General features: G+C 39.0%; 5 protein-coding genes and 1 pseudogene across 5 annotated transcripts; 3 read left to right on the top strand and 3 right to left on the bottom strand.

Annotated features, from left to right (window-relative positions):
- Positions 1-862: 862 nt before the first annotated feature.
- Positions 863-2,668, top strand: LOC126787466 (magnesium-protoporphyrin IX monomethyl ester [oxidative] cyclase, chloroplastic). Its single transcript, XM_050513349.1, has 4 exons — positions 863-1,428; positions 1,527-1,854; positions 1,991-2,089; positions 2,274-2,668. Exons 1-4 carry the CDS (start codon positions 917-919, stop codon positions 2,535-2,537), a joined length of 1,203 nt encoding a protein of 400 aa, XP_050369306.1. The 5' UTR covers positions 863-916; the 3' UTR covers positions 2,538-2,668.
- Positions 2,669-4,097: 1,429 nt separating this feature from the next.
- Positions 4,098-8,205, bottom strand: LOC126787447 (2-hydroxyacyl-CoA lyase). The gene is made up of 2 exons (XM_050513333.1): positions 6,751-8,205; positions 4,098-4,550 (listed from the first exon to the last, which is right to left on the bottom strand). Exons 1-2 carry the CDS (start codon positions 8,155-8,157, stop codon positions 4,236-4,238), a joined length of 1,722 nt encoding a protein of 573 aa, XP_050369290.1. The 5' UTR covers positions 8,158-8,205; the 3' UTR covers positions 4,098-4,235.
- Positions 8,206-30,600: 22,395 nt separating this feature from the next.
- On the top strand, positions 30,601-34,920 carry LOC126804047 (uncharacterized). The gene is made up of 4 exons (XM_050531808.1): positions 30,601-30,694; positions 30,776-30,907; positions 32,412-34,224; positions 34,308-34,920. Exons 3-4 carry the CDS (start codon positions 32,624-32,626, stop codon positions 34,918-34,920), a joined length of 2,214 nt encoding a protein of 737 aa, XP_050387765.1. The 5' UTR covers positions 30,601-30,694; positions 30,776-30,907; positions 32,412-32,623.
- A 14,572-nt stretch (positions 34,921-49,492) lies between these two features.
- LOC126787524 ((+)-cis,trans-nepetalactol synthase NEPS1-like) lies at positions 49,493-50,326 on the top strand (annotated as a pseudogene).
- A 1,234-nt stretch (positions 50,327-51,560) lies between these two features.
- Positions 51,561-70,093, bottom strand: LOC126787455 (protein PIN-LIKES 2-like). Its single transcript, XM_050513342.1, has 2 exons — positions 70,035-70,093; positions 51,561-53,056 (listed from the first exon to the last, which is right to left on the bottom strand). Exon 2 carries the CDS (start codon positions 53,040-53,042, stop codon positions 51,645-51,647), a length of 1,398 nt encoding a protein of 465 aa, XP_050369299.1. The 5' UTR covers positions 53,043-53,056; positions 70,035-70,093; the 3' UTR covers positions 51,561-51,644.
- On the bottom strand, positions 57,123-58,208 carry LOC126804038 (senescence-associated carboxylesterase 101-like). Its single transcript, XM_050531797.1, is given in 4 exon segments — positions 57,123-57,374; positions 57,376-57,511; positions 57,513-57,784; positions 58,170-58,208. Coding segments are annotated over 4 exon segments (699 nt in total).
- Positions 70,094-72,089: the final 1,996 nt, after the last annotated feature.

Below are 72,089 nucleotides of genomic sequence, written 5' to 3'. Positions count from 1 at the left end.
TTGCTCGATTAGCGTTACAGAGGGAGCGTATGGACAACTGGTTTAGTCATCCTCCTCTCTTTCTCTCTCTCTCCCCCTCGTTCGGAAGCTCGTTCTGCAGTTTAATTTCTGTGTTAGTTAGTTTCTTTCTCCTGTTTGTAGTTCGTTTTAATGAATATTTCTTTTTCAAAAAAGACAAAAAAAAAACATTAGAAAGTACAGTACTCCAGCAAAAAGGCAACGCTGAAATGGGAGACGACCTCAAGGGCTATTGTAGCAGAATATGAATGAAAGAACTAGGCTCATCTTCGAAGGGAATGAGGTCTCCCATTTGTGAAACTCATTACATTACTAGAGTTGTGAAAACAAATCCATCCTCTAATGTTAAGTAATACAACCGACGCACATCGTTAAGAAAGCGAATAAAGGGGACTGTATATTTTATAAAGAATTGTAGATTGATTGGGTTTGATCCCCTTGAAACTCTCACACCGATGGACATGCTAGAAGAACCTACTCGATCTTCCCTTTATAAATGAAAGTTCGGCAAAAATAGACTAGATGATGCAGAGCCACGTAGTTCCATTGATCTTTGTTTCACGTTTAATCTGCTAAATGCGACACCGGCTATATGAAGGCGACAACCTCTCCCCCAAAGCTGGCAACACCTTCTTGTGAAAGGCAGAGAGATAGCGTCCATAAAATGCAGCAAAAATCTGAAGATTTGGAGTCACATGTTGTTTCATTTTACTTTTCGTGGCAGTCCAATTTTTGTACACTCCTCCTAATAGTTGCTGCATGCCACGTGTCAGGCAGGGATTAAAATAGAAAGATTTCATTGGATGAGAATTGTAAAGCCGGGGATATCTTATCCTGCAGCCATGTCCTCTCTAATTTAAGAAGCCGAGGGGTGCTTCGCTCACTCCACTCACTCACGATGGCGCTGGTGAAACCCATCACGAATTTCAGCCATGTTGCATCTTCTCCCAAGTTCGGGAATCCCACCCGGAGCGGCAAGCCGAGCACCACCATCATCAGAATGTCGTCGTCGACGTCCTCCTCCAAGAAAAAGACCAGTACTAAGAAAGCCATCAAGGAGACGCTGTTGGCGCCAAGGTTCTACACCACCGACTTTGACGAGATGGAGACCCTCTTCAACACCGAAATCAACGGCAACCTGAACCAGGTTGAGTTCGAGGCTCTGCTTCAGGAGTTCAAGACCGACTACAACCAGACCCATTTCGTCAGGAACAAGGAGTTCAAGGAGGCTGCTGATGAACTCCAGGGACCTCTCAGGCAGATCTTTGTCGAGTTCCTCGAGAGGTCTTGCACTGCTGAGTTCTCTGGCTTCCTTCTTTACAAAGAACTCGGAAGAAGGCTCAGGAAAACCAATCCAGTAGTCGCTGAGATATTCTCCCTCATGTCCAGAGATGAAGCCAGGCATGCTGGGTATGTATGCACAATTCAATCTCTAATATTCTTCTTCTTCTTCTGTTGAAAGCTAGCAAGATTGTTTTGAATGACCCTTTTGATATATCTGATTGCAGTTTCTTGAACAAAGGCTTATCTGATTTCAATTTGGCACTGGACTTGGGATTTCTGACCAAGGCCAGGAAATACACGTTTTTCAAGCCGAAGTTCATTTTCTACGCTACTTATCTCTCTGAGAAAATCGGATACTGGAGATACATTACCATATACAGGCATCTCAAGGCTAATCCCGAGTACCAGTGCTATCCCATTTTCAAGTATTTTGAGAATTGGTGCCAGGATGAGAACAGACATGGTGACTTCTTTTCTGCACTCATGAAGGCACAACCCCAATTCCTAAATGACTGGAAGGCAAAGTTGTGGTCTCGATTCTTCTGCTTATCGGTATTTCCCTGCTCATTATTTCTTTACTCCTTGAGCATATCTGCATCTTTGGTTGATCATAAATATGAAATTGTAATATGTTGCCAAACAGATATGTCATTTATTTCATTATTCCTCAACATTTCATTGTTTTCAGGTATATGTGACAATGTACCTAAATGATTGCCAACGGACAGCTTTCTACGAAGGCATCGGGCTCAATACAAAAGAATTTGATATGCATGTTATCATTGAGGTGAGCCTGCGATTGCATTCCCTTTCGTTCCTCAGTCATGCATCAGACATTAAGAGAATAGATCGTTGGACTATATACTACATACTACATATGTTATATAAGGATGTTAGGAACTGGTCCTGTTTAGACCAGAAGGCTGCCTTTTATCAAATTGATTAACCAAGTCTTTCGTCTATCTCTTCAGACAAATCGCACAACAGCCAGAATTTTCCCAGCTGTACTTGACGTTGAGAACCCAGAATTCAAAAGAAAACTTGACCGCATGGTGGAAATTAACCAGAAGCTCATTGCTGTTGGGGAGAGCGACGACATTCCCCTGGTGAAAAATCTTAAGAGGATACCAATTGTTGCTGCATTGGCCTCTGAACTTCTGGCTGCATACTTGATGCCACCAATCGAGTCCGGTTCAGTCGATTTTGCAGAGTTTGAACCGCAAGTTGTGTACTAATTTTTCATACTTAAATGTCATCTCGTGTGCCTTGCAAAACCTGATGGAACATTGCTATGATACAATCTGTTGTTTCAGCGCACAGCTTCCTACGTTCAGCTGTATTTGTTAAAATTACAAACTGATTCAGATGTCATTTTGTATTTATTTGAAAGTTCATGTGGGGAAGACCAGAATAGTGCTCGGAATCGGGATGCAGATATTCCTCCCTGGGAGTGTGACGTGAGCACTCCCCATTCTTCCGTGATCGAGATGATGGAGTTGCCAAAGTAAAAACAAATATATAATACTTCTACAGTAGATTGCTTATTAACAATCTGAACAGTAATTGTTTTTGGGAGCTTGTCAAATCTGGGTGCAAGAAAATTGAAACTATAAATTTTCTCATTGGTACGCAAGCAGACGACAAAGAAACAGTCCTCAAGTCATTTGGTTGATAGGAGCACAAAGTGCTACATTTATGATGTTATTTTAGATATGTAATTGCCTTAATGCAAATTTTAACATAAATTTTGCTTTTAAGTACTTCGAGAACTGAAATGGAGAAGATATGCCGAAAATATCCAAAATGTGTGCAAATGAAGGATATGTCGTTTTAGGAGACCTTCCTAACTCAACTTGGGAAACTTTCCTGTTTCTTTTTAGAAACTTTCCTCCATTTTAGGAAATCTTTCATATTTTGTTTTTAGTAATTTTCTTCATTTGAGCAATAACAAGTTCTTTCTTTCCTATCTTCCTATGATCTTAACCTGATACATGCATTAACATAGAATAGAGGGAAATGTTGCATTATTGGGTACTGAATCTGACTGAACTGTACTATAATAAATTTATGTTAATCTAGCTGAAATCTTGGTTGTTGTCGATCTCCTTCATTGTCCAATATTGCTCTCAATACTTCTGCTACATTGTTCTTGACAAAAAGGTATTGCCTGTTTCTGGTATAATTATTCATATACAAGAATACGACAATTGGTTTTTTTTTTATGACAATTTAACCTCATCCTATAACTCTTTCTTCTGCACTTTTTTTTTTGAATATGTTCTTCTGCACCTTAATATTGTAATTTCGGGTTGATACAATTTTAGGTATAAGAAAGATCAAGAGATGAGTTTTTCGTCCAGTTCTTGCTCTTTCCACGGCTTCTCTGTTGAGTCTGTTCATTCTAATCTCATTCTCGGGTTACAATAGAAATATGACAAACATCTTTAAAGAGTACATCCTCAATAATAACAGAAGTACTCCCTAACCACTCACCAGAAATACCTCCCATACTAGCAAGGTGCCCAAGACGAATCGGCAACACCATTTGCTTCCCTGAAAATGTGTCTAACCTGGATAGACTGAAACATCAACATGAATGTCTTGCAGTCCTCCAAAACTAGACCCAAATCAGAAAAATCAACACCCTCACGACTTGTCTTAAATTTTAATTCTGTTGGAAAAATCTTACTTACATAGGCCATTTGTCATATCTGATCTGGAATTTTATATCTAACGACCCACCGTACCAAAAAAGAAAAATGGGTGCCTCTTGTAATTCTTGAAGCACACCTAAGTTGAATTCTTTGTAGCGATAATTTGCAATACCAAATTACATAATTAATTCAAAAGGCACCAAGCTCAAACCAGTTTGTTTTATTGATACAGATCACATACTTTACACGCAGAGATGAGCACAAAAAGATGCAGCTGCATCAGTTTTTGTGTTGAAGTCTCCCACTTTCCGAACCAGCGTAAGGATCAATTATTACATTAACAACAGCTGGTTTTCTTGCTGCAAAGGATTCTGCAAGGGTAGACTTGAGTTCCTCAGGTGTGCTCACGAGATAACCTTTACCTCCAAAAGCTTCAATTAATGTGTGATAAGCGGCATTGGGGACAAAAGAAGTGGGAGCAGGGTCGTCTTTGTAAGGCCCATTGATTTCATCTGGCCTTCTTCGGTCACCACCATATACACCACCATTGTTGAAAACAATAACAACAACAGGCAACTGGTATCGAACCAATGTCTGCAAAGGTCACAAATAGCCACATCCCACATTATTTAATGTCTTTCGGGTAGACAAAAATATCCTAAAAAACTAGGATAACGATGTCAACAAAAATAGACCATCACAATAAAGCTTTGGCGACCTTACAATCTCTACATAGAGTAGAGCCCGATATCAGAATATGAAGGTTTTGTAACCATTTCAAGTTTCTCTTCATTTCATCAACTTGCTAGTACTGTTGCGTGGGAATAGAGCATTTCACTACTCCCTTTCCTTATGTGATTCTAAATAAGATTACCTGATCGTCTTACAAGGATTTTAACCATATACATTGCCTTCAACACTACATACTAGTTATCAATCAATTGATCATGTATAGCAATACCAACATAAACGACTCTTCTACTAACAGCTACTTCTCTTTAGCCAATATAAGAAATTCCTAGTACGATCCTCTTTTTCACTTATTTTTTAGCACCCCATGACTAGAACACTTATGCAAAATATCAGTCAAATCGGAAATCATAAATACATTAAACATTGTGACCATATATATACATGTACACTTTTAGGCTGGACAAATGTGGTTCATTCATTAGTTTTATCTAATTCATGCCTCAATAATTTTCCATTGGGCTAATTGCACAAGTGGTATACTCATGGATACCTGAATGAATGAGAGAGAGAGAGAGACAGGAAAATAGACAACATCGTAACATATCATAGCATTCCACGATATTACTTGTCACACTAGCCTTGAATTTTTTTTACCAGGGACTAGAGCATGTTAATATACAGTCTGCCAGTAAATATATACAAAAACCATGCTGAAGAACGCCTTCAGGCAGATGACTACCATTTCACACTTGTAAAAACAAATATAGATGACAACAACTCTGGGCCCACATGCATTTAAAGTCATGAAGCACTGAAACTTCTGAAGCTGGAGTGTCAGTGTCCGACACTCCCCAACGCGGTGACATGGCCCGACACAGAGCTGGACACACCACGTGTCAGAAAAATCAACTTTTCTGACACTTCCTGACACTTTGACAGTTTCACCTACACGCCACGTCCGCTTTGACACTCCGCATCAGCAGTTGTAGATTTAAAGAAAAAAAAAAACAAACCTACAGCTTCTGTGTTTCATATTCCTAAAGCCTTGTACAGAGCTAAAGCCCCAGCAAAAAGTTGGATAAAGCGGAGGCCACCATGCAGAAGAGAGGGATTTGAGGTTCTCTAAGACGTCAATGTCATATTATATTTTGATCAATTTGTATTATAACTAGAAAGACAATATTTCACTCAGTTTGTATTATAACTAGAAGCGCAGAGAAATTTGACAGTCTGATGAGTGTAATGGAAGAGGCCATCGGGTTTGACAGATTCACTTATGGGATAAAATTGAGTCCAGCTGCAGCTGCTTCTGACTTAGCAAGATTCTTGCCGAATGGCAATCTGATCCTAGACGTCCTTTGGACTGGATTAATTATGTTCCAGCAAATGGTTGTAAATAGCAGGAGATGTGGGCAAGGCTTTGGCAATTTTTATTAATTATGTGTTTTATATATTTATTTTATGTAGTAAAAATACATTAATTTATTATTTCCCCTGTTCAAGCGGTGTCTGGTCTAAGGTTTTTTGATATATTTGTGTCGCCGTGTCAGTGTCAGTGTCCGTGCAACAGAAATAAAAGTGATACTTGCAGCTTAAGGATCATCAAAAGAAAGAGATACAAATTGGAACTTTTCCTAATGCAATCCATTTTTATTCTCCTTCCAAAGGCTTTTTTTCTTCTTCTTTTTCTCTTTTTCCAGTAAGCATGAACCACAATGCTTAGCTGAGACTATATTTATGTGATGATACATTTCGTTCAGAAGCTAGACGATCAATCAATCATATCTCAAGATAGATGAATTCCTATTGCAATACCTTTTCATAATGTCAATACCGATTTTACGTTTTGGTCATCAGTTTTTTTTTTCAATTCTATGCATTTTTACTGCTCTTTTCCTCACCACTATCATCTCTCTTTTATGCTGCATTTCCTATAAAAAATTTAATCAAAGATGATTTCTACTTAAAAGAACAAAAACAAAAACAAAACAAAACAATAAATCAAAGTTGTCATCACATCATGCTTGCTTAAATAAATGCTATCCAGTATCATGATAGAGCAAAACATAATATTCAAAGGTAAACAGGCAATGAAACATACCTCAACTTCCATTGCACTAAACCCAAATCCAGAATCTCCTTCCACGGCAACCACAAGCCGGTCAGGTGAAGCCACAGCAGCTGCAATGCAGTAACCAAGACCGACCCCCATGGTCCCCCAAGTCCCTGCATCCAATCTGGTCCTGGGTTCAGTCTGAACCAGTACAGCTCGGCCAACATCCATGGTGTTTGCGCCTTCAGAAACCAATATAGGAGCCGGACTACCCAGTGCGCAAATTGCGTCTCTAATAATTTTCATTGGTGTTAGGAAATTAAACGGCACAACTTCCTTAGCCAATTGTGCTTCCATTTTTAAAACATTCTCCTTAGCCTTGCGGGAAATTGCTTCAACCCATGGATGAGACCTCCCCAAACAAAAGGGGTCATCTTTAATCTGCTTATTCAATTTCTCCAAGACCAGCTTGGCATCACCAACCAAACCCAGATGAGGCTTTCTCATCTCAATCTCTTCCCCGCAAACATCAACCAAAATGAACTTGACGTCTTTCGACCACTTGGGTGGCTCACCAAAGTGCAAGAGCCAGTTAAGCCTCGCCCCAACCACAAGCGCCACGTCACATTTGCCGATGGCCAGCGACCTCGCCGCAGTTGCCGCCAGGTCGTGAGTGTCGGGCAGCAAACCCTTTCCCATAGGAGTAGGCAGGAATGGGATTCCGGTGGTCTCCACCAGCCTCTTCAGGGCACTCTCAGCTCGAGAATACGCCGCTCCTTTACCAAACACAATCAGAGGCCTCTCCGCCTGTCGCAGCAGCAAGGCCGCTTCCTCAATCTGCGAACTGACAACACCAACAACAAGAGGCGGCTGCCGGAACCTATCTGCAGCACTGTTCAGTAGGCCATCAGCCTCCGAATCGGAAATGGTCTGATGTAAAACATCCGCCGGGAAATCCAAATAACAGCCGCCGGGTCGGCCCGAGCCGGCCTGAGAAAGAGCCTGAAACACGCAGTCGGGTATCTCACTGATGCCCTCGGCCTTAACAGAGAATTTAGAAAAGGGTCCCACGGCGGCGATCTGATCCAGCTCTTGGAAATCGCCGCGGCCGAAGTCCCTCTGGTCGCAGGAGCCGGAGATCATGACCATGGGCCACCCGTTGGCCATGGCGTTGGCGAGGCCCGCAAGCCCGTGGACGCAGCCGGGGCCGGAGACGGTGAGGAGGACGCCGGGGCGGCCGGTTAGGTAGCCGTAGGCGGAGGCGGCGTAACCGGCGGACTGCTCGTTATGGAAGGCGAGGAATCGGACACCGAGCTGGACAGCGCGGTTGGCTAGGGAGGTGACGGGGATTCCCACCACGCCGAACATGTGGTGGACACCGAAACGGGCCAGCGACTTTGCGATCAGCTGGTTGCCGTCGAGAAGGGCACTGCGGGCGTCTGAGTCTTCCGCCATGTGATTGCTGGTGAAGGTAGTCGAGTGAAGAGAGTGGCCTTTTTTATAGAGCCTGGATAGACGATGAGCATGGCCCAATTACTTTGTTTTGTTTTCAATAAAATTTCAGACAAGTCCAATCAAACATTTCCTCCCATACTCACCCCTAGTCTTTCTACTCCATTTACCGCCGGCAAAACCCGACCGGATCGCACTAGATTGTCTAATCCGGTCACTGAACTGAAGCAAAAGAAAAAGAACCGATGGAGTAAAAACCAAACCGGCACTGCCGAAACAGGATCCAAAGCCGGTTAGTTAACATGTTGACCTGGCCGAAGAAACCTAAACTGCACAAATGTGTATTATTTTAGAACCCTTAATAAGTTGTCTACATTTGATTGGAGGTAAATGTGGTTCTATGTGAGCCAAAAGCCACACTAATTCGCAACGAAGGGAAGAAGAACCCTCACCTCTTACTCTCACAAACCGAGAGTGCCTTTTCAAATTGTTTGGTAGAATCTGTAAGTTGCTACTAGCCTCTCCTCTCATGTTTTATGTTTCCGTTATTTGTTCTTTACAGGGTTTCCCCTTAAATTCAAAATTGACATATGTAGCCATAATCAGTGAACAATTGTGTTGAAATTTCAGCATTATGTCACGGACCTAGCCATTCGGCTGCCACACTTGGTCCATGCGGCGCTCCATCCCAATAGAGCCAGCCTTATCTAATAGGGCAATACACTGGTTTCGCCCTGCCTTGGTCTCATCAGGGGATCGGCTCCAGACCCCTACCTGTGTGTAGGGCGGCCAACTCGCCTCTTTGACGTTAAGTCCTCAACTAGCGACAAGCTCTCCGAATTTAACCGGGTCGGCATGCTTGAACCCCTCGGAAGGAGCAGCCATATATCTCCCACACATTGAATCTTGGAGCAAATCCCACATATCCTTGAAGTTCTTTCAACCAGCAGCCCACGATCGACACTCCCAAAATAGGGACATGACAATTAGCTCCCCTAAATTGGCTACCCCAAGACATGTGCATCAAAGAATACACTTCTAATAATACACATCTCCATAAAACTCCCAAAAATATGACCTCTTGTCCCTCACAAAAACATCCACCACCAACCCAACTAGACCAGCCATTACAATTAGGGGTGGCAATGGTATATAAAACCATCCCAACCAATCCATATACCAACCGTATCAAATACGTTGGTATACCAAATACTTGGTACATGGTATATGGTACAGTATACCGTACTAATATTAAAAATATAGTAGGTAGGTGGTATAGATTTTCCGTATACCATGGTATATCGTACCTACCAACTTATATTAAATTAAATTATTTAATTAAATATATATATATATATATATCTTTAAATTTCAACGGTAGATTTATTGAAAAATAAATCCAAACCGTATAAATCTACTAACCTTAATCTAATCTCTCTGAGTTTCTTTCTCAAGTACACTCTTTTTCTCGTCTTCAATTTCTTTATTTAATTATGAATGAATCGATTCAATCGAATTCCCAAGTACAAATGCTTAGACCTATCAGTAGCACCATCACTGCTTACAACATGTCAACATATATCCATTTAAACCTATCATTTATTTTTTCAATTGTTTTGAGAACTCATAAGTACTTTAACAGTTTGACTATTTGGATATTGGCTTTCTATTGATGACTTTGTATTTGGTAATTTGGTTGAAGTTATATAAGACTTTGAAATTCTATTGCTATTTCACTTATTTGTTATTACTTATTTAGATTGGGCCTTTAAATTTTTGGGCCTTAAATATGTTGGTACAAGCTCATTACCAACCGTATCAACCGAGTACCAACCGTACCACTTAATTGGTATACTAACGTTATTGGTTGGTATAAATTGTGGATTTTTCATACCAAATATATATTGGTTGGTATATGGTATTAGAAAATTAAGACTGATATACCAACCAATCCAGCCCTAATTACAATAAATCAAAGCTCTTGCGTCTGAGCAGCCATGGAAGTGCACGGACAAGTCCTAAGACCATTATTGAAGGTGGGTTCAAGGTGAGTCCACTTGTGGTGGATCCCATTACAGATTTGTATAAGAATATGATGGATTATGCTCATGGGAAGAAGGTAGATTGCAATAGAGATGTTGAGTATATATATGAAGCTTAGAGATGAAGGTGGTTCCATGAAGCTTATTGTTTCCTCATATCATCAACTAAGGCTCGATGCTATTTTGAGTTTGAAGAAGAGCAAGGAGGAGGTGAATGGTTTTGGTGAATGAAGCAAAGAGTTGCTAGAAGAAGCAAAGAGTTGCTAGAAGAAGCAAAGGAGGAGGTTGAAGCTAGGTGAGGGGGCTCACCACCAGGTTAATGAGATAGTCAAAGAGTACCTAAAAGGAATCCGCTATGATTTAAGTATTTGGGTGCCCAAACTTTACCCATGGCCATACCCATTACTTTTCCCGTGGGTATTACGCATGGCCATTATTTTTTGCTATCGAGTACCTTTCACTCTTTCAGGGAAAAAACTTAGCTAACAAGAGTTGATCAGCTCTAGCTGACGCCAACGTAACCAATCAGACAGTGACACATGGCAATAGAAGAATAATGACTTTAATTAGCCCTACTAAAAGAAGAGAAATGAGGAGTATACAAATGAAGAGAAGAGTATTCTTTTTTCTTCTTTGGTCTGAGGGGGAAGGGTATTCACCTTTCCCAATTTCAGTCTTCTTCAATTGCCAGACCCCTTCTATCGAAAATAAAATTACTAGAGCCTTCACTTCTTCAATTGCTATGTTATTGGATCTATGCACCTGCACAGCGTCAAGACTCCTTTTTAATCCAGGTAAATTTCCCAATTCAAAATTTCAGAATTCCATCATAATACTTAGACCTCTTTGAATTCCTTTATCATTGGGGTTAATTTCGGGTTTGTTTTCTGAATTCATAGGTGTGGTTCATTCGATCAACATATTTAGTAATGAACGTTTTCTTCTATTTTAGTATTGTCATATTCCATTTAGGTTGTCAAATTTCTTAACTATAGGTTAGAAATTATTATGGCAATTATCTTGATCATCAATGTTAGATTATAGAAGTTCTTTTGTTATAGGTTAATGGATAATGCAGTAGAGAAGATTGAAAATATATTGCCCTCCATGTTTTGCTGAAGTTCAAAGTTGACAAAGGAGTCTTGTTAAGGCCGGATCGGATATTGCAAGAAAGAAAAATGTTTCCTAATCAAACTAGTAAAGCTTTATGTCATGAGGACTCTTGCCATATAGGTTTATATTTTCTCCTTGTTCTGATAAGTTGGTGGAGAAAATATATTTTCGATTAGGTTTTATTTGGTAAGGATGAGTTGGGAAGATATTCATGAGTTGGTATTTTCCATATTTATTTTTAATTTTTTCAAATAAGATTTTTACCTTTTCTAGTTGGAGAGTTTTTAGAAAGGTTGTTATAGGGATTATTTCTATCGTTATCAAGAAGAAAAGAAAAGAGAAGAGTGTGTTTAAAAGAGAAAGTTCGGTGGTATAGTAGGACACCGATTTTTGATAGAGAAAAATATTGAAAAATAGACCTTAGTGGTAGAGACCTTTGTGGCTCATTGGAGTGACCGCGTTCCTCAAGACCTATGTGGCTTCAAGACCTTAGTGGCATCGACGACCTTGGTGACGTCAAGGACCTTAGTGGCATCGACGACCTTTGTGGTGTCAACAACCTTTGTAGCAACAAATACCATAGTGGCTTTGTATTACACTTGACCATGTTCTTCAAGTGTGATGATACGTCCTGAATCTTTTACAATTTGTTGCGATTATAGTTTTATCTTTTACTCAGAACGAGAGTCGTAATAAGTATAACGACTCTAAAAGTTGACTTTTTGATGCATAAGTTTTCCAAGGCACGAAAGTTGTAGGGCTCGTCGATACGATTTCGTGGACACGCAGCATGCCTAAATCAAAGTTTGTATGAAGAAGTTACGAATCAAAAGAGCATTTAGACATTTTTAGAATTTAGTATAAATAGAGGTTAAATTGAGAAAAAGGGAAAGAAAATTCGAAAATTCGAATTTGAGCGGGTATTGTTCATCCCCGACTCGGAAATTTCTCCTCCGGCGATCTCCGTCGTCCGGCCACGGATCAAGATTCCACCAGTCCCATTCGCTCCGCCTCATCATTTCCAGTCGACCTGTACCAGTTTTACACCTCGTCGACCACCGTACATGGCGTGCAACAACCGCAAAATCCGGCAGAAGTCAACACCGACGTGCAGTCTCTTTCCGGCGACACCGAAGCTCGGGCTGTTGCAGATCAACATATCCTTCCCTCTGGGCTCGAATCGACCAGTTTGGAGCTTCGAATCGAGCTAGATCACAATTTGGATTTCGGTGCATTGTTCCGACATTCCCTTGCGTTTTCCGGCCAATCTGAGCTTGAACGCCGTTGTGAAAAAGGTTTGTTTTCTGGTGATCTATAACTTTCATGTTGGAGTCGATTTGATTTGGAGAGGTTGGAGAGTGGTCGCGCGTGGGGCCCACGTGCAGCCACTGTGACAGTGCGTGCTGCCATTTTTGGAGCAGTGAGTCACTCCATCGTGTAATATATGTCGATACAAACTTCTCGATGTCTTAACTGTTGAATTTGGTTATCGTTTGAGGTTGTGGATTTAGAGTATCGTATCAAGAATAATGTGTTATTGTCGTAGGCTTTAGGTTCATTTATTGTTGGTTGTGATGTGATTGTCGTAATTGATAATGGATGTGGTGTTGTGTGTTTGATGGGTGATTGTTATGATATGAATTGTGTGTTCATCGGTTATGATGTTGTGTTTGTGATACGAATCAGAATGATTATGAGATCGCGTTGTTATGGTGAATAATTGAACTACGAATGGTTTGATCCCTTTTATAGGGTATGTAGGCAGCTCAATTAAGGTTTGGGTGCAACCACAAATATTCTAGATTAGAATATGAGTTATTTTTTTTTTATCGTTAGATAATTAGTATAATGTTAATTTTTACTCCTGTCGGAATTAGTGTTAGTATCGTGGGATTTATTGTCAGGTAAAGGCATGCGGGTAAACACCGAGTCTTGTGTGATAGTTCGAGTTGTGGGTTTGGTTACCTTAATTAGTCGGATTGATTGGCTTCGACGTTTGCGAGTAAGACTCGGGGTACAGTGATATTGTTATGCGTGCGGGAGTGAGACTCAGGGTGCAGTGATATATGAATTAGACTAGCAAGGCTAGTCCATTTCGGAAACTAGAAGAGAGAGGATGAACTGGGGGAAACCAGAAGTGAGGGGATGAACCAGCAGATTGTTGAGACACTAGAAGAGAGATGATGAACTAGTGGTCTTTTAGGCGGCAGAACTGAGAGAGGGGATGAACCGGAAATGGTGTCGATGTTACCGAGTCACTAGAAGAGAGGGAATATACTAGTATACTCCCGATAGAGATTTAGAAAAGAGAGAACTTGTGACTCATCGAGCGTGTGTGTTCTCGTAATCGCTTCCCGATTCGACGTTGTTTTAAATATAATTTACACGGTTCAATGTTTATAGAATGTGGTATGATTGTCATTGACCCCGTCGTCTTAGTGGGTTGGGCGGTTGCGGTATAAGATGAGCTATGAGCTCCAAGGATCCAATGAGATTAAGTAACGAACATTGCATACTTCGTCAGACATTTTAATTTATATTTATGATTTGTGTTTGTGGAGGTTGTGAAATTGTGGGGAGCACGGAGGCTCCAAGTGTTGAGGTAGGATTAGAGATATTGGGAGTGTCTTTTGTGCAAGTAGGGTTGACTACTTTCTGTGGAAATTTTGCCGAAATTTTTGGTATATCTCCTTTGATAGTGGTCCCCGCATGATATGCCTCAATATTAGGGTATATTTTGGGGTGGTGTTGTTAAATTTTAATTAAAACTCGCAAATGCATGAATCGTTGTTAGTATAGTGTGCAAGTACGAGGTCGTTCTAACTACGGATTGAGAATTGTTTTAATCTTAACTTAATTGATCTAAACTAAGAACATAAATTTTAGGTTTTCAAATAACAAATTATAAAATAAACAAACAAGGTAGAACCTATGGTATCAAAATCAACCACTAACAATCATATTTATGCATTGATGCAACTAATTGATTTTTTCGTCTAGATGACAATTCTCGTATCTAAGTCCAGGTACGGCACTTAGATCATAGTTTTCCTTAAGTGTATAATACTCTCCAGGTACGGCAGAGGTCGTATATCCTAGCATGCAGTCTATCCAGGTACGGCATAAATTTAACATGAATGACTCATAACGTTCTAAAAAACAAGAGAATCATGACCATTACTTCAAGTACGACAATAATGTAATTCACAACTCTTAATCACAAGAAGTTAAGTTAAATTATATTGCAGGTACGCCTCAAATTCATCTTTTGAATAATTACGGTCAGGGTAAAACAGTAATAGTAAAAAGGTAAGTTTCGTGACAGTAAAATATGTCTAGGGGTAAGACCGTAATTAATGAAAGTCAACAGGGTAATTTGGTATTTTCATGATGATAGTAAAACGGTAAAATGGTCATTTCACCACGGTAAAAACAAGGGAAATTACCATTCTTCTCCGGCAGTGTTTTCCGGCGATTCTCTCCGTCCAAAATCAACCTAATTCGACATGCAATTACACTACGAGCATCAGAAGAGGATTTCCAACACAACCATACCAAAATCAAGAAGATTCGAGTTCAAATGATACCTCAACCAAGACCCGAAGTTGGTCTCGTTGCCTCCGAGCTCCAACACCGCCGGTTCAAGCTGCTGCGACCTCATCCTCACCTCCCGGACCTTTCTAGCGCGGCTGTAAGCTCCGAAGTTAGCTCGGAAAATGAACCTCACTTCTGAAATCGACGATTGGTGCTGCCGGAGTTCGAAGGACATGTCGGAACTAAAACGAAGAAATGGTGAGTCCAAGGTTCTAATCTTTTGTCAAAAACTAGTAGATCGAAATGCACAAGAAGAATGGGGAATGTTTGTTTACCAAGAGAACTCCCCGAGGTCGTCGGAGCTCGAGGTATCGCCACCGGGGTCCCGTAGCTTCCAAACTCTCGCCGGAAGCAGCGTGCATGTGGAGTTTGTGGGTACCGTCGGGGAGAGGAGAGAGGGGCGGTCACGATGGTGGTGGTCTCGCCGTCTGGGTTGGCCGGATGGCGGCACTAAGCGGCGGCAAAGCTCCACCTGTGTCCTCGGTTTCGGAGGAAGAGAGAACGATGAGGAAGATGAGAGAGATAGAGAGAGGTTAGGGTATGTGAGTGTGTATGGTAGTTAGGTATATATATAAGTTGTTCTGACGGTCCAGATCAATTAGCTCAAATGGACGGCCAAGATTTAAAACAGAAAATAGGAATTTCTTAAAATACGTTTTAAAAGAGTTAACTTCGTAAACTCGTAAGAAATTAACCGAGCGTTGGAAAAATATTCCGCGAATACTCCCGCGCTCGTGACGACGCGTAGTTTAATACAAAAATATTAAACTACATTTTTGACATCTCAGAAAAATGTCAGTTAGCGTGACAATAATGCCGGAAAGATAGAGAAATTTTCTAGGGGGTCATAGTGATAATGTGCTTGTTAGCGTGGTTCTTGATCCATCAACCTTAAAATCATTCTAAAAATATAAATGTTTTCAAAATACATGGACTTGATCGTTAACGGTCCATGGATAAGTAAAATTAGAAATTTTAATAAAATGGTTTGAAAAGTTGTTGAATAGGAGGGTCATGTTAAATGTGTATTGATTTATATTATTTGTTATTTGTGGTAGTGAGGATGTTAACATAGTCTAGGACAATTAACCAACTAAATCTTGTTAAAAATATGTTTGTTTTCAAAATATATGGACTTGATCGACCATGGTCCATTGGTAAGTAAAATGAGATTTTATTGATATGGTTTTAAAAGGGTTAATGGTTAAGGACTATGTTAAATGTTGTGATATAGGATTCTGGTTTCTTATGTCTTATACTTGTCTATCTGTTAAGTAATTTCCTGAACTACGCTATTATCCAGGAATCACTAATTGTTCTTGTGTGCTGTGTAATCTCCTGAACTAAACTTATTACATGGATTACACTTTTCTTATCTTATTTATGGTGATGTAAATTCCTGAACTACGTTTTCATGCAGGATTCACTATTTGTTTTCTTGTATTTCTTTATTGTGTGAGTGAGTTCGTTGAATTGTGTGTTGTGGTGGTGGTGTCATATGGGTTGTTGTTGTGAGTTGATGGAGTGATGTACATATATCATGCGTGGATTGATATATTGTACTTATGTTTTATAACTTTGGAGTTATGTTAAAACGTTTTGGCTTCGGACAGTCACTGTAGTGACAGAGAATTAGTTGAGGTGTAATATATATCATGCGTGGATTGATATATATTGTACGTGTTCTCTATGGTATGAGTGAGTGTTGTGGGTTGGCGTTGTGTGTGTGTGTGTCTTGTGATGACTATACTGGGGAGTGACTTCAAGTTGTCATAACCTCAGGTATAGATTAGAGTGAGTCGATTGGTTGTTTACTATACTGGGGAATGACTTCGGGTCGCTGTAACCTTAGGTATAGATTATAGTGAGTGGATTGGTCGTTGGTCTGTTCTGGGGAGTGACTTCGGGTTGTTGTAACCGCAAGAGTAGAGTTGTGTGTGTGGGAAGTAGTTGTCGTAGTTGTGGAGTGGTATTTCTTTTATTGCTTTTGATTGTTATTTGTTTACCTTGCTTTTGTATTTTATTATATGTTTACGTGATTTCGGAACTATGCTATTATGCATGAATCACATAACTTTCTTCTATGCTTTTTTTCTTGTGATACGTGAATTCCTGAGCTATACTTTCCTGCATGATTCACTAATTGTTTTCTTGTTTTAGTGGTGTGAGTTGGACCTTGAGTAAGAGGTGGAGAGAGTGTTATAGAATGTGAGATGGGCATGGTGTTATTGTTGTTGAGATGATGATGCTAAGTCGAGAACTTAACTTTGTTTGAGATGTGATGTATTATATATTGCCGTTGTTGCATGATATTGTTGTTGTTTATCAGTTGAGTAGTTATTTTCAGTATGCTCATACCAGTTGTGAAGCTGACCGGGTTTGTGTTTGCAATTCTGGTGTACCAATCAATGGTGCAGGAGGTAGTACCACAGGTTGTACATAATTGCACTTGGTGAGTCGAGCAGTTGTCAGCAGCGTGTTGTTTGATTGAGTTATTTAGTTTTGGTGAGACTTGAGTAAATTCTACAACTATAATTATATACTTAAATGTAAACAGTGCGTTTGGATTCAAGTTGTAACTGAGTTTGCTATTTAAACTCAGGATCAATATTCAATAGTTGTGTTGTAATTTCAATTACATTGAGATTATTATAGAGTGTTAGCATTCTATAATTTGAAATTATATTGTTCACAATTTAGGGTCGCTACATCTACACACTTTGAGGTAGTGGAGAATGCACCTCGAAAATGAAGTAATTGTGGTAATATTGGTCATTATCGAAACAAATTTCAATCTATTAATGAGCTTACTGCATTTGGAACATAGTGAGATGAAGTTGCAAGCTTGTTTTGGGCTAGTCATACTTTTTCATTTTGTTTTTTTCCTTCTACTAATTGATGCATGATGTTTATGTTTGTTCTTATTTTTTTCCCTAGTTTCTAACCTTCTTTTTCTTATCTTTTGATAAATAAGAGAAGTAATACTAACTTAAAGAACCTATTTATATCTTGCATTCTCAATCAATCCAGTATCTATTTTTGTTTTTAGGTTTATTTGAGGAACACAATGCATCAAGAAATCATTATTTGCTTGAGGTAAGAAATGAAGTAGATTGTCAGTCCAAAAAAAAAAAGAGTAGACTGTAGATTGCTTATGACATTATTATTGCAAAAAAAGATATGAAAAAGTCTTGAAGTAAAAAAATGCATTCTATATATTAATCTTGAATGATGCTACTAGTGCACATAGATCATTCTCAACCTTGAATGTATGCATAACTTAAAGATGATCGATCTTGGTTAATATGTGAGAATAGCTAATCTCAAATTAGGGATCACTTATATCATTTGGATTCATGAAGTTGACATTGTGTCTTCAATGCTTGGACCATGTTTGTTTGTAGTGTAAAATTTGAGTATGTGTGTCGAATGCTTATTGTCTGATGTGTTTTGCTCATTAACTTGGGACTCGGAACTCAAAATTGCTCATTAACTTGGGTCAGAATTGCTCATTAACTTGGGACTCGGCCATTCTGACCATTTCTTCTTGTTATCCTCAACTCCAACCAAATGAGCAATTCTTTCTAATTTTGGTTGAACTTTAATCTAATTTAGCAACTCATGAGGATTGCTAAATTTAGGTGCAAACACTTATGAATTTGACATTTTTTGAGTCAATCGAATGAAAGATTTTAGATATAACCGAAAAAAAAACTAAAATAGTTTTATCAAATTTGGGTTAATCACTGTAGAACCCAAATGGTTGAAATCTCTTAGTTTTCAATGGAACATGAGAGATTGAGGAAGCTATGTCGTTTGGAGCCAACAAAAAAATGTTTAATTCTTGTGGTGCCAAAAGAGAGACAGATAAGGAAGAGTCAAATGAAAAGAAATATTGATTGAGGATAGTAAAAACTAGTATGAGATGAGAAATTAATAAAAAAAGGTATGAGGATTCTCTTTATAAACTCATTTGGGTAGACTTGTTTTACATTGAACCCACCTCTTCATTTTACACCTAACACTATTTATTAGATTAATTATTAATTTAAAAAAAATTGGACGTTGATGACAGAACTTAATTTTACAAATATTTACTAAACATGCCATGAACCCAAATCAAAAACCACAATCGTGATTCCATGCTAATTTACCCCATCCTAACCAAAAAAGGTTGAGATTATTCCATGATTAAAGCTCAATTTATTGCTACCTTAATTATAGGTAATTGATTATTACTAAAAATTACATAAATATTTGTTTCATATTTGTTATAATATACATGACTAATAGGAGTCGCTTGATGATATACTTAACCTCTAAGAGTTGGGTAAAATAAGAAATACCTATAAGAAAGACAAGATTATCTAGAAAAAATATAAGTACCTTATGATGAGAAACTTTCAGCATAAGAAAATATAACTAGAAGGAAGACAACATTGTCTTGTTTAATTATACCTATAAGGTATATAACATTATCTAGGAATAAGAAAATATACCTATAAGAAAGACAATATAATCTAGAAAAAATATGACCAGTACCTTACGATGAGGAACTTTTAGCATAAGAAAATATACATACAAGGAAGACAACATTGTCTTATTTAATTATACATATAAGGAAGACAACGTCGTCTAGGAATAAAAAAAATACATTTAAGAAAGACAATATAATCTAGAAAAAATATGACCAACCTTACGATGAGGAACTTTTAGCATAAGAAAACATATCTACAAGGAACACAACATTGTCTTGTTTAAATATACCTTTAAGGGAGACACAACATTGTCTTGTTTAAATATATGTATAAGGAAGACAACATTGTCTAGAAAGAAGATGAGGAACTTTTAGCATAAGTATAAAATACTTACCAGATCATGTTATATTTCTTGATCTCATATCTCCCAATTTTTTCTTCTTCAATAATCTTTCTTCAACTATGACTAGGAGAGTAGACGAGAAGTATCATGCATGATTGCTCTCCTCTTGCATCTCTTGTTCTCAATTTTATGCGGTAACATTTGGTTTCATTGAGAAATATATGTATGAAATTCTTTGAAAAATTACTACCTTCATATAAGAAAGATAAGAACTACAAATTTGTGTTAGAAACAAAATGGGCATATATATAGAATGTGTGTTCATGTCAGCAAGATAAAATAAGAATTATATAAGAAAACAAAAATTGATTAGTCATAACTACTTATCTAGGAGATGTTTTCATTTTTCAACTTGAATGGCAAATTAGTGAAGCCAACCAAAACGAAAAAAAAATGAATTATATAAAGATAAAACCTGTAAGAAATATTGAAATAATTAATTGGGTAGATTAAAAAAATAAGGGAGTGGGTTTATATGAAAATGAGGCTTCGAGGATGAGTCTATGACTAATTATCTCTTCTCTTTATAAGAGGGTATAAAGTATAATGTATATAAATATTATTATTAAATACTTGCCTACCTACATGGGTGAAAGAGCTGCGCTCACGCACTTGCATATTAATATATATACGAAAATCCACAAATCAAACAAATATAAATGCACTCATGAGTCAATGGACGGCCCATCTGGTTGTCCCAAAGAAATATGAAAAGAAGCGCTCATGAGAAATTAAGTAACCCTTCTGGTTACCCAAATGCATTTATAATACGGGTACCAAGAACGCTGGTACACATCTGTTACCTCTCTCGTAATACACCGCCGATATTGGATAGCCACCCGCTACCCAACATCCAAAACAATCTGAGTACCCATGAGCAGATAACCACCCGTTACCTCACATGCAGTATTATGGCAGACAGACTAGAGCTCTAACTGTATCGTAACTTTCGCCCTGCCAAAGGCTAGGTTCCGACTTGCCAAACACGTACAATAATCTCACATCATATTGTACCAAATCACGTCCGAAAACAATTCAACATTTTAACAATCTCAATGTTAAAATCACGTACAATAATCTCACATCATATTGTACCAAAAATCATGTCCGAAGACAAATCAACATTTTAACAATCTCAATGTTAAAATCACGTACAATAATCTCACATCATATTGTACCAAAAATCATGTCCGAAGACAAATCAACTTTTTAACAATCTCAATGTTAAAATCACGTACAATAATCTCACATCATATTGTACAAATCAAAATCACATGCTCGATATATAAATCTCGTCATCAAAATGACATAAATCACGATAAAATCATAACAGTATATTATATAGCAAATTATATATATATGTACATATTTACCATTTATACAATATATATATAATCCATTATATCATATACATGTCATATTTCATAAACACATCCGAAGACAAAAACTCGTCCGAAGACAAAACTCATTCGAAAACAAAACTCGTCCGAAGACAAAACGTTTTAACAAACACCATGTTAAAACCACATACAATAATCACACCTCATATTGTACAAATTAAATCACATGCTCAATATTTAATTCTCGTCATCGAAATGACAAATCCCAATGAATTTATAACAGTATATAATATAGCAAACTATATATATATATGTACTTATTACCATTTATACAATATATATATAATCCACAATATCGTATACATGTCGTAATTCAATATTAAAAACTCTTGAAAAATCTTGAATCTCCGCAAGGGTAGATTCGTAAATATGTGAGATTTTACTCACATTCTTTCATGCGTGCAACTTCCACGACCCTGAAAGTAATTTCCTCACTCGTTTCGTCAGTCACCTAATAGCACGATAAATGCTTAGAAAATGATACTTAAAATATGAGGTGACGAGTTCAGCACAGCTAAATGTTGTTCATAAAACATTGTTCACGGAACACTGTTCATGTTTACTATTCACTGTTTTTACTAAAGCACTGTTCACAATTACTGTTACAGATCACTATTCACAGTTACTGTTACTATTCATTCGGCGTTACTGTTCACCGACCGCCACCAATCATCACCAAATTTCACCACCACAACCTAAACAACATTTCCAACAACTTCCTAGTTGACACCAAGGTCTAAATCCGAGCCTAAACAGTCCAAACAACGAAGAACATAAAATCGGCACTATTCACAAACCCTAGAAATTGAAATTTTGATTCGGGTACTTACACTTCGATTTGGCTCGATTCCTTTTGTGGGAATGTCGCTGGGACTGAGACAAGCAAAACCCCACAAGAATCTCGAGCCATGGTGGCCGGAGGAGGCGGCGCCGCCACAGCAGTAACTTCCGGCGGTTGCTACTCCGTGTGTGGTTGTCGCCGGAGTGCAAGGCATAGCCCAAAAGATGGAGCTCGTCGAGCCCGTCAGTTTGATAGGTGGCACGACACGAGGCGACGTCGGATGGTGGAGAAATCGGCCGGAGAAGGTTTTTGTGTCGGGTGAAGAGTACCCGAGCTGATTTTTAGAAATAATCTGATTTTCTGATTTTTAATCTCCTCTCTTTCCTTTTATACTATTTCCAAAATCGGAAACGAACTTCCGACGTTAATAACTTTCGCGTCCGACGTCCGATTTGAACGCATGACGTGTCCACGAATTCGTATCGATGAGCTCTACGAGTTTCGTGAAGGAAGTTTTCGCAACCGAGCGACAGAATAAAAGTCGATCTATACGTTGCGGTAACGTTACGTTTCTAATTAAACGATCGAAGAACGTTTCCGTTTTCGTTTCGAAATGTCGCAAACCTCCAATTGTCGTCTTGAATTAATTTCACAAGTTTAACACTTTGAAAATACTCGACATTTAGTTTCTAAAAATTCGGGTTATTACATTCTACCCCCCTTAAAGGAATTTCGTCCCGAAATTCATGTTCACTCAATAAACAACTGTGGGTATCTCGTCTTCATATCCGACCCTAGCTTCCATGATGCATCACTTTCATCATGATGGCTCTACAATACCTTGACTAGCTCCACTTCCTTCCTCTAAAGCTTCTTTGTGGATCTATTCAAAATACAAACCGGCTCAAAACAAAAGTGGTATTTTCCTTCACCTCAATGGTGTTATGATCGATCACATATGCGACACATCAGGATCATACTTCCTCAACATGGAAATGTAGAAGACATTGTGAACGTCCGACATGCTAGTAGGCAAGGCTAGTTTTCCCACCTTCTCGAGAATCTCAAAGGCCCAACATACCTCGGCCAACTTTTCTTTCTTGTCAAATCTCACTACACCCAACTTTGGCCCAACAGATAGGTGATCGACATGGTCTACCTTAAGTGCCTCATAGGGTACCATGCCGATGCTGGAATGGTAACTGTCATTGTAGGCGAACTCAATCAATCTCAAATGATTTCACAGCTACCTTAAAATCCAGCATACAAACTCTCAACCTATCTTCCGTTACCTCAAACCTCCTCCATCAGATAATCTGTCACATGTCCTAACAATAATAGTCGCATGTGAGCTACTCAAAATATAATCATCCTCCCGAAACATAATGATGTTTTCAGCATGGAGGCGTCAACGCCCTCTTTTGTCTAGTTCACCACTCTCTTGCGATTTGACAGACTATCCTCACGTCATGAGTTAGCTCCTACCACTAAGCATGGTCAAAACTCTCAACATCTAACATGAGTCAAATCAATGATTAACACATGCCTACTACTTACATCACACATAGTGGTTTTCAAATAAACGTGCTTTATCACGACAATACCTTCGTGACTTCACCACAATGCATTGCTAGAATAACGAACCTACCATTCCTTCCAATCAACAAAATAATCTCCTTTCATGATTATCTTATTATAACCATAAAAAGTTGTCGTGCATGATACCCACTCAAGTACCATATTTGTATCGGCAACACGATAAAGAAATCTTAACTCATTGAGTTCACAACCACCACAGAACACCACCTTGGATTAAGAATTACTCTAAAAAATTCCACCAGAGAATCGACTAATATACGTACAAGGCAGTAGAGAACCTCTACCGCCACCACAAGAGTGACGCATTACGCATCCCATCACACTCACCAAAACTTACCGTCGAAAATTAATTACAACTTCTTACTTCCATGAGTGGTATGCCACAATTTGGGGTTCAGACAAAGAAGGAATTTATCTCACAACGGTGGAACATGAAAATTAGGTGAACTTTACAGCGCAAAATCCAACACGACCACAACTGAGATATACTTTACCCCCTGGTTCATACATGCCTCAAATGCATGACATACGGTCCCACACAAATGCCCCAGTGCATCATCTAAGATATTGGTTTCTCCCACCGTTGTAGTACTAATAAGTTTAGTAATTACTTCAACAGAACCCGATATTAGGTACACCATCTCCTCAAAACTAACCCAAAATGATCGCTATACCACCACTCTAAACAGTTGTTTCTTTACTTTCATTAAGAACTCTCATGGCCAACGCATTCGGCCAAAATAACTTCTCTGCAAGCAGTAATATAATTGGGTACTCTTTATTGTAAAATTTATCCCTTGTTGAACACTTCAGTCAACTTCTCCTTATCCAACAATAAACAATCTGATGCATAGAGGAAAAGAACCTCTAAGTCTCCAACATTAACGCCACTTGCACTTGAAAAGAAAATTTAGTCCTCAACCATTTCTTTACCAGTTAGAAGGTACTTGTCACGACCAATTCGTTAAAACATCATTAAGCTAAGGTCATCTCATACCTTACCTTCAATAGAGTTACTTCAACGTCATTGCGTCTCATTTGGACCTGTGGCATTGTGAAGTTCCAATCCCCAACACCAAAATAATTAAATCCTGAAAGACCAGCGTTCTCATTTAAATGCTCATCTAGCAAAATAATTAATTCGTGACGTCAAAATGAAATTTCTTTAACACATTAGATTTCTTGCTCAGCCAAGAACAATGTGTAACTTCAATTGTCAATGTCCGAAACAAAACGAGTTGGAACGCAACAACGACGTAATGTGAATCTCAGTTTAATAATTGTATCACCACCTTAAGGACGTATCACACACATCATCAATCCTAGGTAAATGATACATAGTCTTGATGGTCACCTTAATCATTCCCCTATAATTCACACTCAACCGCATGAGACTTCTTTCTTATTCACGAATAACACCGGCACAACTCAAGCTGAGACACTAGGTTTGATGAACCCTAGGTCTAATATGTCATCTATCTGCTCTTTCAATTCTTTAAACTCGTTCTTTCCCAATCCCATAAGGCGCCTTTGATACAGATGCTATACCAAACACATCATCAATAAAGAATTCAACAACTCTCGAAGAAGGTAACTCAGTATCTCCTGAAACACCTCACTATACTCGAATAGTAGAACAATGTATGTGATAGCTACTTCTAGATCCACAAACTCCACATTTGCCAAGACTCTAGCTATCATGGCATTATCCGACTCGAGGCACAGATACGAAACTCTGATTTCCTGGGTCTATGAAAGAACTTATCATGTCAACACAATCAATCACCGCGTACTGCGGCCTCAACCAATCAATTCCTCATATCACATCATAGTGTGGTCCGGAATCACTATCAAATAAGCAGAGAACTCTCTACTTCCAATAACAATAGGACAAGCCTTTCATTGTCTCCAATTTCGAGGAACACTCCAATAGCGAAGTGACACATAAAGAGTTTCCCATAGGCGTAGGAATCAATCCTAACCCCTCCACTGCCAACTATTAATAAATGAATGTGGCTATCATCCTCTTCTCTAACCCAGAGTACTCAATCATCACCAAGTAAGTCCCAATACTCCGATCCAATGGTCCGCTACCATATGATCCAAGCGTCATGAAATGACAGCACTAGCAGCTCACTCACGTCCTTGATCAACCTCAACACACGACTATCGTCTCTAACGATAGCAACAAGATCAACTTGTCTTTCCAGTGGAGCAGCCTCCTCATAAAGGTTCTCCACATTGCGGACTCGGCCTCGACCTCTCGTCCGTCCTCGGCCCTGTCCACGGCCATTTTCCAAATTCATCACCATTCAACAATTAACACTCCGTCATATATGTGAAGTCTCGAATTCGACAAAATAGATCCAACTGATATCAATCATGAAATTTCAGAAGAAAGTGAATCATCGGAGTATCATCACAATACTCCCTACATGACCAAACCATAAGGTATGGCTCCTAACACTCTCGCGTACCCGACGACATATCAATACCGAGGAGCATGTGATGGGTGCCCGCCTGCAGTCGGATCATCGCTCCCGGATGATATTGATAATCGCCAAATACACACTTAGGCTCTGATACCAACTGTAACGACCCCAAAATTTCAAGCTTAAAAACTCAAAATTCCAAAGTCGTTAAACACCAAACAATTTCAACGAATCGAAATCATTTAAAATGCCACAGCGGATCATCTCTGAGTTCAAAATACAACTCAGTTAAACCGATTATTACACCCCAAATTATAATTCAATATTATAACAAATGGAATTGCGTAATCCTCACAACAAACTCACAAGATAGTCACACAAAATCCTCACACAAGCTGGAGATAAATAACTTCAAGTCCTCTGAGCGGTCCGTCAATTCCCGCTAATCCACACCTGCGGAGTTATCCACTACACCATCGAATTGGTGCACCGGGATTGTAAATACAAACCCGGTAAGCTTTACAGCTCGTATGAGTAAAATGAAAATATAACTCACATATTAATATATATACGAAAATCCACAAATCAAACAAATATAAATGCACTCATGAGTCAATGGACGGCCCATCTGGTTGTCCCAAAGAAATATGAAAAGAAGCGCTCATGAGAAATTAAGTAACCCTTCTGGTTACCCAAATGCATTTATAATACGGGTACCAAGAACGCTGGTACACATCTGTTACCCCTCTCGTAATACACCGCCGATATTGGATAGCCACCCGCTACCCAACATCCAAAACAATCTGAGTACCCATTAGCAGATAACCACCCGTTACCTCACATGCAGTACTATGACAGACAGACTAGAGCTCTAACTGTATCGTAACTTTCGCCCGGCCAAATGCTAGGTTCCGACTTGCCAAACACGTACAATAATCTCACATCATATTGTACCAAATCACGTCCGAAGACAATTCAACATTTTAACAATCTCAATGTTAAAATCACGTACAATAATCTCACATCATATTGTACCAAAAATCATGTCCGAAGACAAATCAACATTTTAACAATCTCAATGTTAAAATCACGTACAATAATCTCACATCATATTGTACCAAAAATCATGTCCGAAGACAAATCAACATTTTAACAATCTCAATGTTAAAATCACGTACAATAATCTCACATCATATTGTACAAATCAAAATCACATGCTCGATATATAAATCTCGTCATCGAAATGACATAAATCACGATAAAATCATAACAGTATATTATATAGCAAATTATATATATATGTACATATTTACCATTTATACAATATATATATAATCCATTATATCATATACATGTCATATTTCATAAACACGTCCGAAGACAAAACTCATTCGAAGACAAAACTCATTCGAAAACAAAACTCGTCTGAAGACAAAACGTTTTAACAAACACCATGTTAAAACCACATACAATAATCACACCTCATATTGTACAAATTAAATCACATGCTCAATATTTAATTCTCGTCATCGAAATGACAAATCCCAATGAATTTATAACAGTATATAATATAGCAAACTATATATATATGTACTTATTACCATTTATACAATATATATATAATCCACAATATCGTATACATGTCGTAATTCAATATTAAAAACTCTTGAAAAATCTTGAATCTCCGCAAGGGTAGATTCGTAAATATGTGAGATTTTACTCACATTCTTTCCTGCGTGCAACTTCCACGACCCTGAAAGTAATTTCCTCACTCGTTTCTTCAGTCACCTAATAGCACGATAAATACTTAGAAAATGATACTTAAAATATGAGGTGACGAGTTCAGCACAGCTAAATGTTGTTCATAAAACATTGTTCACGGAACACTGTTCATGTTTACTATTCACTGTTTTACTAAAGCACTGTTCACAATTACTGTTACAGATCACTATTCACAGTTACTGTTACTATTCACATTTACTATTCATTCGGCGTTACTGTTCACCGACCGCCACCAATCATCACTAAATTTCACCACCAAAACCTAAACAACATTTCCAACAACTTCCTAGTTGACACCAAGGTCTAAATCCGAGCCTAAACAGTCCAAACAACGAAGAACATAAAATCGGCACTATTCACAAACCCTAGAAATTGAAATTTTTGATTCGGGTACTTACACTTCGATTTGGCTCGATTCCTTTTGTGGGAATGTCGCTGGGACTGAGACAAGCAAAACCCCACAAGAATCTCGAGCCATGGTAGCCGGAGGAGGCGGCGCCGCCACAGCAGTAACTTCCGGCGGTTGCTACACCGTGTGTGGTTGTCGCCGGAGTGCAAGGCATAGCCCAAAAGATGGAGCTCGTCGAGCCCGTCAGTTTGATAGGTGGCACGACACGAGGCGACGTCGGATGGTGGAGAAATCGGCCGGAGAAGGTTTTTGGGTCGGGTGAACAGTACCCGAGCTGATTTTTAGAAAAAATCTGATTTTCTGATTTTTAATCTCCTCTCCTTCCTTTTATACTATTTCCAAAATCGGAAACGAACTTCCGACGTTAATAACTTTCGCGTCCGACGTCCGATTCGAACGCATGACGTGGCGACGAATTCGTATCGATGAGCTCTACGACTTTCGTGAAAGAAGTTTTCGCAACCGAGCGACGGAATAAAAGTCGATCTATACGTTGCGGTAACGTTACGTTTCTAATTAAACGATCGGAGAACGTTTCCGTTTTCGTTTCGAAATGTCGCAAACCTCCAATTGTCGTCTTGAATTAATTTCACAAGTTTAACACTTTGAAAATACTCGACATTTAGTTTCTAAAAATTCGGGTTATTACACTAGCATTGTAGGCAATAAAGTGGAGTTGCATAAACTCCGAAAGTTGTCCGAGCTGAGACTTGTAAATTATAAAGCCCCTCAATTATGCATAAATATGAACATTACATTCAAAAATATGAGAAACGAAAACGGACTAGTACTAAAATTGTCTTACTTTAACACTAACGAAATAAGGGGAGTCTCTGATTTAATGTAATAAGACAGTTGAAGCAAGCAATTAGAATTTGGGTAGAGCAACGCAGACGCAGGAACTTCTGAGTCTACCAACTAAGAACAAGAGAGAATTGTAAATTACCACTAACACAGTCCAAACAACGCAAACATCCATACAGAAATGAACCCTAGTCACAACAATAAACCCTTCCATCAATTCTGTTTCCTCAGCAAAATGAGAATGAAATGATACAGGAAAGAACCACCCCCTTTATGTAAACATCAATACATACCACAATATTTCAATGTTTCTAGAAAAACATACTTAATTCATAGGAGAACAAAATGAATATCCATACATTTAGGAAACAAACACGTTTTGCTTGAGCTGCATATAGATCAACAAAGTAGCAGCAGGTAAAAAATATATAAAAGAGAAGAAGAAAATAATGTCCAGGATACAGAGAAGGGGGAGATTAAAAGGCAATGAACCGTTTGGGAAAAATAAGAATTGAGAAGCCGTAATAGATAGACGATAGAGGGAGAGTATAAAGCAGAAAATGTGCAATACAGAATTGGGTAGACAATTGAGATTAACAACAATGAAGTCACACCGAAAAACTGTTTTCTGGCTCGAATTGCCGAATCCCAAATCAAGTAGGAAAGCGCGGGGATGTTGGGAAAGGAAGGATTAAATGAGAGACACGGAAGGAAGGAAGAAAACTTACAGCAATGGAAATGGGATTCTCTGCAATTGAAGAAAGCAGCAATCTTTTGCAATTGGGTTAGCTTGTGTTTCTTGAAACGAAGCAAGAGATGGAGTGTAATCGCTGTATAATTGTTACGAAAAACCGATTAGAAAGAAGAAAACAAAGCTTTCTCTCTGTTTTTTTTTTTAAATTCTTTTTTCTTTTTTCTGGGATTGAATGCATTCAAAAGAGTCTTAACCGCAAAGCAGAACGGTCACCCCACCACGTCCTGAAACTATTCCTCCATTCTTCACCACTTTCACCGTTTGCCTTTTAGTTATTGGTCACTCCATTTCTTCTCCCTCCTATAGCTACGAGGAAAAAATGACTTTCAATGTTACAAAATTACTTTCGACTGTTTCGAGAGAATGAAGAAGGCTCATCATTGTTGCTGCACATCCCTGGTAGGTTTATATGTTATAACCTTAGAGAGTTAAGAGATAAGACCTTTAAGGAGCTTTGTGAATTTGGAGCAGACTCCACTAAGGCAAATACTTCATTTCAACATATTAGTTCCTTCCATGCTTATCAATCCATGGAGACTCTGGCTTGTATTTGATCATTTCAACCTAGGTAGCACGGAAGCTTGCCTGCAGTCGCGCTTCGCGCTTCAGAAGCGGAAGCGAAGCGGAAGCGCGTTGGAAGCGGTCGGAAGCGGCCGGAAGCGCGATTCCGAGAAAAAGGTGGTTTGGAAGCGATATGGAAGCGCGGGCTTCCAAATTGGAAGCGTCAAATAGACCGGAAGGAAGCGTGGGCAATTTTGTAATATTGATTAAAACCTAATTTCTCTCTTACCTCCCTTCAGCCTCCCCGTCTCTTCCCTGATCACCGAAGTCGTTCACTCGTTCGTCATCTCCAGTGTGTCAACAATCAACTCTTGACTGATTTCAACGGATTGAAAGAGCTCATCTCTCAAGTCTTAATCAGCCACTCACAATCCGACCTCTCCACCAGGTTTGTGTTTTTCTTCTTTAGTTCTTCGATTTCTGAAAACAAAACGTAATTTCAATTGAACAAAAATTTCATGTATTGTAGATTCGTAGTGGGTAGTCAGAACTCAGAAGTTTTCCTGTATAATCCGACGCTGAGTTTGTCACCAAAGGGCAAAGGCTCCTCACCTAGATTTGTAGTTGCATACCTGAAAGCTAAGAAAAAGGCAAAGTGAAGGTACGTGCCTTTGCCCATAATCCGATCTCAAAATTTTCTTTTTAGTATGATGATCAACTTTGTGTGCTTGATTAAATTGAGTAGGAGAGTTTCTATTGCTTGCTTAGTTAACTTTAATGTTGAATGCATGAACATGCTATAGAGTATAGACTGGGGTTTGCAGAAACTATATCAGGCAGAATAGCATAAAAGATAAGAACTTGAGACTCACCAAGAACATGGTAATCTAGGAGCTCCCTGGAAACTTGAGACTCATCAGCTAACTCAATCATTGTTCTGATCTTCATGTAATGTCATGTTATGCAAGTGATCTAGCAAATGCATTTGACTGCAAGATATAACCATTTCCAATTGTTTAGGCCGATAGGGCATGAGGAAGAGCCAGAATTGCCTTTACGATACTCCAACATAATACTAAGAATATGATGTTCTCACGTACCCATGATTCTCCTCCCAATTCTTTAGTCGGCAACACACTTCCCCTCATAAATAATAATTCATGTACTAATCTTGCCCTTCATTTTTAATTTACAAAGCATGCTTCTAACATTAACATCTAGGCAATGTCTCCCTCATGCATGTTGCTGAGTGGGAGCAGGCGTGCCAATTGTGTTTGGAGAAGATGAGAGGAGAGATCGAGACACAAGTAAAGTTGCTGCCGGCGTGCCTCATATCATCGTTATCAAAGCCACCACCATCGATCATTGTGATCGAAAATACTAGTATACTTGCTTAAAAGTTAAAACCTACTGCCTCCTAAGCCTCTCATTCAAACCCTGCCAAAATTCCACCTCTTTTTATTTCCTTTCTAGCTGTTAAGTTATAAACCCCCATACACCAATGTCATAGAGCCCCCCATCATATGCCGATGGATAATACCAAAGCTGGGAAGTCTCTCATCAAAAGAAGATCCCACCGCACTTTGGTCTGTTAAAACTTAGATTCCTGATCAAAGAATTTCTTTTTCATTATCCAGTAAACAAATTGTGCCTATAAAGAACACGATGATTGTGCGGGATGATGTTCAAAGCTAAGCTACAAATATATCATATAATCAAATCAATCATATGTAGTGGACCACTATGGAAAAGCAACTACGCACTTAGCAAAGGTGAATGGAACCTTCATATGTTACTAATTTAGAGACTCTAATCTACATAATACACCGTACCCACTTAGCAAAATATGATTTTATATTAGTTATAACGTCGACCAATGTTAACCTAGACTCTTTCAGGTTTCAGCCTTTATGTTTCCAAACAAAAGCTCTGCGTTTAACACTACATCGATCAGCTGGACTTAATTTACAATGTCATTGTCTAAATTTCAAGGACAATTCCCCTTAAATACTTGATTTAGTACGTACCATGTTCTAACTATGCGTCAGAATATTGTTTGGTGCCTATATACATATATATTTCACTACAATTCAATGACTAATCCAGGTGTATACATATATATTTCACTACAATTCAATGACTAATTCAACATTACATCCAAATAGCTGTTTAATTAAGAGTTAGGAAGCCAACATCAAAGGTCCACAAACACACGTACTAAAAGATTCCACCAGGAGTCTTCAAATTACAGACTCGTGGTATATAGACATGTACGTATTTAGATCTTTCAAAAATTTTGCTTTTGGATTTCATAGAAATATATCATACGTAATTTTGTTGATGTTGTTTTTTTTTTCTTTTTTTTTTCTATAGAAATATGAGCTACCAACCTAGTAGCACTGGTTCTACATCTGCTGCAAGTATTAATGCCGAACAAGGTGATGTGGATGATAAAGCTCCTTTGTGGATTTATGCAAATAAGATTGAAAAGATGCCTGGGGGAGGATCTTGGAGATTTCAGTGTAAGTTTTGTGAAAAATCATTTGTTGGATCTCACAATAGAGTGGCTACACATTTGCTAAAGGATGGTGGAAAAGGTATTAAACATTGCTTGAAGGTCACTCCTCAACAACATGCTAATATGAGCAAGTTACTAAATGATTGCAAACAGAGAGTCAAAAATGCAGCCCCTAGACCAGTTCCATTGCCTTCATCATCGAGGAATGCATCAACTTCTTCACTTGATTATGATATGAGTTATCATTCTAGTATTCCAACATCAAGTGCAACGGAGCCAAAGAAGAGGAGGGGAATGGGTACAGCTTTGGAGAAAGCATTTCAAAATAACTCTAGGGAGCAATGTGATGGTGAAATAGCAAGAATGTTTTACACAGGTGGTTTGTCTTTCAACCTTGCAAGAAATCCTCATTATCGCTTGTCATATGTGCGTGCTTCTAGCCTTCCAGGATATGTTCCACCTGGTTACAATGCATTGAGGACTACACTTCTTCAAAAGGAAAAGAAGAACCTTCAGCTTCATTTACAACCGATCAAAGACTCATGGAATGCTAAAGGGGTGAGTATATGTAGTGATGGTTGGTCTGATCCGCAAAGAAGACCCATCATTAACTTGATTGCTGCAAATGCAAATGGTCCGATGATGTTGAGGGCAGTAAATACTCAAGGTGAAATAAAAACTGGGGATATGATTGTTGATTTGATTATAGAATGCATAAAGGAGGTTGGTCATGAAAATATTGTTCAAATAGTCACCGATAATGCTGCGAATTGTGTGAAAGCCGGTGCAATTATTTCATCCAAGTATCCTTCTATCTTCTGGACACCATGTGTAGTGCATACCTTGAACCTTGCTGTGAAGAATATATGTGCACCTTCGCTGCAAACAAGAAACAATGACGATGTGTATGATGCTTGTAAATGGATAGGGCCTCTTGCATATGATGTTTCTTTCATCAAGAACTTCATAATGAACCATGGGATGAGGTTGGTGATGTTTACTGAGCATTGTGATCTTAAGCTCCTTACAATTGCTTCAACCAGGTTTGCCTCCACACTTGTGATGTTTAAGAGATTTAAGAAAATAAAGGCTGGTTTGCAACATATGGTAATCAGTAATAAATGGGATGATTACAAGGAAGATGATGTGAGGAAGGCTGCTGCAGTGAAACAGAAGATTCTAGATGAGATGTTTTGGGATGAGCTTGATTATGTTATATCTTTTACTGAGCCCATATATAGTATGATTAGACGTTCAGACACCGATAAGTCGTCTCTTCATTTAGTGTATGAATGGTGGGAAGATATGATTCAGAATGTGAAGAAAGCCATATATAGGAAAGAAAGGAAACAACTACATGAGGATTCAAGCTTTTGGAATGTTGTGCATAAGGTGTTGATGTCTCGTTGGAGCAAGAGTAGCACACCTCTTCATTGTATGGCGCATTCATTAAATCCCAAGTAAGTGTTCCCATATGATTTGATTAGTGTTACTTTTCAATATGATATGGATTATGATTGACTTTGTCATGGTAATTAATTAGGTATTATAGTCCGGAATGGCTATTAGAAGATAGCACCCGAAAGGCTCCTCATCAAGATATTGATATTACTAGAGAAAGAAAAAACTGCATCTTGAAGTATTTTGATGATGCAGATCAGCGGAGAGAAGTTAATGTGGAGTACTCCAATTTTTCCTTGTGTATGGATGATTTTTGTAATGTTGATGCAATGCATGATAGGTCCATCTTACACCCTTTGAAATGGTGGGCTGTTCATGGAGCGTCTTCACCAAGGCTTCAAGCCTTAGCATTCAAGTTGCTTAGGCAACCATCTTCATCCTCTTGTTGTGAAAGGAACTGGAGTACTTACAAGTTCATACATTCGGCAACAAGAAACAAGATTACTCCACAAAGAGCAGAAGATTTGGTGTATGTACATACCAATCTTCGCCTTGTATCTAGATGTAGTGACTCTTACAAGGAAGGTCCGTTTCACATGTGGGATGTTGGAGGTGATCAATTTGATTCATTAGATGAAACTAATCTTGGAAGGCTTGAGTTTGAGGATCTTTCTCTTGATGAACCGACTTTGGAGGCTGTTTTGTTTGATAATGTTCAGGAGAATGTTCATGAGGATGATGTCGTTGATGTATAACTAGTATTGTCTTTATTTTTATTGAGTTTATTTGGTTGTGTAACAATAACATTGAATTTGCTATGAATCGGATAATGACTTTGAATTTGCTATTTTTTTTTGTAATATTATACATTTATATATACATGTTGATATCTTTAATTATATATTATTTTATTCCACGCTTCCGAAACGTCCCCGCTTCTAAGAAATTTTGAAAAAAAACACTTCCGCGCTTCTAAACGCTTCGCTTCCACGTCCCCGCTTCCGATTCCATGCAGCCTAGATTTCAACATATTTTCATTTCCTTTATCCGATCCCTTATGGCCTTATTGTTTCGTCCTTTATAATCCAAAGCGTGCTTTGTAACTATATCCATATGTTTATCATCTTAATTTCTTAATCCAAAATGCATATATATCTATCTCACGTCAATTGCATATTCTTCATCCCTGATGAGTTTGTATGATTCTGAAAAGAATAAGCATAAATTATAGGATCCGTCTCCTTCAAGGTGATGGAATTATGACTATAATGTGAAAATACAAGATAGAACAACAACGAGTAATAGTAGCGGAATATGTAGAAGAATTTTATTTTTCTATTGAATAAACAATATTATAATGATTACACATTAATCAATAATAATGTTATTCTCAAAAGTAAAAATACTTCTTACTTGATAATCACAATCAAACATGAAACAACCTCACTAAGATCGTTGCTTCAAGTGTCGATACAACCTCACTAAGATCGTTGTAGTCACACGAATGATCAACCTCACTAAGAACGTTGATGTTGCCACCAGGTCTTCAATGGAGTCACAAAGATCTCCTAGCACTAAGCTTATCTTTGTTGTCAATTTTCTTCTCTTTGGATTCACCTCTTTTCTTCTTTTTCTCTCTTTTTCTCCTTCTCTCTTTTTCACCTTCTCTTTGGACGTGTCTCTCCTAGAGGCTTGAAAAGCCTACTGCATGTATACATCAAATATATACCAGCCGCATGTATTCCCTAACCCTAGGAATTAAACCTAACTTCCCTTCCTAATACATCTCACATAGAAAAGGAAAAAATCCATATGAATATGGAATACACCTTTTATTTTGAATCCTTTTCTATAACAATTCTCAAACACCATTTAACTAAATATAGATTCCCAAATATATAACATTCTACCCTTATAATCAAATCGGTGGAAGAAGACCTTTGCCTTGACAGTTTCCTAGTTCAACTAGAAAAGGCCTTCAATGCTCCCCCTTAGCTTGTTCTTCATTCCTTTTGTGTCTTCATCACCTTATGGAGGCCAATATGTGTACCTTCAATCTCCCCCTTTGGCCTTCCATGCACCTTTCACCATCAAGTACCTACACATTCACAAAGAACATCATAAGTACAAGTTTAATCAAAAAATCTTAAAAACAACATGTTGAACCTCCCACTATTTTCAAACATGAAAATAGGTCACTTGTCATCAAGAATAAATTATCATCCTTTTCAAGAGATCAAGTGACAAGATCATAGGTTCTAATAGACAAAAACCGTTAAAAAACTTTAGAATTCAAATAAACATGAATAACCAAACATAGTTTGTGCATAACACTTAGGGTACAAAGCAAAACCAAACAAATTGAAAATAGTTCTTAGCCAAATAAAACATATTGAATAGGGACTTGATGTCTCCCCCTAAGGTGATGAAGCCAAAGGAGGAGAGATCTTGATCAAAGGAGCATCCTAGGCACGGCCACCATGGCGCCCACGTCCTTGACGAGCACTCCGCCGGCGACCACCGATGGAGTTGAAATTTGTCCATTCATGGGGAGCTATCTCTCCATTCTGAAAAGCATGATCATTGGACGTCGGAGGGGAATGAGAAGCAGCAGCCACAACTGCCACTGGAAGTGATTCGTGGGGCTGTGTTTGAGGTCCTTGGAGACGTTCATGATCAGCCAACCAAGCCTTATGAGTTGCAAGCATGTTCCGCTCGGCACGACGCTCTTGTTCCTGAAAGATGGCATCCCACAATGGACTCCATTCCGTTGGAAGTGGAGGAGAAAACATGGCATCGGAGGGCAAGGAAGATGAGGACGAGCCATAGCCAAGAGGACTCGGAGGGGCGGCATGGACCGGAGGACCTCGAGTAGCCACCATGGACTGAGTCTCTGTGCCTAGATCGACTAGCAACTGCACAACAGCCTCGAGGCGATGAAGATGTCGAGTGACATTGTCGTGACCAGTTGCATGCATGAGTTGAACTCGATTGATCTGAGTTTGGAACTGCACTCCAACACGTCCTAGAGCTTGATTGATGTCGGAAAGAGTCACGGGACGAGTAGCACTGTCCTCCTCGGCAGCAACACGGAGAGCTGCCTCCATCTCACTGCGGGAACTTCCTGCTCCACTCATGGTAGAGATGCCTGCACACTTGACACAAACCGTGAAGACCACAAAGGAGAGAGTAAGATGCGGTAGCAAGTACACAGTAGATATCTATATATAGAGGCTCTAATGCATGAACCCTAATGCAAAAAAGGAAAGAGGAAAACCAAAAAGGACCCTAAGCTAGTATTGCGGTAGAAGATCAAATCATAGAAGATAGCAATCAACCCTAGCTGTAAAAGGAAAAGAAACCAATCAACATACATGCACTTCTTACATGCCGTGGAGAAGAAGATAAAATCTCATAAACTCAATCATCGATAAGAAGATCAAGTTGAGATGATGCAAGATGATTTTTCTGAGTAGCCAATGCATGCACCATGCAAACCTAGATGCACACGGCAAAGAGAGCATGTGGTGACGACCATAATGAGGGACACCAAACCATTTAAACAGGCCTAAAGATCAACCAGATTTGATTTCCTTTTGCTACCTAAATCGGCCATAGAGATAAATATGCAAGACTTGATACGCATGACTGCAAGCACCGGTGACTATGTTGACGTGAGAGACAACCTCGAGAGTTGAATATCCTATACTCAAAGACGTAGTAAGATAGATATGCATAATAAGTCTATCAAGACGTGGGAGTTGCCAATAAACTTGATCAACATGCAATTTGATACACACTTAGGATACGCAGCATTCTTAGTAGACACGGACAAAGCATCCTTAAGCACGTAAGCAACTAACACTGTTACCAAAACCGTGAACAAAATAAGAGATGACTTGTACAAGGAACTTGAATCTTTCTCAAAAGAACACGCAGACCAGACTTTGGAACTAGAACATCTTAGACCATACTCTCACTGAGCTCGCAAGGAAAGAGATCACAATGTTAAGGAAACACTAGACAAGTCCAAGCATATCATATAACTATAGTAAGAGTTGGTACAATGACCTGAGAATTCTTGTTTAAGCAAGACAATACACTTTTCAATCACACACACAAGCATGCTTGAGTAATATGCATGATCATTAGCCAATAGTAAGATGTGCTGTGCATTTGAATATACTTCATAATGGGAATGAAATAGATGAGTGATTTAATGCGCAAGCCAAGTTAAATGACACTCCCTCCTATCTCTCCAGAAAATCACCTTGTAACACCATAATTTGTAATATATATATATATATATTTTCTGATAATGATAATATATGCTCAATACATTGTTGAGACAATTTCTCAACCACCGTGGAGACAAAGCCAGCCCATTCCAACATGTATCGAGTAGTTAGTCAATCCCTGGAGAGGAGAGCTAGCCTGACCTAAAAATATCAGATCCTCCGGGGAGACCAAACCAGTCCATTCCTCTAGGAGTCGAGTAGTTAGTCAACTCCTAGAGATGTAGAACTACCCTGGCCTAAGACTGCATGCACAAATTCCTTACAATTTTTTTTCTTTTTGCATGCAATCACAATCTATAACATGTATTCAACTACACCGGCTCTTGATTAGGTGACTCAACTCAGATTTGTCCACCACTACGAAGTATGTGTACGGATAATCAAACATAACGGCTAATGATCATGAATAATATCCGAGAACACTAGATGGGTGATCCAAAGTAACAATGTCAATACCCCTAAAGAACTAACAGGTAAAATACAGTAACTCATCCATAGTTAGATAAGATCAAGAACAAGGAAAGGTTACCTTGACATATGTACTCACCCAAGCTGTTATTTGTCAATATTGAGAGCAAATGCCAATGGCATTACGTAAGGTCAGAAAGCGTTTTGTATCCAGTGGTTTGGTGAATAAATCTGCCCATTGATAATTCGTAGAAACAAATTCTAATGATAGAATATTCTTATCAATAAGTTCACAAATGAAATGATAACGTATATCAATGTGTTTAGTCCTAGTATGTTGAACATGATTTTTGGAAATATTAATAACACTTATATTATCAAAGAAAATCACAAGTTTTCCTTGTGGAATACCATAATCCTTAAGCATATTCTTCATCCAAAGCATTTGAGTACAACAACTACATGCGGCAACATATTCAGCTTATGCAGTAGACAATGAAGTACAATTTTGTTTCTTACTATGCCATGCAACTAAATTCTTACCAACAAGAAAACAACCACCACTAGTGCTTTTTCGATCTTGCATATTACCTCCCCAATCTGCATCAGAATAACATGCAATTTCAGCATTAGTGTCATACGTATAAAATACACCACAGGTTATACTTTTAGAAACATAACGAATAATTTGTTTAACAGCTTCCAAATGTGATTCTTTTGGGTTAGCCTAAAACCTTGCACAAACACCTACACTATAAGATATGTCAGGACAACTAGCAGTAAGGTAAAGCAAACTACCAATCATACTACGATATTTAGTTTTGTCAACAGACTTACCATCAAGATCATGACATAACTTTGTGGTGGTACTCATAGGTGTATTAACAGATTTCTTCTCAGTCATATCAAATTTCTTAATGAGATTTTCAGCATATTTTGATTGGGATAGAAAAATGCCATTCTGATTTTGTTTAATTTGCAGACCCAAAAAGTAAGTAAGTTCACCACACATACTCATTTCAAACTCATTAGTCATAATTCTAGTGAATTCTTTTACTAGAGCATCAGAAGTAGACCCAAAAACAATATCATCAACATATATTTGTGCAACCATGAGATGACTTTCAACATGTTTAACAAATAGAGTTTTGTCTACAGTGCCTCAAAAATATCTTTGAGAAATAAGATAAGTAAAGAGTTTATCATACCAGGCATGAGGAGTCTGTTTAAGACCATAAACAGCTTTTTTAAGTTTCCAAACATAATCACGATGATGAATATCTTTGAATCCTGGAGGTTGTTCAACAAACACTTCATCATGTACTTTGCCATTAAAAAAAGCAGTTTTTACATCCATTTGAAATAACTTAAACTTACGTTGACATGCAATGGCTAACAAAAGTCTGATGGATTCAAGTCGAGCCACCAGAGCAAAGGTTTCATCAAAGTCCAAGCCTTCGACCTGTGAATATCCTTGAGCAACTAATCTAGCTTTATTTCTTGTAATTGTGCCATGTTCATCCATTTTATTCCTGAAAATCCACTTATACCAACAACATTAGTATTCTCAGGACGAGGAACAAGAATCCATACCTCATTCTTTTCAAATTGATTGAGTTCCTCTTGCATTGCATTGATCCAATCATCATCTAGCAAAGCCTCCTTGATATTTTTAGTTTCTATTAAAGAAACAAATCCAAAAGACTTTAATTTGTTAGTTTCTTTAACTTTTTCTTTGACAAAACTTACTAGAGCTTTGTTGATTTCCACAATCTCTGTGTTGGAGCATCCAAAGTCATCTTCTGTGGGTGAAGTAATCTCAACAGTCTTCCTTCTTGTACGCATGCCTTCACCAGTATCTCCAATGATATCATTGAATAAATGATCTTTTCTAACCTGCTTGAATCCAGTTCGATATTTTACTGCAGGTTGTAGATTTTTATCCACTTCTGTGACTGCTTCCTGTGATTGCACATTCTCATCTTTTGAACTAGTTAAACTTTCTTCAGATAATGTGGACTCATTAAAATTATCATTAACAGAAAACATTTATGGAATCCATGACAGTTCGAGTTTCTTTATTATACACTCTATAGGCACGACTGTCTAGAGAATAGCCAAGAAAAATACCAGAGTCTGATCTTGGAGAAAATTTAACTAGATGTTCACGGTCTTTTAAAATATAACAAGGATTTCCAAAAACATGAAAGTAACTTACATCAGGTTTCTTACATTTCCATAGTTCATATGGAGTGTTCTTTGTACCTGAACGAAGAAGAACTCGATTCCCAATATAGCATGCAGTATTTACCGCTTCAGCCCAGAAATTCTCACTTAAACCAGTTGAATGTAACATTACCCTTGCCATGTCTAATAAGGATCTATTTTTACGTTCAGTTATTCCATTCTGCTTAGGGGTTATGGGAGCTGAAAACTCATGAACACACCGTAATCTCGACAATATTTAAAAAATTTGGAATTTTTAAACTCAGTTCCATTGTCAGATCTAATTCTAGCAATTTGAAAATTATCTTGTTGTTTTTCCACTATAAGTTGTTTACTCATTTTTTCGAAAGAATCAAATGTCTCACTTTTATCCTTTAGAAAATCAACCCATGTAAATCGAGAATAGTCATCAACCACAACAAAGATATATTCCTTACCTGCCATACTTACAATAGTAGAAGGTCCCATTAAGTCCATATGTAACAACTCCAAAGGTTGAGATGAGGAGGAAGCATTCACAACTTTATGATTTGCACGAGTTTGTTTACCTGTTTTACATCATCCACAAACAACATCAGTATGACCACTTAATGTAGGTAAGCCTCTACTAATTTTTGACTAGATAGTCTAAGCAAATCTTGAAAGTTTAAATGACCAATACGCTTATGCCAAAGTTCCATGGTTTTCTCAACTGAACTAGTCCTGAAACATGATTCTGAGTTATCAGATTTCAAATTAGATGCAACATGATAACAATTATATCCTGATCTAACCCCTCCCATCACAACTGTACCATCTTTGTCAATAACCACACAACGACATTTATTAAACCAGACATCTTCATACTCCTCATCTAATTGACTAACACTAATAAGGTTATTAGATAAACCTTCAACATAAAGAACATTATTTAAGCAGGTAAGATCCTGAGATCTGATTGAGCCTTTCCCTCTTATTTTTGCTTTCTTCCCGTCTCCAAAAGTAATAGCACCTGTCACACCTGATTCTTCTAAATCAGAAAACCAATGTTTGTTACCACACATGTATCTAGAACAACCACTATCAATATACCAAGTGTCCTCCTGTCTAGCAGATAACACAGTAATAACAACATTACACGTAGCCTCAATGTCATTCGATTCATAATCTATATCAATATGGCACAAATTACAAAAAGCTTCTATGGAATCATGATTATCCTTTTTCCTCCAAACCGTCTTACCTGAATATCTTCTAACCACGTTTGCATCTTGTTTAGTTTCTTTATAAGATTTAGACAAACCAACAAAATGAGAGATATCAAGTAAAAGCTGACTATGTTCTTTCAACTTACTTTGAATATCTTTAATATCTTCCTCATACCTATCATTTGAGTTGACAACATTTGATTTAAATGAGGTCTGAATATTTTCCGATTCCACATGTTCAATGTATTTCTCTCATTCCTTTGAACCTGATTGTTCACGGACAAAATTAGTGTAAAAATTAGGATTTCTAGTTGAGCTACTCTTACCAGTATATCCAAGTCCAGTTCGATCGTTGTAGCTTTTTCATGAACTCATAATATTAGATAGTGATTTCGAACTATGTTGAAACTTTTCAACCTTGTTATTCCTTCTATCAAGCAAAACCTGCAACTTGCCAAGTTTAGAGTTTAATAAGTCAATTAAATTATTCTTTTTTGTTACCTCATTCTATAACATTTGAATTTTGGCTAAAAGATGTTTTCGTTCAAGCACTTGATCACCATAGTCATTTTTCTTTCTCATGTGTAGTTTCTCCTCTTCCCATTTCACTTTTTCCCTTTCCAGCATCTCCACTTGTTGTTTTAACAGGAGATTCTTTTTAGAAAATTTCTCTGCAGCTTTTATAACTCTTGCTTGGTATTCAAACATCTCATTATCTTAATATATGTTGTCTTCATCTTCTTCTTGATCCTCAGTTTCTGAACCTGCATAATCTAAAGAGAAAGAAGATACAAGAGCAAATGTTTTGTCTTTTTTTGTGGAGCTATCATCATCGTCACTCCAAGATGTCTTGTAAGCCTTGTTACCTGAATCAGTCTTTTTGTTTCCACAGTCAGTAGCAATGTGGCCAATGCCACCACAAGTATAACATTTCTTATTGTTGTTACTACTACTTCCATACTCATACTTCCTTTGAGAGAAATTATCACTACGTTTTTCAAAATTTTTATTATTAAAATTTCTCCTAGAATTATGATTATTTTGTTTATTCCTATTATTTTTCTGATTCAAAAATTTCTTAAACTCTTTAGTTAACAATAGTATTTCATTATGTTCAAAATCCTCAGACTTTGATTTTGAGAGTTCAATAACCTTTAAGGCAATATTTTTTGAATTCTTACCTTTTGGTCTTTCATCCTCATCCAGCTCCATCTCTCAAGCCTTTAGATTTCCAATCAACAAGTCCACAAAATATTTGTTTTGATTATAGTGCTCCTGGATTGTTGTCTTCTTCATCCTGTATGACTTTGGAAGAGATCGTAATATTTTTCTTACAATATCAGATTCTTGTAAAGGTCTTCCAAGGCTTTCACACAAACTAGAGAGATCAGTAAAACGACTATAAAATTCATCAATAGTTTCATCATCTCTCATTTTTAACACATCAATCTGAGAGTAATATTGTTGTAATCTTTGTTCTTTTACAGTATCATTATCTTTATTTAAAACACATAATTTATCCCAAACCTGTTTGGCTGTGATGCAGTTCTGAACTATGTTCTTTTCATCTCTGCTCATTGATGCGTAAAGAGCATTCAAAGCTTTATGATTTCCTTCACTAGCTTTGATTTTCTTGTCAGTCCACTCATCTTCATCTTTTAATTCTTGCTTAGACGATCATTCAGGAGCTTTTGAATCAACCTCTTTCATTGGAGGATTACATCCAAGTTCGACACTTCTCCATGCATGAAAGTCAATGTCATATATAAATGATCTCATTTGAAGTTTCCATTGAGCGAAATCCATGCTAGCGAGCAAAGGTGGTTGATTCAATCCTTGACGTTCCATCTTGAGCTAGATCTACCGGACACCTCCAGTACCTGCTCTGATGCCAATTGAAAATACAAGATAGAACAACGAGTAATAGCAGCAGAATATGTAGAAGAATTTTACTTTTCTATTGAATAAACAATATTACAATGATTACACCTTAATCAATAATAATGTTATTCTCAAAAATAAAAATACTTCTTACTTGATAGTCACAATCAAGCATGAAACAACCTTACTAAGATCGTTGCTTCAAGTGTCGATACAACCTCACTAAGATCGTTGTAGTCACACGAATGATCAACCTCACTAAGAACGTTGATGTTGCCATAAAGGTCTTCAATGGAGTCACAAAGATCTCCTAGCACTAAGCTTATCTTTGTTGTCAATTTTCTTCTCTTTAGATTCACCTCTTTTCTTCTTTTTCTCTCTTTTTCTCCTTCTCTCTTTTTCACCTTCTCTTTGGCCGTGTCTCTCTTAGAGGCTTGAAAAGCCTACTGCATGTATACATCAAATATATACCAGCCGCATGTATTCCCTAACCCTATGAATTAAACCTAACTTCCCTTCATAATACATCTCACATAGAAAAGGAAAAAATCCATATGAATATGGACTACACCTTTTATTTTGAATCCTTTTCTGTAACAATTCCCAAACACCATTTAACTAAATATATATTCCCAAATATATAACATTCTACCCTTATAATCAAATCGGTGGAAGAAGACCTTTGCCGTGAATAACACTTGCCTTGACAGTTTCCTAGTTCAACTAGGAAAGGCCTTCAATGCTCCCCCTTAGCTTGTTCTTCATTCCTTTTGTGTCTTCATCACCTTATGGAAGCCAATATGTGTACCTATGGATCATTTGGCTTCCATAAGAGTAGATTAATAAAGACATTAGAGAGCTTTGGATAGCGTTTGATTATTTCAACAAATTTCATATATATTTTGGTATTTCCAATTATTGGTTAAGATGTCTAAACTATGAACTGTAATGCTGGCATTTGGCTACGAGTAAAGTTGAAGAAAGATATTTGAGAGAGAAAATTCATTATCAGGGACGACATTAACCAAATTAGGGACCACTGATTTATTGAGCTCTAATTTAATCTATTAAGTTTTTTAATTAGAAAACTCTATGTTGAAATTTTATTTTATTTTATTTTTTCAAGAAGGAAGACGTTGAAATATTTGATTGTCCATGAACCAATAATGGGTAAATGATCCTCTACTCCTATTTTTCTATTCCCTGTACCCTTATGAAATTTTGACATCTACGTGTCCTGCCACCTAAGACAAACCTAATGGTAAAATGGGAATAGAGGACCAGAATAGATTTTCTTTGATTGAACAAAACGCCTGGCGGTTTACAGGGGAGAGCCAATGCTAACCGTTAAAATCATTTTGTTTAACCGTCATAGTAACTTAAGGTGAAACCATAAATAGTGAAACAATAATTTTTTGCCAAAAAATTAATTCACTTGGATTGCAAAACCGTAAAAGGGTTAAAATAAAATGGTAAGAGCTTAATTTTACACCCTAACATCTCCATTCACAATTCTTACAACAAATTCATCTCCGATCACCACAAAAATCAACATATAGTACATTTATAGTCTTCTCAAATTTTCACGACACAACAATAACTTCAGATTTTATAAATACAAAAGGAAAAGGGATGTGTTCACTACTTCAAGTAGTCGGAGAATGGAACTGATTATGCTACAGCTCTTTCGTGCTCATCCTATAGTTGTTGTAGCTTCCACAATGTTCAATCAAAGATTATGGTGTTGTTCTGAAGCTTCGAGGCCTCGTTTTTCGTTGAGTAGTGAAGGAAACGGTCACCAGAAGGATTGGATTTTGGCAGAACAAAACAGAGGAAGGGAAAAGAGAGTTTAGGCATCGATTAAGGTAATACATGAAGATAAGAGATGGAATCAAAGAGATGGCATGAAGCTTACCGTAAAAAATGGGACAATGTAGCTAGAGTTTGAATAATATTGTGAAAAGAGGAAAAGTAGCGGCAGAGGTAAAAGCAGAAAAGAGAAATTCAATGTTAGATTCCAATTTGAGAAACTGAAGAAAGAAAGGAATTAGATTTTCAAAAAAAAAAAAGGATTTTACTTACCAAAAGAAGCTAAGAAAGCTCGTTGCAACTCTAGATTTCGGTAGAAAATTAACCTGAAAAAGCACAAATTGCTCCTTTCTCCGATTTAGCATGAAATACAAGTGTAATATGATCTACTATATAATTTGGTTGAGTAGGTGTTATGAATATTCCTAGTCTCGGTAAGAGAAGTGTGAAGGTGCACCAAATGTGAGAATAGAAAAGGTGAGGTGTATGATGGAACATTTAAGAAATGGGAATGGGCTCAAATAATTGGGCAAGGGACTTGAGACTTAAAGAGAGAAAGAGAACTTTGGGTGAAATAGATGAGCTTGGGTCACATACATACTAAAAGAGAGTAAGATTGGGCTTTTTGCAAGGCCTACAATTGGTAGCCCAAATGAGTTGTTAAAAAATGATCCAAAGATTGCAGTTAGATGATAAATAGTTTAGAGATGGAATAGTCGCGTAAACAATTTGTATAATATATATATATATATATATATTTATAAAACACAAGGAAATATTTTATAAAGTCTCAAAAATAGAGTTGAGTGTCAGGAACGTTTGTTGCAACATGTAGTTTAATATCGTGGTATAAAACTACATACTTGACATTTAAAGAAAATATTAATTAATCCTAATGTGTCAGTAATTGAGATTATTAATCTCGGATATTACATAGCCTACCTAGCTATACCACGTAGACTTGCCTAGAGGCGGGTCGGCTAGGTTTGCCTAGATATGTTTAGAGACAGCCTAAATCCACCATACCACCTAGAACCCAGAACGTCTACAAATTTAAATAGGCATTCCACTCTAAAGTGTCCTGGTGCCTAGCATCTAGGCGGGATAGGCAGCCAAGTTTTAGTACATTGGTTATAGAACATGTTATTGTCCGGGTTAATGTCATCAGTCTTCATCAAACGTAGTGATTGGTACCATTGATGTAATTATTTTCATGTTATGCAATGGTTCCCACTATAATAGAGTGATATGGCTTCAGGCCACTATATAAAAATCATAGCTTGTGGCAGTCTAACACCATGAAATAACTAATCCTTACTTCATACGGCTTCACGTAATGATCTAATATTGAAATCATTCCAACATTAGGTCTGAATGACATTATTATTATTATTATTATTATTATTATTATTATTATTATTATTATTATTATTATTATTATTATTATTATACTTTCAGCTAAAACGTTGTTTTAAATTGACTTGTGTTAATTGACTATCCCTAGTGGAAAAGAACAGACAATTACAAATTAAAAAAGAAAAAGCCAAAAAAAGGACAAATTATAAAAAGGTACCATCTCTCAATTTATATTTAAAAAAAACCACTACTTATGAATTAATTATAAAAGGTCATCACATTTAAATGGAAATTAGAAAATGTCAAAAAATTAGAAAACAAATCACTTAAAAAATATTTTATGGACTGTTTTCCCTTTCTCACTTTTTTTTGTTTTTTTTTGTTTTTAATTTCGGCCATAACTTTCCCGTCCGGCAATAGATTTTGATGAAATTGGTACCGTTAGAAAGATCTCGCTTCCCTCTTTCATTTGATATACTATCCACTCCGAATCAACCAACCGTACAAGGCGCAACAACCACTGCAAAGGGTTGTCACCATCGATAGAGGTGCTCCAAGCAATTTCGGCGAAACCGAAGCTCAAGGTTCCCTAATTCTAGCTATTCTTTTTATTCTGAGCATACTTATACCAATCTCATTTGAATTTTAACAAAATTTCGTATATTTCCACATTTTCTCTAGGCATGTCACACCTCCTGTCACAACCACTGTCACACCTATTGTCACAATCGTTATCACACCCACTGTCACAGAAGTTGTGACACTATCTATTTACACTAATTGTCACACCTCCTGTCACAACCACTACCACACACATTCCCTTGTCACAACCCCTGTCACAGCTGCTGTCACACTACCTATCAAAGTCGCTATCACACTCACTGTCACACTTGCTATCACACTACATATCCTACCCGCTGTCACACTACCTATCACAGCTGATGTCACACCTCCTATCACTATACGTATTACACCCGTTATCACACCAACTGTCACATCCGTTGTCACACATATCACAGCCACTGTCACACTGCTATCAGACCCACTATCACACATGCCGTCACACTACCTATCACAGTTGCTATCACACTACTTGTTATAGATCTTGTCACAGATCCTGTCACACTCGCTGTCACACTACCTATCACAACTGCTGTCACCAGTCACACTACCTATCACAACTGCTGTCACCAGTTACACTACCTATCACAGCATCTGTCACAACACAAAATTTCGTTCACATAGGAGAAACTCGAAAATGTATGAAAAAGATTTTTATGGGTTAGTCTACGATGACTGGTTCGTTCACATAGGAGAATCTACAGTTCTAGAGAAGGATCCTTGAGAGATTCGGCCTTTGTGATTCAACATATCTTCCAGAGGCTGTACTCAACATTCCTCCAAATCCCTTAATGAAAGAAGCCAGGAAAGAAGCTGAGGCACTGATGTATGGTGCCATTGACGAGCTTTTTGCCAGGACATCTGTCAAGCCCAAGGACATTAGAATCTTGATTCTCAACTACCGTTTGTTCAATCCAACTCCATCGCTTTCTGCCATGGTTATCAACCATTACCAGCTTCGAGGGAACATAGTCAGTTACAATCTGGGTGGAATGGGCCACTGACTGCAGGGCTCATCTAAATTGATCTCGCTCAAAAGCTTCTTCAGGTTCATTCTAACTCTTATGCGCCGGTTATCAGCACCTCCTCAGTTGTTTCAGGCGAAGAGAAAGTTATAGTGGTATTCTTGTAAATACTTCAAACTTTAGTGGCAACGCTATAAGAGATTTAGGAATTCAATTTTTTCTAATTTTGAAATCTTACCTGACTTTTTTCTAATTTCATATATGAAATGTGACTTTTTTATAAGAAGCAAAAAAAAAAGGTAGAAGAGTCTTTGTCACAGGACAAAGTCACAAAATACGTGTTTTTCGTATGCAAAATAATTGTTAAGAGTGACAGTGTGCCTTTAGTAATTCAGGAACGTGTTCCTTATTTTTCAATGCAAAATAATGCAAATCATGTTTGCCAAACAAACAAGTGTTAATGTTTGTCCGAGCTTGAATTGGCCGGTAAAGGCAGGGGTAGATGTGCATGTGGTCGTCTGTGGTTATATAAGGCTTGGCTGGTCACGTAGCTTCACAATTACATCTCAACACACGATGATTGAGGCCTTACCATTACCACTGCAGAAGCTCCAAGGCAAGGTTGCCATCGTTACCGGCGGCGCCAGCGGCATCGGAGCATTCACGGCCCGCCATTTCGCATCCCACTCGCCGTCGTGATTGCCGATGTCCAAGACTCCAAGGGTAGAGATGTGGCCGCAGCTATCAGCTTTGACCGCTGCACCTACGTTCACTGCGACAAGGACCAGGTCAAGTCTCTAGTCAACACCACAGTCGAAAAGTACGGCCAGCTTGATGTTATGTACACTAATGCGGGGATAACCGGCGCGTCGGTGCAGACAGTGCTGGAGCTGGAACTGTCCGAATACGACAGAGTGATGGCGGTGAACGCTCGCGGCATGGCGGCGTGTGTGAAGCACACGGAGCGTGCGATGGTGGAGAAGGGGGTGAAAGGGAGCATAGTATCATTAGTATGTACGGCGAGCTTTGTGGCGGAGTTCGGGATGGAGAGCATGACAGACTACACGATGTCGAAGAACGCGGTGCTGGGGCTTGTCAGGTCGGCGAGCGTGGAGTGCGCGTGAACTGTGTGTCGTCGGGTATGGTGGCGACACCAATGTTGGGCCAAACTTTTCAGCTTAAGGAGGAAAAGATGCAGGAGTTGATGGCCGCAGTATATCCGGGAAAGAATGGGCCACTGACTGAGAAGAACTTGAAAGATGCTGTGGTGTTTCTGGCTTCAGATGACTCGACATTCGTTACCGGCCATAATTTGGTGGTTGATGGCGGACTTGGCACCAAGGCCATGGCGGAGATACAAAAATTGATCGACCATGCAAAATAATCACCATTAATTGATTATATTTCAGCTTCTCATTTGGACTTTGTACGTTGTGATAGCAACATAGTTTGATTGTATCTTCTCAACAGCATATGAGCTGATCTGGTTGCTCCATCCTCAATAATTCAACATCAGATCCTTATTTCTTCATATTAAAATTATGTCATTCTCATTCATAATTTAACAATCGATATAAAATTGAGTGAACTTAAGACTTGAACAGCTCGGGAGGGGAAGTCATCATTTATGGCAGAAACTGTAGAATTTTCGGTGATCAACATAAAAAAGACGTGAGAAGAGAAGAAGTGAGAAGAAGAGATTGAGAAATTAAAAAATCGGGTTAGAAAGTAGAATACATTGCTAAACTGAATATGGTTCTTGAGGGAGAGTATAAAGCAGAAAATGTGCAATACAGAATTGGGTAGACGGTTGAGATTAACAACAATGAAGTCAGACCGAAAAACAAACCAGACAACAGAAAACAGACTTGTCAAATCCCAAGTCAAGTAGGAAAGCCCAGGGATGTTGGGAAAGGAAGGATTAAATGAGAGACAAGGAAGGAAGGAAGAAAACTTACAGCAATGGAAATGGGATTCTCTGCAATTGAAGAAAACATCAATCTTTTGATATTGGGTTAGCTTGTGTTTCTTGAAAGGAAGCAAGAGATGCAGGGTAGTCTCCTCGCTATATTGTTACGAAAAACTGATTAGATAGAAAGCAAGGTTCTCTGTTTTTTTTATATTATTATTCTTTTTTCTGAGATGGGGAATGAATTATAAAATGCATTCAACAGGCTGGTCCTTTCATGAGCTGTTGGTCTTTGCTTTACTGTGAAGGCCACAGGTCCAAGGAACGACCTGCATCATCACCAAACAACAACACCAAAAAAGAGTCTAACCGCAAAGCAAAACGGTCACGCCACCACATCCTCAAACTATTCCTCTTCAATTCTTCACCGATTTCACCGTTTGCCTTTTAGTTATTGGTCACTCCATTTCTTTCTCCCTCCTATAGCTGCGTGGAAAAATCACTTGAAATCTTTGGTTGATACCAATATGCATATGAATAAGGTTTGATGAGATGAATTCATTGCCCAAAAGAAAAATTCTCAACATATATATGAGCAATCATAGTGATAAATCGGTGCTTCATTTTCAGACAAGATCAAAACGGAGTGACTCTCTAACGATGCTCATCATACACAGGAATGGAAAAGAATTGTGTGCTTTGTGTCCGTCTTTGTTTGTTGTTTTTTTTTTTGGTTACACTGAGAATAACTAAATACCCTGATCACTACTTGTACTTGGGTAAAACCCCAAGGGCTTTAGAACTCGTACATTTGAGATTTTAGAACAAGATATAGAAGTACACCAGTATGTAGAATGAAATAGAGAAAACAGCAACAACATGCTGCCAGAAGGGCAGTGCTGAAGCCTCCTTAACTGCATAGCCCCTCAAGCTTGCAATTGCTCCAAACAAGATGGCACTTGGCATTGTGTACTGCAGCAAAAGGACCAACCTGAACATTTGATCTCCGGCTATCAGAATATCCCATTTATCAGCCAAATGAATGACACCTATTCCGATCAAAGGAAGTATTAAGAGTCTTGCAATAATAATCCCAACTGTTGTTCGAACTCCGAGATTGGATTCATTTGGTCCTTGAGCAAGCATTCCTCCAAGAACAAGCATAGCTGAAGGCACCATAGCCTCTGATAGAATTTCTAAGCTGTCTGTAATGAAAGAAAGAACTGCATCGTCATCGTAGACAATTGATTTCAAGGTGGGAACCATCCCAATGATAATAGCCAAGAGGGAAGCAATAGTTGGGGGCTGAAGAATGTGGTGTATTGGAGTCATCCCCACTACTGATCTAATCTTTTTGACCATTCTAGGCTCAGCCAAACACTTTGAACTGTAGTTGGATGTTCCCTCTTCTTCAGGTAACCCATGTACATCTGGAATGGTTGAAACTGAAAGTCGAGCAGAGGAATTTCCAGTATGAAACAATCTTGCAATAAAGGGTGTTTCGCAGTACTCAGTTTCTTTATCTTCAAGTCCAGGCCATTCAGCCTCAATAAGAAGTGACCTACTGAGATGATTTTCATTTTCATAATTTGGATCAGAAATAATTTCCTCGTATATCTCCCCTTCTTCATCATCATCTTGTTCATCCTCAACCAGTAGACTTTGATCCCGTAATGGGGGCTCCATCATATGGTAAACAAGTGTGTAAACCAGAATAACAGAAACCCATTGGGAAAATGATACATATGACACACCATAGTCGAAACAATCAGAACCAAAAGGGTAATCATCACTCTGACAAATAGAGGTAACAATGGCAAGGGGTAGATTACCTATGTTTCCAAACGCTGTCATGATAATGGTCAATCGAAAGAAGTCGCGGGGAGGCCTACAGATTAGCGCCACCAGCAACCCCAACAAGCAACCAATGGCGGTACTCAGAACAACATTTACTGGAATGAACCACCAGAGCAGCAAGTTTTTCTGAGTGATTGTTGGGCCAAGATAGGTGAAGATCAAGCAGGGCAAGAAGACAACAAAGACCAGCTTGCTTAAAAATGTGAAAGTAGCTCTGGGGACTAGTTGGTATTTTGGGTGGGCAAGAACTAAGCCAAACAGTCCCATAGACAAGAACATCAATAAAGGCACCACTGCATTCAGCATTTCTACTTTGAGAGTTCCTTGCAACGAAGCAAGAATATTTTCCATCGATATCATCCTCTAGCTTGTGACTGTAATTCATTGATCAAAAATCCCAGAATTAGAACCTGTAAATTCAAAAGTCACTAGTTAAGAATGAACTTCACCTGTGAGAGAGAGATCCAAGTGTAGAACGCGAATCTGAAAACGAATAAGAGAATGCAGACACGCATACAAATAAAATGTAATTTATTAAATATCAAGCGCGGGGTTACAATCTTTATGAACTCCTCTGATTCTATCTCCGTATATGACTTGGCTCAAGGGTGACGTGCACTTAATCTTGAGAATTTGAGTTTGATTTGGATTTGGATTTGATGAAGAACGAGCGATTTGGCCGCTTGATGATTCTTCGTGGACTTGAGTTTGTATTTGGATTTGATGAAGTGATAGGAGCACAAAGTGTGACGTTCTTAATGTGATTATGCCATATTTTTACTCTTTGTTACCTCTTATTTAGTATATTTTAGTTTCTTTTGTATGAATAAGTGTCTAGGTAGAGCTTATATCAATTATGAATGAATTGATGATGAAATCGTGCTAAGTGTTAATAATCCTTATTGAGATATGATTCCTTGTTCGAGTAGGATTTATCCTTTCGTATTTCTTTGTTTCTAACGTACTTATTCTTATTAGGAAATACAAATCCATGTTGGAGAAGGAAAGCAATCCTAGTTCAACAAGGAAAGAGAAGAAGATATACTTAAAAGCCCAATCAATGCAAGAATGAAAATACTGTTAAGATTCGTAGTCCAACTTCAACGGGGTCCCCTGGATAGCTCCGATCGAGTTAGACGACGTACCTTATATGAATAGAAAGCTATGTGAGTCTAGTTTCTGTAGGATTTGGAATCAAATCAATATCTTATTCCTACAGGTAGATATGACCGAATCATTGATCGGAGGTCCAGTGAACTCGGCGGAATTATCTCAGCCATTGATTTGCTTTTGATCCAAGGGCTATGAGGGAAACTTGGGACTTTGTTCCTCCTGCATATAGAGCACAAATATGTATCAGAATGTCAAAAAAGGCATGCAGAAAATTAAATGAGAAGAGGCAAGAAAGTCAAAGAAGGCATGCAGCAAATTTAATGAGGAGAGGTAAGAAAAATCAAACATGGCTGCAACAATTAAGACTTTTGCTGCCTCCCTAATTCAAATGAAGAAATTTGTGCAAAAGAAATCAACATTAAAGGAGGAAGAAGATATACAATTAATGCAAAAGATATGCAATCCTTATAGAAATCAAAATTCTGGCAGTGCAGATCATCCAACTTTGACGGGCTCCTCTGGACAGCTCAAAATGACTGAGAAAATGCATGATATATGGATGAAAATCTACGGAAGTCTAGTTGAAATTGCCAGGTGGAATCATCTCAATATCTATTTTCTAGAGAAAGTTATGGCCACAACAAGGGACAAAGGTCAGATCTGCCGAATCTAGGAAACCTCAACCAATTTGGTTTCAACTTTGTGGACTTTGTGGCCATCCTCCCTTGGGTTTCTTCCTCTATATATAGCACCTCAATTCCACAGAAAAACATCATCAACCTTGCACATAAGCACAAGCCATAGCTCTGCTGAATCAATCCCTCACCCTTCCAAAAAAATCCTAAACCCGATTCCACCATTCTTCACCTTCATCTATAGCCTTCAAGCACGATTGAGAAGAGGTTCCATTCCCCTAGAAGTCTTGGCTACACCTTGTAGAATCGATTGATTGATAAAGTGTAACCATGATTCTCTCTTTGTTTCAATTCGGTTTTTGGTTTTCTTGTTCTTGGATGAGTATGTGATTTGTGTAGTGTAATCTTGTTTCAATTTTGTCTATGAAATAGCTACTTGATTCAATTTATATAAAGATTCGAATTTATGTTTTGGTTTTATGGATTTTCTGTTTTTGGTTTCTGCCGTGTACTATGTATGAACAATTTCGATGCCTAAGTGTTATGTATGCGATTGTAGCATGATATTTAGGTTGTTGGATTAAAGACTTATGCTATGAACATGTTTATTCTTTTTTATATGATTTTCGAAATTGCATGATTGGGGGTTAAGTAGGTGACATACTTGATGAATTCGATATGCATGGCTTTGGGATTGTATGGTAAGATGAACATGATAGATTTCAATGAAGCCGAGTGGCAAGAATTGAACGTGTTAAGTGTCTATGCATATAGGTTACTGATTTGGAACTTAAATTGCATGATCCAACCTTAGTTGTTCATGAGCTAATCTCGGCATGACTCTAAAAGGGAGACATAGGACTTGTTTCGATTTCTCTATGTGAATTGTTTTGGTGATTGTTTATGTGTTGGTTGGTTGATCACATGTATATATTAGTTTAGGTTTTATTTTCTGTTTTTATATCTCAATCCGAACCTATATCAAACCTTTTAAACTCTTATGAATTCGTTGTTAAATGTTTGTGATTCTATGCCCTGGTTGGATCCCCGGTTTGTGAACGATACCCTCTTGCTTTATACTACTAACGATGCTTACAGGGTTAATATTGATCTCGAGTAATCGAACCGACCATGAAGAACGAGCGATTTGGTGGCTTGACGATTCTTCGTGGATTTAATGATCTTCGTGGACTTGAGAGACTTCGGGATTTGTCGAGAGTGATCTTGCTCAAGTGATTTTTCTCCTTCTTCTCCAAGTCACAAAATTCCCCCTCTCTTCATGTTGAAAGGGGAATTTATAATGTCAAGGTTTCTATTTTGTAGAATATTTTAATGACACTAAAATAATAAATTTCTTTAATTGTATAATTAAATCAATATGTATTTTTCGATTAATTCAAAATTAGTCATTCTCATAACTAAATTAAACAGAAAATAATTGATTTAATTATAGCCGTTAAAGAATTTATTAATTTAATCAACTTGAAATCGTGTGCAGACATGTCGTCGTCGCGTGACGTAAGCGCAACTTGAAGTATGCACTTTGATTTGGAAAATTTGTGGAGAGAGTTCTGGGACACAGGATCTTGCTTTCGGTTAAGCTCTGCTTTGATTTGTTACCGAAAATGTTCTCCTCCATGACGTCAAGGGAGCTTCTCATTTCCTCGATAGATGCAAAGTTAGGGACTTGTATAGCTCGTTTCTTCATAGTACCAGCATAATTGTCAACCGTATAATAGTGGAGAGGCTACTCATGATGGTTGGTTTATCTTAATATGTGGGGTTGTTGTAGTCATCATAACTTACAAACTATGAAACGATTACTTCTCCGTCAACACATGCTATTATGATACATCATAGCATTATACAAAGATATATCAAGGGAAATGGTGGAATATGGAGTAATCATCTTCCACTATTTTTCACGGCATGCTAACTTTCATAAACCCCTTTTCTTACAAACTTTTTATTGTTATATGTAACCATAATGCCTAGGCATGATGGTTTTTCTCTTTTAGTCCATAATGCCTAGCATGATAGCTTGCCGGCAATGTCATTGGCTTTGGTTTGGATTGATTCCAGCGTATGCAAATACTCCAAAGCAAAGCAAGCAGAACCTCAGCCACATAAAACCCGGCAGCATGCTCTGGAAAATACTTTCCAAGTTGTTTTTGCCTGAATGCATGCAGATCACCTCCAGGACAGTACTCCACCAATAAGCATGTGAACTTCTCTGTCTCAAAGTGAGAATATAATGTTGGTAGGAAAGGGTGATTCAAAGGAGACTGTAGTATCTCTTTTTCTGTCTGGGCCCTCAGAAGTTTTTTTTTTATTTGCGACCTGCCAGTTGAGCTTTATACATAACCTTCATGGGAAAACAAGTTTTAGTGCCCGACAACACTGCCTATATATCCACACCCCAGTCTCTTCTTTAACTTGGAAATGATTCAAACCCAGCATTCTATCATGATCTCTGACAGCTTGAGTTGCTTCCCACCTCACATCATTCGCCTTGTAGGGCTTGTACATGTAATTGCTCAAACTACTGGAGCTGCTCTCATCACTAACGTCACTTCTAGTGCTGCCTCTATAAATACTGGTCTTTCTGCTCTCGATAAGCTCACAGAATTTTAGTGACCTCACTTTCAGTTTCAACTTTCAGGAGACTTCTCCTTGTTCCTCTTCGACTTCCTCAACTCACCACTCTCGATTTGATCACTCTCACTAGCTTTTCCAATAAAGGACTCATCCACATCATTTTCCTTCTTCCTCTTTGCCTCTTGTCTTCTTCTTGTTTCAGCTTGAGCCATTGCTCCAACCGAATGAACTGTCTTGGTCTTTTACCGCCAGTTATATAATCTTTTCAACCTTCATTGTAGTAGTCTGCAATGCAAACTGGCTCGATCATCCTTCTATAGTTTGTGCCAACATAAAGCCAACGAATCTCGAAAAGGAGCTCCCTCTATCTGTGGCGTATCTTCTACTTCTATGATAGAGTCCTCCCAGTAGTTCAGCATCTTCTTCATAAACCCATGCAAGAAGCAATAATTCCATGTGAAGAACTTTGATACACATTGTTGGAGTTATGCAAAGGAGGCATTTGCTTTTTGACGAGTCCAGGCTTTTCAACAACCAAAACGAGAACATCATCGCTACACAGCCTCCCATAGAGTGTCCAGTGATTATTGTTGAAGGAGTGGATTCAGTCTTGCTAATCGCTACCAGCTCGGTTGTCAGAAGATCAAGCTGATCAAAGGGTTGGCCAAAGAGGCTGACTGCTGCTTTATTAACAAAGAAACTTTGGTTCTTTTTGTTGCACAGAAATTCAAACTTCTTTAGAGTTGGATCAGTTGACTTGGACCAACTTTTTTTTTTCACTTTGATTTTTTTTTCGTCTGACTTTGATTTTTTTTTTTCATAGTTTGACTTTGACCCTCCTTTTTTTTTGCAGGATTTTGATAATAATTTGAGCTGCGGTCAATCTAGCAATCTGACTGCTTTCGAAACGCGTTGATTTCCGGCGGATTTGAAGAACGTAAACGACCTAATCGCTTGACTGCTCTTAATTCATAGACTTGACAGCAGTCAACAAAAACGTGTTAGGCTTTACGCATCACATTCACCATAGCGGCTTTCAAGAGTTTGAAGAATGTAAACGACCTAATCGCTTAACTGCTCTCATTTCATAGACTTGACGGCAGTCAATAAAAGCGGGTTAGGCTTTACGCATCACATTCACCATGGTGGCTTTCAAGAGTTTCAGTGACGGGACGATCATTATCCTCGATGATATTGAAGATCAGCAACAAGAAGGCACCACTTTAACCGTATATCCCTCTGTTACTGGGCCATTTGCTTTTAAAACTCCATTCTATGGCAGTTCCACTCCCGTCTCGCAGTGGACTCACGCAGTGAACCGTCAAGTAGCCAGCTTTTGACCGTCTAAGTCAGACAATGAGGAGTTAAGTTCAGACGTTTTGATGCTGAAGTCTACACATTGTGACGAAGAGGCTCCCACGGTGTCATTCAAGCTTCTCAACGACTCTATATCCAATAACTCTGTGCGATGGGGTACCTTTCGAACTACCGGCGGTTTTACCTACATAGAGTACTACTGGGAGTGGGTAGAGGACGTTTTAAGCCGAAACAAAGACCTCATCAAGAAAACGGGACTATATCGAGTAGTGTTTGCGTCATTGTTCAGCTATGATCGTTTTCCTCCTGTTGTGCGAGCTTTTTGTGAGTATTGGTGCCCTGCTATAAATACTCTGCATACATCGCAAGGGGAGATGTCTATATCTCTTTTTGACCTTGAGCATATTGGAGGCTTGCCTATCCTTGGAAAGTTTTATGACGAAGTTGTTCCACCCATTGCCGAGTTTTCTGCAAAGAGTAAAGCATGGGAGCTTCTCATCCCAACAAGCTGTCGTTATTTGTTCCTTGCTTACCATAGATTGTGCAAGAGGGAGCATGGCAATGTGAAGATAGCTACATGGATACGGTATTGGTACAAAGGCGAGATGAGATACAAGAGGCCTCCTACCAAGAATACACGAAATAAGAGGGACGCGCCCACTAATACTCACGATCCATCGGGCGCCATTCCGGGGATTCGCCGGCGAACTCCGGAAGATCTTTTACCATTCGAGGACTTAAGCGTAGAAGAAGCAAGCATGGAATTTGTTTACCTCTCTGCCTTTTATGTGTGCTGGCTTTGTTTATTCGTATTCCCGAAGAGTGATCCAGGTTTTATTCGTCCAGGAGTTTTTAAGGTCGCTCACATAATGGCACGAGGTCAACGCTACTGTCTAGCAGTTCTCGTATTGGCGAATATATATCAGGGTTTAAATGCCATATCCGTCTCGAGTGATCCGGGAAGCTGTCCAACTGTGCTCCCTTTTCATTACTTGTATGGGTGGTTGGGCGAGTATTTCAGCACCCATTTCTTCTCTCGACATCCGGAAATCTTCAGGCCTTTAATGGTTTATATTTCAGGGGAATTGTCGGCAAGAAATTTTGATGATGAACGGGCCCGTGCCTTGTTTACATCTTGGGATAATGTTCAAATGGGACGATTTGCCAAAGTTTCAAGTGCGCGCAAACTGATCGTTGACACCCACGGAGCCCTTCCTTCAGATTCCTCCTATCTCATTAGCCTTCGCTCCAGATTTGTGTTCCTACGGCAAGATAGTTGGGGAGTCGTCGAACCATATAACCCTTAGCGATTCAGTCGACAATTCGGAAATGTTCAGGGTGTTCCTGGAGATTTTCAAAGAGATAGTCGACCCATACCTTTGACTCGGACATACTCGCTTTGGGATAGCTTGACGAAGCTTGGCACAAAAGGTGAGGTAATTTTGCCTATGAAAAGTGACATCACCAAGTTTATGGTTACTCAAGACTACATCGAATGGTGGTCCAAAGTTCATCACTCTGCGTCGAAGAGACCTATAAAGATAACCATTGTAAATTTGCCACAACAAGAGCCTCCAAAAGCTAAAGGAGACGACCGCGCGACAACTCCTCTCCAAATTTTGGTTTTTGCCGAAGCTTTGCCCCCGGTTGATAACTATCAGATTCCACCTCCTCCAGTTTTGGAAGGAATCGGAGATTCAGCAGATTTCTTTCCTAAGTCAAAGGAGAAGGTTGCTACATCTAGAAGGCATAGTAAAAGCAGCAGTAGTACCCATAGTGACGTGCACTTCAAACGTCAAAAGAGGGATGATGCTGATCTTGGACCTATTTACTTCAACTCTAATGCCGACTTTGATCTTGGCGGCAATTTTCTTGGGGATGATCCTGGTCCTTCAAAACTCGTGCCTGCGCATGTTGAGGTATTCACTTAGACCATTATTGTTGTATATCCTTTTGTGATCGTCCCCTTCAGCTATGTATCATATTCAACAGTTCACTTATCGCCAACTTGATTCAATTTTTTTCCTCCCAGCTCGAAGATATTGGTTATTTTGATGAAGTGTGCTCAGGTGACGGCGTTCGATTTCCTTTTGAGGAGTGTGTAGCTAACATTTTACCATAAAGGGACGTACGTCAAAAGGAGAGTGGACCACAGCCAGTTGACCAGAAAGGTATACGCGAATTTGTTTATATATTATTTTCCCTTATTTCTTCAATAATTTATGCCCATTTTCACCCTCATATACATAGGTTTGTCCATGGAGACGGGAAGTACAAAACCTTCTGAAAAAGCAATATTTCCTGAAGCTTATGTGTGCGATATTGAGGTAGCGGATACAAGTCATTGGCTCCGTGATATCCGCATGCGAGCAGCTGCGGAAGTTTGTTCAAAGATAGAAGGTGTGATAGCGACGTATTCTCTGAAGATGATTATTGCTGGGAGGAATGAGCTTGATATGTTGACGAATGAACTTAGCAAATATGGAGTCGACCCATCAACAGTAAACAACAAATTGGAGCAGTTGATGACAAGCGCTACCCTATATGACTCGGCAAGGCTTGCATGCGCTCACAAATGCACCATGGGCACCAGCGCCCAAAATTTGGCAGAGACGGAGTCTGAAATCACGACAGCCGAAGAAATTCGACAAAATAGTTTTGATCAGCGTCAGTCTATACTTGAGTCCCTTGATAACTTGAAGAAAGAACAACATAAGCTAGAGCATACGTTGGACTCGCTGGATGCGGACTTGTTTCTTCACGATGCAAGACTTGTTGATCTAGAACATAAGAAGTGCCAAATTCGAGAGATTCCAAAACTGACTGCAACATAGATTGAAGAGGCAAAGAAGTTGCGAGCCAGTTTTGAAGAACATCGTAGCAGTTTCAAGGGTTTGACCTGGATGTGATAACTGACTTAAATGATCAAGACTTGCTCTTCCTTTTTTTTTTTTCTTCAATCATCTTGTAATCAATCGATTTTGAAATTCAACTTACTATCAGTGAAATAAGAATTTGTATGATTGGCAGACAAACCCTTATTTTTATTTTGATGTGACTGAACTTAAGATTGTTATTCTTAAGCTGCCTATGTATCCTTCTAAAGAAAGAATCAAGTCATCACGTAGTTCAAGGGTTTTTTTGGTGCCTTGTACAGTTTAAGCTCATGCAGGCGTGGAGCATTTTTTTTTCTGTATCTTTTGCAGTTTAGGCTCGTGCAGACGTGGAGCGTTTTCTTTTGTTTTCAAGCATAATACTTCTTCAAGAACTTGCCGTTGATGGGACCGATCCTCAAACCGTCTTCCGCCACAATTTTGTAAGCTTCATTGGTGTAAATTTCTCTAACGACGTAAGGACCATCCCACTTTGATTTGAATTTGGAGCCAGACTTGTGCGTCATAATGATGGGTCTTCGAACAGCAAGGACTAAATCATCAACTTGAAATGACCGTGGTCGAACACTTTTGTTGAAGGCGTGTGACATTCGAGCTTGGTAACATTCTAGGTGTTGTTGTGCATCAAGCCTCTTCTCGTCCAAAGCTTCTAACTCTTACAGGCGCAACTTGACATTTACTTCATTCATGAGACCTTGTAAAGCGATTCTCAATGACGGGATTTCTTTCTCTAATGGTAACACGGCTTCGACACCATAGACGAGAGAATAAGGTGTAGCATATGTGGCTGTCCGATACGTTGTTCTGTAAGCCCAGAGAGCTTCGCCCAATTTCTCATGCCAATCACTCTGCTTCTTGCTGACAGTTTTCTTCAAAATGTTACAGAGCGTTTTATTGAATGCTTCTGCCAATCCATTTGCCGGAGCGTTATACATCGAACAAAAGTGAAGCCTGAAGTGAAATTTCTTGCTCAAATTTTCTGTTGCGGTATTCGAAAAGTACTTGGCGTTGTCCATGATGATGCATCGTGGTATACCATAGCGTTGTATAATGCTTCTAGTAATGAAGTCCACAACATTTTCTTTCTTTATTTCTTTCAGTGGTATCGCTTCTGCCCACTTTGAGAAGGAATCTGTGGCTGCCAAAATGTACATATGACCAGCCGATGATTTCAGAGTGATGGGTCCGATTGCATCCATTCCCCAGACATCGAACGGGTGCGAAGCAATTGTCGGATGCAACGGCTCAGGTGGCTGATGAATGAAGTTTGCATGATACTGACAAGCTTGACATTTCTGTGCATATTCCATACAATCCTTGACCATGGTGGGCCAATAATACCCTAGTCGTCTTACTTGAAAATGTAATTTTGGTCGTGACTGATGTGCTCCACATACTCCAGAATGAACCTCTTCCATGGGTTTGACCGCTTCATCTTTTCCCAAGCATCGAAGGAGTACTCCGTCAAATGATCTCCGATATAAAGTTTCTTTGTAGTAGAGGAAGCGCGGTGTTCGCCGCTTGATGCTCCACCTTTGCTTTGCATCTTCGGGAAGCTTGTTGTGCTCAAGGTAGTCGATGAAAGGATGCCTCCAATCTTCAACATCAATGGTGTGAACTGACACTACATGAGAACTAGCACACTGAAGTGAAGGTTTTGTTGTCACGACCCACCTTTGGCAAATTGGGATGTCCAAAATTTCGTCTCCAGACAATGCCAAGGTCGCCGCCAAGTTTGCCAATGCGTCTGCCATTTGATTTTCTTTCCGTGGTACATGTGTGAGTGTAACATTATCAAACCCCTTCAAGAGTTGTGTGGCGAGTTGGAAATAAGGTACCAAATCTTCCTTCTTGACCTCGTAATTAGTGAGCAGTTGATCAATCACCAACTTCGAGTCTCCATACACTTCAAGACTTTGGATTTCAATTTCTAACACTTTTTGCAATCCCATTATCAAGGCTTGGTACTCTGCGACATTGTTGGAGCACAATTCCCCAAGAGTGAAAGAATAAGGCAATATCTGGTTTTGTGGAGAGACAAAGATAACACCAGCCCCTGCCCCGTCTGCCCTAGATGAGCCATCGAAAAACATCTTCCAAGTATGGAGGACCTCTGCAAGGAAGACTTCCTCGTCTGGGAATTCATCTGAGATTTCCCAATCCGCTGGAATAGGGTAGTCTGCCAAGAAGTCGGCCAACGCCTGTCCTTTCACTGCTTTAGCGGGCACATATACGATATCGTATTGGTTTAATAGTAACGCCCACTTACCCATGCGTCCGGTTAGAACTGGTTTAGATAATATGAACTTAACTGGATCGGCTCGCGCCACCAAGTGCATTGTGTAAGCTTGCATGTAATGCCTCAACTTTTGAATGGCGAAGACGAATGCAAGACACATCTTCTCTATCAGCGGATAATTCAGCTCAGGTTCGGTGAGGGTCCGACTTAAGTAGTACAAGGCTTTCTCCTTTTTGGTTTCATTTTCTTGCGATGTAAAGGATAAGAGGTTTCCCGGCGATAGGTGCACCCAACACCAGAGGATTCGCCAAGTATTTCTTTATGCTCTCAAAGGCATTGCGACAAGCTTCATCCCATATAAATGGAACATCTTTCTTCATGAGTCGACTGAATGGTTGGCAACGGCCCGCCAGGTTTGATATGAACCGTCTAATGAAGGCAAGTCGACCTTGGAGGCTTTTCAACTCGAGCAAATTTCTTGGCTCTGGCATTTCCTGGATGGCTTTGATTTTGGATTGGTCTACCTCGATGCCTCGGTGCTGCACGATGAATCCAAGAAATTTTCCAGAACTGACGCCGAAGGCACATTTCAAAGGATTCATTTTTAACTGGTATTTGCGTAACCTGTCGTACACTCTTCGTAGATCTTGCAGGTGATCACTTCTTTTCTTTGTTTTGACAACCAAATCATCAACATAGCATTCTACATACTTGTGCAGCATGTCACCGAAAATTTTCTGCATAGCGCGTTAGTACGTCGCACCGGCATTTTTTAACCCGAATGGCATGACCTTATAGCAATAAATTCCTTTGGGAGTTCGAAATGTAGTGAGTTCCTCATCCTCTAAGGCCATCCTTATCTGGTTGTTACCTGATGATCCGTCCATGAATGACAAAACCTCATGCCCAGTTGTCGCATCCACCATGAGCTCTATGATTGGCAGAGGGAAATCATCTTTTGGATATGCCTCATTTAAATCACGAAAATCTACACAAACGCGGATTTTTCCTTTCTTCTTCTTGACAGGAACAATGTTTGCGATCCACTTGGGATACTGAACCTCTCTAATGAAGCCTGCGACAATCAACTTATCAACTTCTGGTTCAATTTGAGGAATAAGTTATATTCGAAAGCGTCTTTGTGTTTGCTTGTTCGGCCGAGCCTCTGGTTTAACAACAAGCCGATGAACTGCTAATTTTGGATCTAGGCCGGGCATTTCTTTGTACGTCCAAGGAAATACATCTTTGTACTCGAGCAACAGATCAAGATGTTCTTTTTCTTCTTCAGAACTTAAAGACGCACTCACAAAAATAAGTCTTGGGTCTTCCTCTGTTCCTAAGTTAATCTCCTTAAGTTCATCCATAGTGGCTTGCCCCCCGTCTTCAAGTTCAGGAGGAGCTTCGTCTACTTCAATTTCAAAATCTTCATGATCGTCTTCCTCTACATCATCTGCTTCTGTCACCGTGACATGATAAGAAGTTTGGACAATGTCATCATCACCGTCATTATCGAGGTTGCTATCTCCTTTTTGGCCAGTGAATATGATGGTATGTTGCTTCACTTTGAGTTGATCCGTGGAATCCACTTCCAACACACAATGCCTCTTCATGCGTGACGGGACAAGACTTCGGATTTCTTTGCTCTCCGCTTTACAACAAGTCGTTTTCCTCTTGCATATTTGTCGTTCCTTAGGTGCTTGGATCCTTTCCAATACGGGCTTTCGCGGAATGAGGCTTGACTTTTTCTTATCTTTGTTTGAACTTGACATCCTTTTGAATGCAGGAGTCCGAGTGGTTGTACTACCGATGCGATTGAAGACTGAACCTCTACTTGCTGTCATGTTCACACGGTTAAAAACCGACACCCTTGTGATTGATCCTTCAATGCGTTCAGATGTCGCTCTTCGGGAACTTGGACGAATGCGATCGAACGACAAAAAGAGAGGGATTGACTGAACCGCTTGACTCTTCTCTCCAACTATCTCGACACTGATATGTTGCACACTGGCTCGTTCCGCCTTCCTCCTTCCTGAAATTCTGATTGGCTTGCTTGAAGTGAAACCGAGACCAGCTTTAGAAGAATCAACTATTGCCTCTTGCTCTCTTAACTTCTTTTGTGACTCATCGAGCTCATGCGCCATCCGTGCGGCAGCCTGTACGTCCTTTTTACTTGACGAACCAAAGTCGTATCCGGCCTTTTCTAACAGCTTGTATGCGTTAGGATCGAACCCTTCACTTGTTCTTTTCTTGGGCAGCGATCCATGTTCCGTCTTACCTTGAATTGGTTTGACAAACCCCTTTAATGGCTGCTTTGTGGGATTTCGGTTACTCACCTTTATTAATGGCAATGTTGACTCCTCCTTCAATAATTTCACATCATCCTCTTCTAATTTTCATGGGCACTCTTGTGACTTTGTCCCCACAAATGGAGATTCCCCCTCCCTTCGTCTAGACTTCGGAACATAGCGAAGGACCGGAAATGCATGGCTGGCTTTTCTTTCTACAGACGATGTTGCCACTTCAGATGAGACTTTTTGCGACACTTCACCATGAAGCTCAATGTCTTTTGATTTGGCATCATTCTCCCAAACTTTAGCGGCTTTCCCCGTGGAGGGTACTCCGACCGGAATGACTTCTTTCATTGACTCCTCATCTGTGTAGAATTTAGAATCCACAAAGTACGATTCGGCTTCTGTGAAAGGTTTGGTATCTCCTACCACGGTTTTCACACCTCCGCGATAGAACTTGAAGCATTGGTGTAAAGTGGATGGCACGATGCCATTTTCATGTACCCATGGTCGTCCCAACAACAAGTTGTATGAGGTCTTCACATCGATGACATGGAATAAGGTGTTTGATTTTAGCTCTCCGATATCATGTCTAGTCTGATCATCCCTATTGCTCTTTGTCCTCCTTGGTTGAAACCTTGGATCATGAGACGACTCCTTGATAGCTCATCAATGTTGATGCCGAGTTGAGACATGGTTGACTTGGGCATGATATTTACTGCTGACCCTCTGTCTATGAGCATACGATTTAACTTCCACTCTCGATGTACCCTGTCACAAAAAGAGGCCGATTATGCGGCTTAGAGCCCAGTTGGAGGTCATCATCTGTGAAGTGAATGTTATCACAATATGCATCACACGCGCCACATTCATTCATGCTTATGGAGTGTTTTCCTATGTCGATAAGCAACTCCACAAGCGCGCATCTCGTTGATTTTGGCAATTGCATCAAGTCAGAGAGGCTAAGTTGGAAAGGTAGACTCTCTAATTGTTTTAACACCTCATTCTTCTTTAACACTTGAGTTGCACCTATTTCTCTTACTTCAGGCTTCTCGTGTTTTTTGGAGCTGACTTCACAACTTGTGACCATTGAAGTGACATTCGGTTGTTTTGTCGGCAAGTGTTCTCTTGACAAGTTCCGGCGAAGAGGCTTCCACAAACATGGAACAACTTTTGTCTCAAAACGTCCTCGTCCGTTCTCTTCCCGTCGTGGAGGTGATTTCTTATGGCATGGTCGGGCAACCGGTGAGTTTTGTATCATACCTTTGTGAGTTCTTCTCCGAGTGACCAATATCCATCCTTCATCATCGACATTAGAGGCAACTTGGAGGATCGGCGTGGAAGCAGGACATTCTTTAACTTCTTTGGTCTTCTTATGTTCGCATGCCTCATTTGTGAAACAGAACGGTGCTTTCATCGGGTGAAAAGTGAGTGGAACTGGCTCGAACGACCCGAATGTTACGGTAGTGCAATTGACTCCAGCAACGTCGTCAACGTCCAGCTCAATCTTCCCTTGCTTGGCGAGGTTCATTATCAAATCCTTGAGAACAAAGCACTTCTCTATAGGGTGACTAACGAGACGATGATATTTGCAATACTTCGGATCATTGACTTGATGCATTTCTTCTGGACGTTTGCACTCTGAAAGCTCTATTATCTTGTTTTTGAGCAGATCCTCTAACATGCCCGCCACATCAGAGTCTGGGAACGGGTACGTCTTTCGCTCCATCTCCTTTAACGTGCGTTTACTCCTATCGTAGGTTCGAGGAGGTTCCACCTTATTGAACTCTTTCTTATACCGCGTAGAGATCTTAACCGGTGTAGTGTTGATGACCATTGATTCTTTGGAAGGCTTCTTTACAACCTTGTCAAATCTGCTTCCGAAGGCTTTATCTTTTCGTTGGTCGACCAGGGTTTCATTCTTCCCTTATGACTTGCCAAGCTTAGTTCCATGTCGTGGGCTCGAGTAGCCAACTCTTCGAAAGAACGAGGATTTATTCCTTGCAAGATGTATAACAAATCAAAGTGCATGCATTGGATGCACATTTCAACGGCTGACACCTCTGACAGTCGATCTTTGCAATCAAGGCTAAGTGAGCACCATCTATTGATGTAGCCGATCTTGGGTTCATCCTTCCATTGCTTCGTATTAGTTAGCTCCATCATGCTCACCGTCCGCCTTGTACTATAGAATCGATTAAGGAACTCGCGCTCCATTTGGTCCCAACTGTCAACATACTCCGGCTCTAAGTATGTATACCACTCGAAGGCATTTCCCTTCAAAGAGCGAACAAACTACTTGACAAGGTGATCGCCTTCTGTCCCGGCGTTACTGCAAGTCTCCACGAAGTGGGTAACATGTTGTTTTGGGTTTCCTTTACCTTCAAATTGATGGAAATTTGGTGGCTGATACCCCATCGGCATCCTTAAGCTGTCGATCCTCTTCGTGTAAGGTTTGGAGTAAGTGATAGAGTCACGAGCAAGACCTCCATATTGATCCCGAATTGAGTTGGTGATGATGTCTTGCAATTGCTAGAGTGACAAGCATCGTTCTTGGATGTTTCTCCCTTTTCATTTACTTTTCTCCTGCCAGGCGGCCCTTTGGTGGAGTTCTCATCATTGTGGTCTTCCAACTTGCTATAGAGCTCAGCGATTTGCACATCCTTTTCTTCAACTGTTCGGGTGAGCTTTTCAACCATCTCCAACAGATTGGAGAGTTGCTCCTCGACTGTGGATACCCCCGTCACCAAGACCTGCGCATTGTCAGAAGAGGATTCATGTGTCATAGAATGAAAGTTATCGCCATCTTCTTTGGGACTTCCATGGTTTGATGTCGTGCTTGATTCGTCATCAGAGAAAACGTCTTCTAGGATAGGGCCATTCTCTTTGGGACTTCCATCGTATGATGCCGTGCTTGATTTGTCATCAAAGAAAACATCTTCTAGGATAGGGCCATCACCATGAACGGGTAGAAGAGATTGCTCACTTGGCTCATTTTCCTTTGACACTTGCTTCTTCCTGCTTTGAGAGGCATGCTCTATTGCTTCCAAGCTCTCCAAGGTGATGACTGGTTGACGAGGCTTACTAGAAAGTGCCATGAACGTCGTGGGTTGAGCTCTAGCCACGCTCCGGGTGACAAGGGCAATCGGTTCACTCTTTGATTTGGAGGATGTTTGCTTGGACTTCTTGAGCAACTCGGCCTCTCTGCTTAACCTCGCGGTTATGGACTTGGATTTCTTCGTTGGAACGGCTTGGTTGTTCTTGGAAGCCATCGCACAAACGGATTTGAAGATTTCTTCAGAGAAGGAGATGAGAGGCCAAAAATGTCCCACTGTGCGTGCCAATTTATAGAACGCGAATCTAAAAACCAATAAGAGAATGCATACACGCATACAAATAAAATGTAATTTATTGAATATCAAGCGCGGGGTTACAATCTTTGTGAACTCCTCTGATTCTATCTCCGTATATGACTTGGCTCAAGGGTGACGTGCACTTGATCTTGAGAATTTGAGTTTGATTTGGATTTGGATTTGATGAAGAACGAGCGATTTGGCCGCTTGATGATTCTTCATGGACTTGAGTTTGGAATTGGATTTGATGAAGAACGAGCGATTTGGTGGCTTGACGATTCTTCGTGGATTTGATGATCTTCGTGGACTTAAGAGACTTCGGGATTTGTCGAGAGTGATCTTGCTCAAGTGATTTTTCTCCTTCTTCTCCAAGTCACAAAATTCACCCTCTCTTCATGTTGAAAGGGGTATTTATAGTGTCAAGGTTTCTATTTTGTAGAATATTTTAATGACACTAAAATAATAAATTTCTTTAATTGTATAATTAAATCAATATGTATTTTCCGATTAATTCAAAATTAGTGATTCTCATAACTAAATTAAACAGAAAATAATTGATTTAATTATAGCCGTTAAAGAATTTATTAATTTTAATGTCCGATTTAATTAAATCAATATGTATTTTCCGATTTAATTAACTAATGTCCGATTACAATTTCAAATTGTAAATAACATTCAATTTTTGAAATCACGTAGCTTTGATTACAATCATCCGTTTATGTGCTGACACGAGTTTTATTCGGATCCGCGCCAACTTTGTTAACTTTTGGGCCACGTGTGCAATTTTGTCGGGCTCTTGGTCGATTTAATCATTTAACGAAGATAATTTACTTCATTAAATTTCATGTGTCTACATTAAGAACACAAGGGTATGGACCAGATCAGACTCTAATGCTGAAGAGAGAGGCCACCTACCTCTCAACGTCGAAACTTGTAGAAGTGGTTAAAAGACTACTACAGTAGTTGTAAGACCATGGCACAAATAATGATCTTCATTATCAGCCTTGTGTTGGCGTGAGTCATTCAGTATTATTAGGGTTGTGAATATTGTGATAATATTGTTATAATTAGTTTCCTAGTAGGACTTGGTGTGTCTTGTAAATATAACAGAAATTCTCAATCTCTTTGTTCTTGGTTCTGTTTGCAATTACTAATCTTGATTCAGTGGTGCTTTATTCAAAAATAATTTGGTAGTCAAGTTTTGCACGTTGCTACCTCTTGTCTTCTTTTGTTCCTATAATCAAAGGTTGTTGGAAGCTATTGGTTCTTTGTGATTTGGGTTCAGTTGGTTTCCTTTTTTGGAAGCTACTGGTTCATTGTTGTCAATTTGAGTATTTGGAGGAAAAGCAATATGGTAAATTTAACTATCATGGGAGAGAATTGTGAAGGGTCTCAAGCTGGAGGGGCTACCTCTATAAGCCGTGAGATGAATGTCAACTCTTCTGCAATTGTTGGTGAGAAATTTGGAGTGAAAAATCGAGGTAAATATGGAATTGCTTTACATATTTCTAACAGTTGGATAATTGATTCAGGCGCTTATGACCGTATGACTTATGATAAGTCATTCTTGTTACATTGTCAGATCCATCTATAAAACATGTTTCTAATGCTAATGGTGAGTCTTTTCCGGTTTTAGGAATTGGGTCAATTCAGGTTACGTCTTCCATCATTCTTCAAAATATCCTATATGTGTCTTTTTTATCTCACCATCTATTGTCTGTATCACAATTAAACTCACAAAACAAGTGTTTTGTTACCTTCTATCCGATGTATATTGTTTTTCAGGATTTGTGCACTCAATTGATAATTGAGAAGGGAGACATGAGGGAGAGATTGTTTCACTTGGATTGCATGTATGTTGGACAGATAAGAACACCGCAAGATTCAGTTGTCCTGATAGTGAGTTTGATCAATTGAATGATGTTTGGTTATGGTATCGACGTTTGGGTCATCCGTCCTTTAGTGTCATGAAGAAGTCCATGTCTTCTATGAGTTATGGGATAAGTGATTCTAAACTTCATTGTGAAACTTGTGCGCTAGCTAAGAGTCATCGATCGAGTTATCCTTTGAGTGTTCATTCTAGCTCAAAACCTTTTGAGTTAATTCATTCAGGTTTGTGGGGACCTTCAAAACATTCTACTCTTTCATGTATGAATTATTATGTATAGTTCATCATGATTTCACAAGATTAACTTGGGTAGTTTTGCTTAAATCAAAGGATGCAGTCTTCTCTGCCTTTACTGCTTTCCATAGTCTTGTTAGTACCCAATATGATGCTTGTATTAAAATATTTCGGTCTGATAATGGAGGGGAATTTGTTAAACATAGGTTTCGTGAAAATTTCCAATCTCATGGAATTATTCACCAAACTACTTATCCACAAACATCTGAACAAAATGGGGTGTCTGAACGGAAAAACTGTCATCTCTTGGACATAGCTCGGTCACTCCTCTTGAGTACTAACATGCCCAGTATCTTTAGGGTGAGGTCGTACTGTGTGCGTCTCATTTGATTAATCGTTTGTCGTCAACTCTATTTCAGGGCCGTGTTAATATGTATCTATTTCATCCTTAAATACTTTTCCAACTCGTGTCTTTAGTTATGTAGCCTATGTTCATCTTTATTAAAATCAATGTTTCAAGTTAGATGTTAGAGCTCTTAAAGACGTATATTATTTTTTGCCTCGTGTGGTTCCTCGTCAGGGGGAGAAGTATTTTTATGAAGACCTGTTTAGTACATAAGATGAAAGACTGGTTTCTGATTTTTCAAGAATAGAAATTTTGGGGACAAATTTGGAAAAAGAAAAAGAAAAAAAGAAAAGAAAAAGAAATCAGAGGGGAGCACGATGGCAGAAACTCGATGTCCAGTGCTCCACCACAAATGTCGGAGCGTAATCGGTCAGAGATTTTGGTCCGACGATGGTCCCATCGACATCGATTTTGGGTTCAGAACATGTTATGATTCTAGTGT

This window comes from Argentina anserina, chromosome 1 (genome assembly GCF_933775445.1).
Source record: "Argentina anserina chromosome 1, drPotAnse1.1, whole genome shotgun sequence".
NCBI classification, from domain to species: domain Eukaryota; kingdom Viridiplantae; phylum Streptophyta; class Magnoliopsida; order Rosales; family Rosaceae; genus Argentina; species Argentina anserina.
The sequence above is the reverse complement of the archived record's forward strand: the minus strand, read 5'-3'. Positions and strand labels throughout refer to the sequence as shown.

Coding starts and splice junctions, on each gene's coding strand:
- LOC126787466 (XM_050513349.1), top strand. CDS start 917: ATGGCGCTGGTGAAACCCATCACGAATTTCAGCCATGTTGCATCTTCT. Junction 1,855..1,990: donor CTCGATTCTTCTGCTTATCG/GTATTTCCCTGC, acceptor CATTGTTTTCAG/GTATATGTGACAATGTACCT. Junction 2,090..2,273: donor ATATGCATGTTATCATTGAG/GTGAGCCTGCGA, acceptor CTATCTCTTCAG/ACAAATCGCACAACAGCCAG.
- LOC126787447 (XM_050513333.1), bottom strand. CDS start 8,157: ATGGCGGAAGACTCAGACGCCCGCAGTGCCCTTCTCGACGGCAACCAG. Junction 4,551..6,750: donor TTAGTGCAATGGAAGTTGAG/GTATGTTTCATT, acceptor TGACCTTTGCAG/ACATTGGTTCGATACCAGTT.
- LOC126804047 (XM_050531808.1), top strand. CDS start 32,624: ATGAGCTACCAACCTAGTAGCACTGGTTCTACATCTGCTGCAAGTATT. Junction 34,225..34,307: donor GCGCATTCATTAAATCCCAA/GTAAGTGTTCCC, acceptor GTAATTAATTAG/GTATTATAGTCCGGAATGGC.
- LOC126787455 (XM_050513342.1), bottom strand. CDS start 53,042: ATGATATCGATGGAAAATATTCTTGCTTCGTTGCAAGGAACTCTCAAA.